Source organism: Podarcis muralis, chromosome 9, assembly GCF_964188315.1.
Source record: "Podarcis muralis chromosome 9, rPodMur119.hap1.1, whole genome shotgun sequence".
Lineage (NCBI taxonomy): Eukaryota > Metazoa > Chordata > Lepidosauria > Squamata > Lacertidae > Podarcis > Podarcis muralis.
This window is the reverse complement of record NC_135663.1, coordinates 2,833,776-2,905,695: the sequence shown is the minus strand read 5'-3', so window position 1 is coordinate 2,905,695 and position 71,920 is coordinate 2,833,776. Positions and strand designations below refer to the sequence as shown.

General features: G+C 45.0%; 4 long non-coding RNA genes across 5 annotated transcripts; all 4 read left to right on the top strand.

Moving 5' to 3' along the window:
- The first annotated feature begins 12,173 nt into the window (after positions 1-12,173).
- On the top strand, positions 12,174-14,277 carry LOC114604760 (uncharacterized). Its single transcript, XR_013394311.1, has 4 exons — positions 12,174-12,256; positions 12,701-12,779; positions 12,881-12,944; positions 14,111-14,277. It is a non-coding gene; the product is annotated as an uncharacterized LOC114604760 (long non-coding RNA).
- Positions 14,278-15,816: 1,539 nt separating this feature from the next.
- LOC144328945 (uncharacterized) lies at positions 15,817-19,758 on the top strand. The gene is made up of 3 exons (XR_013394326.1): positions 15,817-15,927; positions 17,509-17,607; positions 19,674-19,758. It is a non-coding gene; the product is annotated as an uncharacterized LOC144328945 (long non-coding RNA).
- Positions 19,759-21,288: 1,530 nt separating this feature from the next.
- Positions 21,289-23,937, top strand: LOC144328927 (uncharacterized). The gene is made up of 3 exons (XR_013394310.1): positions 21,289-21,435; positions 22,898-23,004; positions 23,560-23,937. It is a non-coding gene; the product is annotated as an uncharacterized LOC144328927 (long non-coding RNA).
- Positions 23,938-51,661: 27,724 nt separating this feature from the next.
- On the top strand, positions 51,662-60,993 carry LOC114604772 (uncharacterized). 2 transcript variants are annotated; one of them, XR_003708425.2, is made up of 4 exons: positions 51,662-52,834; positions 53,857-54,008; positions 56,972-57,075; positions 59,520-60,993. It is a non-coding gene; the product is annotated as an uncharacterized LOC114604772 (long non-coding RNA). The 2 variants fall into 2 exon arrangements; XR_003708424.2 differs by having other exon boundaries at positions 56,969-57,075.
- Positions 60,994-71,920: the final 10,927 nt, after the last annotated feature.

Below are 71,920 nucleotides of genomic sequence, written 5' to 3'. Positions count from 1 at the left end.
TATGTTCATCCAATCAATCAGTTGGGCAGGTAAAGACATGGCTACCTAGCAACGCTGGGAGCTTAAAGTGTGCTGTGAATTCTTCCATGCTGAGCAAGGCTCACTGACAGAGCAAATCAGCAGAGCCTCTTTGAAGACACAGCCTTTAGAACAGAGCTCAGCAAACTTTTTTAGGAGGGGGCTAGTTCACCGCCCCTCAGACCTTGTGGTGGGCCAGACTGCGTGCGCATGCACACCCACGCGGTAGAGGGGAGCTTCTCTCTCCCCCCTCTCCCCCAGCCCCTCCCCTCCCCTGCTTTCCGACCTCCTCCACTGTTCTGCCTGGGGTTGGGAGCCGGCGGCAATGGCGTCACCTCTCCTTTCCAGGCCAGCTTTCCCAGGCACCAGCAGGTGCGCCAAGCTCCAGCCGAAGCCCCGCGACGCGCCCGTCACAATGCCCACAGCACGACCATGGACGGAGATGCCAGGGGGTGGGTGGCAAGTCTGGGCCGTGCCTCAGCACACGGGCGGTGAACCTTCGGATTGGCTGGCACCAGTCAAAGCCCAGCTCCCTTCCTCCGCAGGGTGGGGAGAAGCCAGGAGGAGGAAGGGGGAGAAAGGGGGTGCCACCGCGGTGGGAGGGGATGTGGCCCAATTTTTTTTGCAAAAAAATGGTGCAGCCTAAACGATCATGCTGATCCAAGCGGCGATTCCAGGACCGTCCACGGGCCGGATCCAGAGGGCAATTGGGCCTAATCTGGATCACGGGCCTTAGTTTGCCAACCCATGCTTTAGAAGGTGTGTTGTGAGTACTAATAAACTCACCATCAGACCTCTTTCCTCTACCAGTCTACAGAGGGAAAATGTCTATTTGCATGCCCCATGGGAATCCATATCTTATCAGCTGATTGGTGTTAACAAAACACAATCAAATGGATTTGCTCTAAACACCAATCAGTTGATTGGTGCTAAGAACAAGCCCTTTAGATGTTGCCACCTGATGTCATAATGATGTAAGGTGAGTGACAGGTGAGTGATCCCATCCACCTGTCAAAGTTAGCCCACAGTGGGTGTGGGAAATAAGAATCTATTACGAGGTCAGATCCCATTACACACACACACACACACACACACACACACACACACACTGCTATATATGGAGGGGATAAAGTAGCTTTGCCTGTGCTGGTAGCATCTCCTAAAAATGCAGCTACATCACATCCCTTGACAGTTATTATGTCATTCCCCAATGTGCCCACGATGCTTGCAGAACCACATTCTAGGTAGGAAACAATGGATTTAGTAGGCAGGGTTGGGGAAAGCAGTTCATACAGTATACAAAAGCATAGATTTCATGCTAGAAAATATGACTTCCCTCCAAGCAAAGCAGGTTCCATAGCTAAGGCCTGGGGAGCCTTGATTCAAAACCAGTCTCAGAAATTCCAGAGTGGGGGTTCAGCCATGCCCAGACAAGTGTGTTAGAATACAATTTCTTTTATTCTTAAATCATTTCTAGATATTCAGGGATCAGGAAGGTCATCTGCTGTAGTAAAAGCATTTAAGAACATTAAGGATTTTATGATAAAAAGGGAACCCTCTCTCAAAGGCAAGAATGGTAAGCAATGGGTTTCAGTCTGTGCATTCAAGACCACGCTTCCCCCCTGCCCAACCCAGGGATATCACCTCACAGCAAAACTGTTTGTGACAAGGAAAAATAGGTTTAAAAAGGAGAATTCCCTGGATGCAAAGATCCAGGTTTGGGGCAACGAGACTTTGGTGAGAGAACACTAGCAGAGATTTAAAACCACAAAATATGCAGCAGAGTAAAGCATGGAAATATAGGCTCTGAGGTTTTTAAAATATGCCCTTCCAAACTTCATGTCTTCTCCTAGTATAGAAAAAGACCCAACATTTGGTAAGTTAAAAATTGATTTACTTACAAACTCCTCAAAGGTCAGGTTCATGCAGAGGCATTCCGAGGTGGGGGGGGGCGGATCGCCCTGGGTGCCATTCCAAAAGGGGATGACAAAATGCTGACCCCCGATCAGCGGCAGCCCCCATGACTCGCTGGTCACCCCCGGTACATGTGCCGTGCCCCCGGGATGCATGCCACGCCTCCGTGGGTGGCGCACCATGCCCCCTGGGACACGCGCCACACCCCCTGGGACAAGCGCTGCTCCGGGTACCAGAGCAGATTGCTTCACCTCTGGGTTCATGTGCTTTTCCATACATCAGCCAGAAAACACAGGCAGTAAACTTGGCTTAAGTTACAGTAGTGGAAGTTCCTAAATTCTTGGTATAAGAACACAAGAATGACTTGTAAGAGCCCTGCGGTCTGAGCTGCAGCAACCGGCTCAAAACCTCTTCACATTCTGAGTTTCTTGGGTAGACTGAGAGTGAACAAAGGCCTTGATTAGCTTCATCCCAAGGTGAGGGAAAGTGATCTAGCTAAGCCTGGCAGGACAGCTTATTCTATGGTGTTAACCTCTTCATGCATTAATTATACTTCAGCATGTTGGTTATATGAGGCTGGTTCTCCCATAAGAACTTATTCTCAGCAGGAAAGGGGGAAATGCAGGGAAGTGGCTGCACTGCAGTAGGTTGAAGAAAAACAAAGCACCCTTTTATCATCTACTACTTGCTTTCTGGAAATACTATCCCTTCATTCATAGTATTCAGCCAGAACAGAGAACCTTTCGTTTGCTGAAAAGATATAGTTTAGACCTGATAAATCAGACTCAAACATAACACATACTCTTTATATGCTTGTCTGTTTTGGTATGAAATCACTTGTGATTGGTTTTGCTGTGAAACCCAAGAAAAACAAGGGAGTAAACCTGCAAGTCCCATAAGAAATGGAACCTACAAGCTTAGGCTTTTATTTTATTCACATGAGGATGTGATTTGGGGTAAGCCTGCTCTTTCCCCTCAATGATGCCAGACTCTGAAAATCAGGACTGTTCTTTCTGGGTCCTATATTTGGGTTCTGCTTCTTCTTCTTCTTCTTTTCATGCTAGAATGTGACCGTTCACTGGATTTTTGGAAAGTGGCTTTTAATATACATTGATGGATGTTTGAGATCCCACTGGCTTGAATTATTCAAACCTTTTAGATGCTGAAATATTTCGTGAAACTCAGAAGTTAGCAGACAAACTGGTTGACTTGATCATCAATGTGACTGAAATAGAAGATGAAATTGGTAAGTTTCTTTGAGACGGTGATGCTGGAGAATCATGGTTATCGGCTTCCACCTTCCATTTCTCAGCACCATGGTGGCTCAACTGCTGGATCAAGAGGGCAGTGCTAGTCTGTTGGAATCCCTTCACAGACACTTCTCCATGAAACGAGCCTAAATGTTTTCATTATTCAGACAAACGTTTTAGAGGGTTGGGTTTCCAGTCGTTTCAATAAATTATGATGGATTATAATAGGAGTGGGACATGGGTGGCACTGTGGGTTAAACCACAGAGCCTAGGACTTGCCAATCAGCGGTTCGAATACCCGCGACAGGGTGAGCTCCCGTTGCTAAGTCCCTGCTTCTGCCAACCTAGCAGTTCGAAAGCACGTCAAAGTGCAAGTAGATAAATAGGTACCGCTCCGGCGGGAAGGTAAATGGCGTTTCCGTGCGCTGCTCTGGTTCACCAGAAGCGGCTCAATCATGCTGGCCACATGACCTGGAAGCTGTACGCCGGCTCCCTCGGCCAATAAAGCAAGATGAGCGCCGCAACCCCAGAGTCGGCCACGACTGGACCTAACGGTCAGGGGTCCCTTTACCTTTACCTTATAATAGGAGTATGTAATGCTGTGTGTGTGTGTGTGTGTGTGTGTGTGTGTGTGTGTGTGTGTGTAAACACAGAGAGAGACAGATACCTTCAGTTTGGCTTCTCTTATTTCCCTATTTCCCTCCCTTCTCTTTTCACTGCAAATTCCTGGCTTCTTTCAAAGAGGATATTAGTAAAAAGCTTCGTCAGCAATGGGTGCCGTACAAGGAAGTCTTATATTTATTTGAAGACAGAACGAAGCCGTGGCACAAAGCAATAACAGCTTGTGAGGATGAAAAATCCATGCTGATTACTATTGGAAGTCTTGAAGAGGAGGTGAGCAGAACACTGGAATACATGAACACCAAGACTATTCCTTCACAATTTGATTATTTTATGCCCTTTGGGTGCTTATGAAACTTCTGCAGCATCTCAACTACTTCCTTCTCCTTTCCTCCACAAGCAGAAAAAAAATCAAGGGCCCAAATTATATAAACTGTGCTCCAATGATCAAAAAGTTCTGGAGATTGGGGGGGTTGTTTATTTTTTAAAATAGTGTTACAAAAGTTGGGTGCCACCCCCACTCTCTGCCGATAGGTGGCAAGTGTTGATGGATCTCAACCAAAACTCTCTGCTACTGGCTGCTTAGTCCGTGTAGTCCAGGATGACAACTCAGGAACATAATGTGCTGAACAGTAACTTGATTTGTATTTGCTTTTATTATATACAGAGTATAGCACAGCTTTGTACAAGTTACTATATGCACAGATTCAAACTCTACACCCCAACCTCTGAACTCCAACACCAAACTACTGTGTCATGCTGCATATAAGGGAAAACCTTAACCCAATCATTACCTGCTGCTAGGCTTCCCTGTCTCCAAGCAGACTTTCTCACGTACTTTTGCTTAACTTGGCTTCTTGCCAACTCATTAATTGTCCGCTTCAAAGCTGCAGTTTCTCACGAACCTCAACAGCAAGATCCCAGGAGGTTCTTAGCACTCACCCAGGGTCTGTGTTCCTTTAGAGAACTGAGACACTGTAGAGACTGCTGTAGTTTTAAGAAATATGGTTTATTTGCCTGTTTACACCTTCAGTCTGCATGGAGTCCAGATCCTACAGCACAGTCATTTCAAAAGGGTGCAGCCCTGGAGTCAAAGGCATCTCCCAGCCAGACTGCAGGCAGCCTACCCAAGATAAAGGTAAAGGTACCCCTGCCAATACGGGCCAGTCTTGACAGACTCTGGGGTTGTGCGCCCATCTCACTCTATAGGCCGGGGGCCAGCGCTGTCCGGAGACACTTCCGGGTCACGTGGCCAGCGTGACAAGCTGCATCTGGCGAGCCAGCACAGCACACACGGAACGCCGTTTACCTTCCCGCTAGTAAGCGGTCCCTATTTATCTACTTGCACCCGGGGGTGCTTTCAAACTGCTAGGTTGGCAGGCGCTGGGACCGAGCAGCGGGAGCGCACCCCGCCACGGGGATTCGAACCGTCGACCTTTCGATCGGCAAGTCCTAGGCACTGAGGCTTTAACCCACAGCGCCACCCATGTCCCTTCTACCCAAGATGGATTCCAGTTTTTCTTCTCTTCTTTATTCTTCCCAGCACACCTTGCTAAAGACTTTCTTTTCCCATCCCTTCACACCCAGTTACCTTGGTCATCTTCTGTCTGCCCAGGCCCAAGATTCCTCTTAGATGGGCCATCAACACCTTTTGTCATGTTAATACCTCTATTCCAGGTGAGGCCTTGGCTTGGAAGGCAACTTTAGCCTGTGTTTTTCCACTGCAATCTTCCCTTCAATACTCCAAATAATCAAAATTCTACTGCAGAGTTTATGAACTAAGCTAAAAGTATCAGATTATTGGGCACTTTGCTAGAATGTGTTTTGAGTTGCAGACTGGACATAGTAAAATGTCAATTTCCTTACACCTCCTGGTATGAGAAAGAGAAAGAGAAAGAGAAAGATGAATGTCAATAAGTGCATAGGTGCCCAACCTGAATTAATTCACCTCTGATAATTATAATAATTATATTATATAATTGATACCATTTTTTTTAGTCCCCCCCCCCCAATATTCCTTTCATCAGACATTCAAATGAGTACATGTAGGTGGGAAAAGAGACCAAGCTTGTTTCTGTGATGAAACATTCTCCTGCCCATGCACATTTCATGTTTCTTTCACTACTGGAAGAGACTGTTTTTCTCCTAAGAAAGATATGTAATCTGGAATTGATTTGAAAGAGGATTCTGGTTCCTCATTCCTAGGAAAGACCTTCTGATTGTGCTCTTTGCAGGAGTTTCTAGAAAGAGAAACCAATACTGCACATCAAGACTCGTGGATTGGTCTTCCTTATAAGGATGGGAAATGGCAATGGTATAACGGTATTAATGTTGGAACCACGTGAGTGTAAACAAAATTTCTCTGCTTATTGTATTGTAGAAACTTTGTTAGGCATTCATCTCTGAGCACACTTGTTCTGCTTTACCTCCATCAGGAATTCACACAGGCTGTGGTTTTATGTTTCTTTTTGAGCTCCATAGGAGTTTAGTAGAAGGCAAACAACCATCTCCAGTCCATTTTTATCAAAAGTTGACATGCAGTGATCTTGAGTATTTAAAAAGTCTTGATAGTTTTGTTGTCTCATCTCTAGCAAGCCAGCCATGGGGGCCCCGTCATTGCCACCTTATTTACAAACAGTCCAGAGGGTTGCAATGGCTGTCAGCCCCGTGCCTACTTGGACTCAATGTTGCCATCATAGAGCTCAACAGAAAGGTGAACGGGAACAAAAGCAGTATTAGTTGGCTCTGCCTATCACTGGTTGTTGCTCTGCTATCCATTTTTTCTGACCCCACCAAATGAGGTTCATCAGTGGTGTAGGGTGTGGGGAGGATGAGGGACTGTCACCCCAGACACAGTTTTTTGGGGGGCACATCATGGCATCCTGCCTCAGCATGAGCAGTTGCGTCCTTCTCAGTGCCCTCCAGCTGGAGGGCAGTTGAGAAGGACACAACAGGATGAGCCCTGGCCCTGCAAGCTCAGTGACGCTTTCCTGAAGGGCATTGTGCAGGGAGGGCATTGTGGCCTGTTGCGTCCTTCTGTTGGCAACTGAGAAGGAGGCAACAGGCATGCACCCTGGACCCTGCGAGTAAGTCCATAGCACTGGGCTCACAGGGACCAGGGAGCAGGCCTGTTGCATCCTTCTCAGCCACCCTCCAATTGGAGGGCACCATGAGAAGGATGCAACAGTTCACAGCACCCTTCCTGCAAGCCCAGCACTGCTCGCAAAAGCAGCACTGTGCTTACAGGGCCAGAGCACATGCCAGTGCACCCTGGGTGCAGCAGAGGGACGCTCCGCTGCTGAGCTTCATTGCTAGAGTAGTATTTTAAGCAGCAGTTTTTCCAAACTTCCCTCTCATCTGCTTTTCAGGCCTGGTTTAATTTTTCTGCTCCAACTATTCCCCCCCCCCCCAAAAAAATGAAAATGTTTGTTATCATGATTTTTTAAAAGAAAAAAAAGAAAAAAATGGGTTTTGTTGTGGTGTGGTTCTGTGGCTTTCCTTTAATGAGACACCCTACTCATCTCTAGAGTTAAATTTCCACAAGGCTTAACAAAATGAGTGTCCCTCCCCCAATCTGCCACCCAATTCTCATGTATCAAATAGGTGGTGCTTTGTTTTATTCTACAATTTATTACCTGCTCTTTAGTAGGGGGATGCCTTCTGCACTAATTGCAATATAACTGTGAGAAATAAAATACAATAAAATTATATAGTGTGAAAAAGGCATCAGATAATGTACCGTGGGATGTATAAAGTGAGAGACAGCTCACAGTGACAAAAAGGAACTTCCCCCATAATATATTTTCTGCTGATGGACAGAAACTTTTTTAAAAATAAATAAATCTATGCATTGCAGTTTTGAGTATGTGGCAACCCTGAGACAGAAAACAGGAGTGTGAAAGAACTGAGCTGAACATTTCCTTAACATTCCGAAATAAAGCAAATATCCAATGTGGATTCATTACTTTTGATTCACTTATTTCTGGTGCTACCTTTTGTTTTCAGTTACTGGAAGGCAGGTATGCCGCATGATTTAGATAACAAACGCTGTGCCATCCTAAAAGCACATTGCTCTACCCCCCAAAAATGCTGGGAAAACATTCCCTGTGATAGACAAAAAAGATGGATATGTAAGAAGATGCCTGATAAAAGGTGGTACACGTTAAGCCCTTGATGAAACCGGATTGCATGAGGTCTATGCTAAAAACAGACAGTGGATCGAACCCCGCTTTTAAAAGTCAGCTGTCCGGGTTATGGAATCAGGGCATGGGAGAGCTCAACCCTCTGCTGTCAACAGTCAAAAGCACCTTGTCAGTATTCCTTCCTCAGGACTGGAAGAAGAGATCTTATTTTGCAACCTCAAAGACTTGGACCGCATGGAAGAATTCAGTCCTAACTAGCTTCTGTACTTCCAATAAATTAATTTAGTATAATGTTACAGGTCTAGAGTTAGTGAATGTTAGAAATTAATAAAATGGTGGAATTCTGGTAATATTTGGGACATTGAGGGGGAAATACAGGCTGCAGCAGGTCTCCTGAACTGTGCCAAACACAGAAATTCCTGGGTTTAGCCTATGCTAACTAGCCTGGGCTGAAGTTCTGGCCAGGCTAGTTGAGTGCAAGCTATTATGAAACAGCGGCAGTCATCAAAATGTCAAAGAAACACCCTTGGGTCTGTGCACAACAGAGGTTGCCAAGAGCATGGTGAGAGCATGATGCTACATAGGAAAAATGTATCCCTTTTAAAACTGAGAGATTTGGAGAAGGGGAGGGGCTGCTTAGCAAAGGTTCTTGGGAAGAAGAGAGGGGCCAGAACTTCATATGGGGACTGGAGGGTGGAAGTATCTTGGCAGGCTGGCTGAAGGCAGACTGGGACAGAGGCAAGGAGCTGTCTTGCAATCTCATGCTGCACTGCTGTGGGGAACAAGCCACTCTTGAGATGCGAATGTTATAACCTCTGCACTCCCTCCATCTACACCCTGGTGTAAATATGTGTAAAATAAATCATATTTCTCAAATACATGACAGTCTCTGCTGCGTCTTTTTTATATCATTTTTATTAAGTCTCCAACAATATTCCAAAGCATTGATCATCATATACAATTTTTTAACGTACAAATTTGCTTCCTGACTTCCCTCCCGTCCTTTCCTTATGTTCGGTTTTTTACTCCTTTTCATTGGCTGCTTTACAACACATGTATTTTTATTATCTAAACCCCGCTACCATTAAATCTTTCATTAATCCAGTGCTTATATTTTTAAATCTTGCCCGCAACTTCATCTATTGGTGATATTTTGAAAGGTAACCAATCCGGGGTCTCCATTCCTCCTTACTTTGTCATTATGTCCTCTTAATTTGGCAGTTAATTTCACAATTTCAGCATATTCCATCCATTTCATAAGCCATTCTTCCTTAGTTAGTAATTTTTTCTCTTTCCACTTTTGTGCATATAAACTTCTAGCTGCTGTTGCCACATACATAAATAAACTACTCAGCTTTCTTGGGACCTATGTCCCCATTATTCCTAGTAAAAAGGCTTTGGGGTTGTTGTTGTTTTTTAGGGATTATTAATTTAAACTTCCTTTTCAATTCGTTATAATTTTCCAAAAGTCCTTCAACTTTTTACAATACCACCACATGTGATAAAATGACCCTTCCTCCTCTTGGCCTTTCCAGCAAATACCTGGTATATATTTTTGCATTTTTGCTCATTTTTGTATAAATCATTTTTATACAGTTTTCTTTCAACACCCTGGTGTAAATATGTGTAAAATAAACCATATTTCTTAAAGACATGACAGTCTTCCCTGAGTCTTGTCTCCTAATAATAATAATAATAATAATAATAATAATAATTTATTATTTGTACCCCGCCCATCTGGCTGGGTTTCCCCAGCCACTCTGGGCGGCTTCCAAAAAAGATGAAAAATACACAAAAATGTCACATATTAAAAACTTCCCTGAACAGGGCTGCCTTCAGATGTCTTCTGAATGTCAGGTAGTTGTTTATCGCTTTGACATCTGATGGGAGGGCGTTCCACAGGGCGGGCGCCACTACCGAGAAGACCCTCTGCCTGGTTTCCTGTAACTTGGCCTCTCGCAGTGAGGGAACCGCCAGAAGGCCCTCGGAACTGGACCTCAGTGTCCGGGCAGAACGATGGGGGAGGAGACGCTCCTTCAGATATACTGGACCGAGGCCGTTTAGGGCTTTAAAGGTCAGCACCAACACTTTGAATTGTGCTCGGAAACGTACTGGGAGCCAATGTAGGTCTTTCAAGACCGGTGTTATATGGTCTCGGCGGCCGCTCCCAGTCACCAGTCTAGCTGCCGCATTCTGGATTAGTTGTAGTTTCCAGGTCACCTTCAAAGGTAGCCCCACGTAGAGCGCATTGCAGTAGTCCAAGAGGGAGATAACCAGAGCATGCACCACTCTAGCGAGACAGTCTGCAGGCTGTTGGAAACACATCCCTGAGTAACTGCCTAAAACTCTCTGGAATCTTGCTACCACCTGGTAGCAATTCAGGGTGGCATACAACCTCTCAGTGGCTTAGCCCAGATGCTGAAGATGTGATGTGTGCACAGCAAAGGAGGACCCTGATGCAGCAATTCCTGGTGGGCGCTCCAATGGAGCAGGCGATGGTGGGTGTACTAGGGAACTTGTCTGAAACAGGGACTGGCAACCATTATATTTGGGTTGCCATGGATTATTTCACACAATGGCTGGAGCCTTATGTGATTTAAAAAACAAAAACAAAAAACCAGTGTGGTAAGAATTCACCTCTACACCACCGTGTTTGTCCTCAAAGGAGAGGACGGTGCTCGCACCATTACCAGGAAGAGTCACCATTGTTTGGTCAGAACCCACTTGACCCTCCTCCTGGTCTAGGTCTGTGGTTTTGGATAATACCAAACCAGCAACTCTCTCCACACCCTGTTCCCTAAGGAGGCTTTAATGTGGGGCAAAACCTGGAGATGGAGCAATTTACAAAAATGTATCAAAAGATGTTGTCAGAGACTGCCTCCAGGTCCCAGCTCACAGAGGACCAACGCTAGCCAGCGGTAATATACAAAAGTCTTTATTAAAGTACATTATCCATTTTCAAACCCTAGCGTGCGTCTCTACGTCTAGACACTAGACCGGCGAAGCTCCGTCTGAGTCTCCGCCCCCTGTACACCAGCTTAAGACTCTAGCCTTACTCCACCTTTTCCGTCTCTCCTTCCGCCTCTGGGTCCTACCACCCCCCGGGGTCCCTTCCTTCCTGGACGCTTCGGAGGCGGACCCCTCGGACTCTTCCCCCTCCCTTCGGCGGGCTTTAGGACCTGGCTCCCTATCCGGGCTGCTCATTGCGCCACCCTCTTGTACATTTGAACTTGGCGCGCTCGCGCTGCCTCCGACCTTCCTTTTGACCGTTTCCTCGCTCTCTGATGCAGGCGTGGCTAACCCTGACTCATGTCCTTCCGCTGACGGAAAGCTGCCTGATGCCGATGCCTGGGACTCCTCCCCCCTACTGCTCTCCGGTGGGGAAGCTGGTCCCGATTTCCAGCTGCTGCTCTCTGAGTCCCCTCTGGCCCCTCCTTCCTGAGGTGTTCCCTCTGGCAACCCCCTAGCTCTGACCATGGGAGCCCCTTTCTGTGAATCCTCCGATTCGCTGGAGAGACTTAGAGACCTCGGGCGGCTCTCATCGCTCACTTCCCCCTCGGATTCCTCCCCCTCGGTCTCTAATTCCTCCCTTTCCTGTCCCTCTGCTCCTGAGCCCCTGACAGATGTCATAAGCCCTCCCAAGGCTCTGAGGTGGTTTCAAAGTATCAGAGCCAGCCCACGTCACCACAGATTCCAGATTGGTCCAAATAAGTCCAGAACGGGGAATCTCCACTTGGAGTGGTGCCTTGGAAGGTTGTGGACTCACCTTCATTGGAGGTTTTTAAGCAGAGGTTGGATGGCCATCTGTCATGGATGCTTGAGTTGAGATTCCTTCATTGCACAGGGTTGAACTAGATGGACTTTGGTTTCCCTTCCAACTCTACAATTCTATGAACACCCATCAAACAAAATTAGCATGGACAATGGAAATGAATGATGGGAATTGTAGTCCAGTAGCATTCGAAAGACTGCAGATTCCCAAGAGCAGCATGATGGAACACAATGAAGAGATTCCCCAGCAGGTTGCGGCAAGTGAACATTTTTGCATTTTATAGTGTCCCAAAGATATTCATGAGCAGCCCTTTCATGTGTGAGAGTGCCTTGAAAGTAGAGTAAGTGACTTCTGCTATTTGTGGAGTGCTGATTGGCTGCCTGTCAGTCCCAATCAGGAAGGAGCAGAATGGGAAGAGTTCTGGAATGTTCTGCATCAAAGTGGAAGGTGGTTGAAGCCGTTAAAGGAAGGAACATCTGCAGGAAGACGCTGAGGCAGAGAGAAGATAAAGGATTCAGTGAGGCACCACGGTATCCAAAGTGGGGGGAACAAATCATTCATAATCAGCTGCCTTTTTCTAAGTCCAGCCATTGGTTGTCTTGCCCCCTGTGCTATCTAGCCAACTGGCAACAGCTGCCCAGGATCTCTGGCAAAGATAGGTCTTTCTCAGACCTACTGCTGGAGCTCCTTATGATGGGAGATGCTGCAGATTGTATCAGGGCCTTTTGAATGAAGTATGTGCTCTGTCACTGAACTAGAACTCAGAAGGACCCAATTGTCCTATTATAGTGGGAGATGAGAAGATTCCTGTAGTTCTCCAGGGAATAGACAACTCCATGTTTGAAAACAAAGTGAGGGTTGGATGCACGCAAGTTTTTCATGCCAGCTCCCTTGTATGAATAGCATGGTGTGACTGCTCTGTAAATGGTAGCTTTGTCTCAAGACATTATTTTAATACTTTACTCCATTAAATGGTCACATAGAAGAACTCCAAGATGAGACAACACTCAACATGAGGAGATAAGATGGAAGCCAAGAAAAAGTTCTTGTCAACAGAAAGAGGCAAGTTTTTGTAGGTTGTTATTCTGATTTGTCTTTGCCTGCTAAATTCTTTGATAGAAGTTGTGCTAACTGTCTACTCTGTCATATGGTTCCGAACACAGGATGACATAAGGTGCCAATCCGAATGAGCAGTTAAAATGGTGGGAGGCCTGACATTCACAGGAGGTAGGTTTTTCCCACTGTTATTTCCTCTTCAGAGCAATACAGGAAGGCAGAGTTACTCTACTCACCTCTGAGCCTTCCGTCTGTCCTTCTGATTCCTGCTTCCTTTCCTTCCTTCTGCCATGAGAGTGTGAAATTGAGGGACAGGGCAGAGATTTATCTCTGGGCAACACTATTCTCAGATTGAGCGCCTGCCTTTTTTCCACCTTCTGACATTTTATTAAATTTAATAAAAGAAATGAACCATACTGTTTATTAATTGAAACAATCATTTGATGATTTATCTTTTACTTTGTTACTCCGTCGTCAGCACATATGAACTGACATTTAGTCCTAGATTCATATAGTCGTACCTTTATTCAGCTTGATTAATGATTCATTTAAATAGCATTGCTATATATTTCACCTAATCAATCCCCTGGATTTACTAGCAGGTAGTGCTTGATGCTGCCTGGGACCTCAGAATGTTGTGTTCTTTAAATGGACACTGTAATATATGAGTTTGGACCCATTGTGCCATCAACTGGGTGAAGTCATGCCAAAGACATATTTGATTCAAAATGGCACTTGTGGCGAGACCCTGTCAGGCTGCCAGAAAAGCCCTTCCGTCTAGGGTCCAATGCTGTAAGCAGAAACCGGAAGGGCTTGGCCATAATTAACTTTATTGCTCAGTAACCAAGGAGACAGCGCACTGCACATACATCAGCTAAGCAAGTCAGTTGCAGAAGCTACAGTTCCAACCTCTCTCTCCCTTATTTATACCTCCCTCCGTGAGTTGTTTTGCTGTGACTCGGCTTCTCTTGATTGTTCTAGCCTTTTCTCGACCCTTCTTTCTGTGGCTACCTCAAGCATCTCCCCTTCACCCTCACTCTCTGTTGCTGATTCCTCCCTGTCCCACCAGCCTGAGCCTGGGTCAAAGTCCCCTCCCCACTCAGGTGCCTCCTGGACTACTGGCTGCCCCCCAGTCTTCCTCAACCAGCCAATCCCTGACAGACACCCAACCTCACCACAGGAAACCTCATGCAGAGTTTGGCGAAGACACCTCAAGTTTTGGAGGGGCTTCTCCTACTGGGGTTTAGCTCCTAGTACACAGCGCCTTTTCTCTTCACTTTTTTACGAGCTGATGTTCCAATAAATTACGTATTATGTGACCCAACCCCACAATGCAGCGTCAAAAACCAGTGTGGCTTCTAGATCGAATGCGGCTTCCAGATCCAATGTGGCTTCCAGATCCAATGTGGCTTCCAGATCCAATGTGGCTTCTAGATCCAATGTCTCTTCTAGATCCAGTGTGGCATCCAGAACAAGACTAAAACGCAGACGAAAACCACCACCTAGAAAGGGTATGTATGCAGCACACACAGAAGTGGTTCATAGCATAGACGAGGAACACACTGGAAAGGAAAGGTGGGAGAGCAACAGGAGGCATATGTGACCAGTCGTGATGGGAAGGGCTGGAGAAAAGCTAGCAGTGCTCTGTCAACCCAGCAGGCTCACTTAGTCAAACCAACCAAGCAGGGTTTGAGTCCAACGTCCTCTGCTGGCTATGGCAGCGGTGGTGTGAAGCACCAAGCTTCAGCATATGTTCTCTCCTCTCTACTTATTTAAACAGGGAACCTCAGACAGAAAGAAATGGCAGGCAAGAAAGACTTCTCCATTCACTTAGCCTGACAGTCAACATGGGAGACAGGCTTAGAAAGCCAGCTTTGGCTTGCTCATCTTGAAATCCTTATGGTCATTCAAGTGTGGCCTGAATGCTCCATCACAGAGTGGAGTGGGAGAAGCAGGGGCGACCCATCCATGTGGCAGACTGAGGAAACTGCCTCAGGCTGTAGAATCTAATGGTCACATGCTCCTCCATCACTGGAGAAGTGGTAGAAGTGGTTTCGGGGTGAGAACTCAGTGAAATTGCCTGAAGACTTCATGTCTTGTGTGGCCAAACCAGGATCTTGGGTAGATCACGCAAGGCCTCTGTCCGATCTCATGGGGCTCTTGTGAGATCTTGCCAGAACCCAGAAGTCTGGTAAGCCAGACTTCAGCAGGTGCAGCAAGGTGGGGTCAATGGCATGCAAACATGGTGCCACCATCCCATTTTGCCTCAGGTGGCAAAGCAGAATGGACCACTCCTGGGGAGAAACTAAAGCTATGTATGATGAGGGACTTCTTGCATCTCTTTATGGTGAGCCCAACTGGTGCCAAGGCCATGCTCTGGTGGCTTCCACTGGGGACTACTTATTGAGGTGCTGTTCATATAATCTTTTGTTCCCAAGTCTGCATCCTTGTTTCAGATTGATATAAGAAAGGATAGTGTGTGTGTTTTGATGTTTGGAATGCCTTAGTTGTTTGTTTAGTGCAGACTCCTTAAGAGACAACTTACATATTTAGAAAACACCCCTAACAATTTATAGATTTGTTTGATATAGATTGTGTTTTAAAGCTCCACTGGGTCAGGCAAAAGGCTCATGTAGTCCAACACCCTGTTCTCACAGTGGCCAAGCTGGACCTGAATACAACAGCGTAGTCCTTATTTGCAATACCCAGCAATGGGTTTTGAGAGGCATACTGCCTCTAACAGCGAATGCAGAACATAGCCGCTGTAGCTGGTAGCCATTGGTCAACCTCACCTCCATGAGTCTTCTTTAAAAGCCACCCAGGTTGATGGGCATCACTACTCCTTGTGGGAGTAAATTCCATAGTTCAACTATATGCTCCGTCTCACCTTATTTTCTTGTATATATGTTAATAGCTTTATACGTCAGCAAGAATTCCAAAAACACAGCAAAATGAACCCTACCTTAATGGGATAATGGCGGGGTGTTCATACGTGATTGTTAAAGCATAATTTTCTTTCTTTTTGCACTTCAAGGAAAATATGCTATGGTTTTGCAGTACATGACAGAGTGCTCTGTACCTTCCCTTGCTGCAACTACTGCGGTGGTGCTGTGCCTGGTCCTGTTTTGTGCTGCAGTTGGAGTAATTAATCTGTGTAAGTTCAACTGGGGGGGAGGGGGCTATAGAGTTTTCCTGGTTGGCTTTACATCATTTTGAAGAACACTTTCAAAAGTGGGGGCATCATCCAGCCTTAGCTAAGCCCTTTTACCTCCCAGTGTGTGAGGTAAGGAAGTGGTTGAATCTCACCCATTGAAACAAATGCTTCTGTTTCTTGTTCCTGAATACTCCAGAGACTTCATAGGCCAACTTTATTATTTATTTATTTATTTGTTTGTTTGTTTGTTTATTTATTTATATCCCGCCTTCCCCCCAGACTGGGACTCAACACAGCCAACAGTAACCACCAGGACCATATAACACGGGTCCTAAAGGATCTTCACTGGCTCCCAGTACATTTCCGAGCACAATTCAAAGTGTTGACGCTGATCTTTAAAACCCTAAATGACCTTGGCCCAGTATACCTGAAGGAGCATCTCCACCCCCATCGTTCAGTCCGGACACTGAGGTCCAGTTCTGAGGGCCTTCTGGTGGTTCCTTCCCTGTGAGAAGTGAGGTTACAGGGAACCAGGCAGAGGGCCTTCTCAGTAGTGGCACCTGCCCTGTGGAACGCCCTCCCATCAGATGTCAAAGCGATAAACAACTACCTGACTTTTAGAAGACACCTGAAGGCAGCCCTGTATCAGGACGTTTTTAATGTTTGATGTTTTATTGTGTTTTGTATGTGCTGGAAGCTGCCCAGATTTGCTGGGGAAACCCAGACAGATGGGTGGGGTATAAATGTTGTTGTTGTTGTTGTTGATGATGATGATGATGATGATGATGATGATGATGATAAAACAGAGAAAGCTAAAAACATAGATACAATCATCACCAAACAGCAATTAAACACTAATGGAATTAAAATAATATATATAAAGAACTATTTAAAATAACAACTACAAGAAAAACATCACAGCACCAGCCCTTTCGTTCGAAACAGTCAGTTCCTAAAAGTCTGTTGAGCTAAGAAAGTCTTCACCTGCCATTGGAAGGACAACATTTTGGAGCATCCTGCAGAGATCTCTCTCCTAGCGTGCAATTCTCTGCTCCTATTTCTTCTAATCTTTGTCTGCTGAATGAGAGATTCCTTCTCTTAAAGTGACTCTCCTAAGTTGTACAGGGGATCTCTGCTTAACACATTTGCTGGCTGTGCCTCCTCCTAGGAATACGGGTCTGCAGTCTGTCCGCCTTGTTCCTTCCTGCTCATGTGGTGGCAGAAAGCCTTTTGCACTGGCAAGATAAAATGGGAGGAAGGTGTTGCATCCCTAGTCCGTTATGATGTCATCACCCAATGTGCCCATGATCTTTGCATGACTATATCCCAAGGAAGACATCAAATCACAATGGATTCAGCAGGGCTGGGAGAACCAATTCACCAGGTATACAAGACTGCATATCACCTGCTAGAAACTATGACTGTCATACAAAAAGCAGGTTTCACAGCGAAGGCACAGGGATCATTGATTCAAAAATCATTCTAAGCAATTATTATTTTTTGGGGGGGAGGGGTGTAGCACACTCATGCCCAGACTAGTGTGTTGGAATACCATTTCTTTTTCTCTTTAATCCCTTCTAGATATCTACGAGCAGAACAAAATGCAGCTAGAAAAGAGAGCAATGAAAACTATCAGAGACTTTATGATAAAAAGGGAACCGTCCCTTCAGAACAAGAATGGTAAGCAATAAGTTTCCATCAGTATATTCATGAACCCTTACCTTTCGCGCCCTAATCTGACCACAGTGATCCATGCGAAGGTCGCCTCCAGACTTGATTACTGTAACTCGCTCTATGCGGGGCTGCCCTTGAAGCTGACCCAGAAACTCCAGCGGGTGCAGAATGCCACGGCGAGGCTCCTTACAGGGCCCTTGCCATGAGATCCTTGGTCCCTAGCCTCAAGGAGGTTAGATTGGTTTCAACTAGGGCCAGGGCCTTTTCAGCACTGGTCCCGACGTGGTGGAACGCTCTGTCACAAGAGACCAGGGCCCTGTGGGACTTGACATCTTTCCGCAGGGCCTGCAAGACGGAACTGTTCCGCCTGGCCTTTGGTTTGGACTCAGTCTGACCCTTATGTTTCCCTCCCCTTATGGTTTTGATTTATGGGCTACTATTAAAATGAGGCTGCATTTTAAATTGTATTTTAACCCGTATTTTAATAAACTAGGTTTTTTTGGTTTTTTGTTTGTTTCCCCCTATTATGTTTTATTGTAATTTTATTGGTGTTAGCCGCCCTGAGCCCTGCTCTGGTTGGGGAGGGCGGGGCATAAATAAAAATTTATGATAAGGATGAACACTGCTCCCCAGCCCTACACCCCTTCAAGGGGTATTGCCCCACAGTAGAACTTGTTTCAAGTCTCTTATGTAGAGAGGTGAAAGTAGCTGGGCAGTGGAGGGTGATTGGAAGAGGAAGAATGAAGAGTCCACCTTTCCTCCAACACTTGTCCTCTGAAAACGCTCCTCTTCCCACAAACAACCACTTTCAAAATATGCAGAGCTGGGAGCCTGTGTCTGCTGAAGCCTGGACCTGTTAAATCAGAACCAATCATCACCCAGTTGTTTTGTATATCTGTCCATTTTGTTATGATTTCCCTGAATCGGTTGACTTTGCTACGGGACTGGCTAGGAAAGCTGGATTGCCTCCTTGTTGCCCTTCCTTCAGTAAGTGGCAACAGTTTTTATTCCAACAGGCCTCTAGGAACTGGCTGTTTTTTAAGGAAAGGGCTGGCACTGTGATGTTTTTTATTGTTGTTATTTGTATTTTTTAAAGATTTGTTTTTTACGTTGTTTTGTTTTTATTAATGTTTAATAACTTTTTAGGGATGCGGGTGGCGCTGTAGGTAAAAGCCTCAGCGCCTAGGACTTGCCGATCGAAAGGTCGGCGGTTCGAATCCCCGCGGCGGGGTGCGCTCCCGTCGTTCGGTCCCAGCGCCTGCCAACCTAGCAGTTCGAAAGCACCCCCGGGTGCAAGTAGATAAATAGGGACCGCTTTCTAGCGGGAAGGTAAACGGCGTTCCGTGTGCTGCGCTGGCTCGCCAGATGCAGCTTTGTCACGCTGGCCACGTGACCCGGAAGTGTCTGCGGACAGCGCTGGCTCCCGACTTATAGAGTGAGATGAGCGCACAACCCTAGAGTCTGGCAAGACTGGCCCGTACGGGCAGGGGTACCTTTACCTTTACCTAATAACTTTTTAATGATTGACTTTGCTATAATTTTAGCTTTTCTATTTTATCTGCATTTTGCATTTTTTTTATCTGTAAACTTCCTTGAGTCCCAGTCTGGGGGGAAAGTGAGATACAAATAAATATACCTATAATAATAGTGAATTTGCAAATCCCAGAAGAAACAAAACCCACTTGAATAGGGCAATCTCTATCCAGTGTGTCCTTGTGCGCTCTTCACAAAGAAGACACACAACCCATTCCCTTTCAAGAACCCATGAAGGTCAAGCCACAAAATGGCCTTCTCCAGGAGATAGGACAAGTTTTACCATCAGTATACCAATATCCCTAAGTAGAAAGGAAATGGGTGTTAACAGCTGACCCAATTGGGGCAAGGGTGGAGTAAACCTTGGTCATCCCAGACACTGAGAACCAGGACTCCTCCTATCTAGGCTCCATAGCAGGGCTCTGCTTCTTTTTTTCACGCTAGAATGTGATTGTACATCAGATTTTGGAAAATGACTTTTTTATATACATAGATGGATGTTTGCATTACCACTGACTTGAATTGCTCAAACCTTTTAGATTCTGAAATATTTCGTGGAGCTCAGAAGTTGGCAGATGAATTGGTTGCATGGAACTTCAAAGTGTATGAAGTACAACTTGCAATTGGTAAGTTCTTTTGAGACAATGATACTGAAGTATTGAAATTTGTTTGTCTGCACAGCTCTTGAAGGTTCAGGGGCCCAGCTGCCCTCAGCCTCTCACACACTACTTTGATAAAACAGATTGAGCGATTCAGACCTTCACAATCCCAGAAGAAATTCAGATGTGAAGAACCTTGTGCCTTTGGATTTTTGTGGCTCTGCAAGTTGATGAACTCCTTCTTGAATGACTTCCTAATTAATGGTTGAAATTGTTTGGAATTGTGGGAGTTTGGGATACAAGAATGTCTCACCCCCAATATGAGGTGAGCCAGGACCCATCCAGATTTAGTCTTGAGATCATATTTCTTCATCGCCACTACCACTGCAAATCAACTGAGAGTGCTGTTGTACTCAGATCCTACTTGCAAGAGTTCCAATGGGCCACTGTGAGAACAGGATGCTGGAATACATGGGTTCTTTCCTGATCCAGAAGGTGTTTATGTTTTTAATCACAGAGCCTAGGGCCTGCCAATCAGAAGGTCGGCGGTTTGAATCCCCACAATAGCGTGAGCTCCCGTTGCTCAGTCCCTGCTCCTGCCAACCTAGCTGTTCGAAAGCACGTCAAAGTGCAAGTAGATAAATAGGTACCGCTCCGGCGGGAAGGTAAACGGCATTTCCATGCGCTGCTCTGGTTCACCAGAAGCGGCTTAGTCATGCTGGCCACATGACCCGGAAGCTGTACGCCGGCTCCCTCGGCCAATAAAGTGAGATGAGCACTGCAACCCCAGAGTCGTCCATGACTGGACCTAATGGTCAGCGGTCCCTTTACCTTTACCAGGTCCCCTTGCACCTGGGATGCTGCTGTTGCAGTACTTCAGGTGTGAGTGGGAATGAGAGACCTTTATGCTGCTGTTCCACTGTCATGTAAGTTTGGGAGAAGACAGAGGTCTATCAGGGAAGGGATTTCATTGTTAGTTTAGGAGTCAGAAAATCCCACTAAATTGAGACTATAAGTGGACTCTAATTGTTGTGGGTTTTATGTCATGAGACACACCTGAGTACCTCGGTGATGCACATTTGACAGTGGGGGAGGGATGAGGAAAGTTCTACACCAATGGGGTGGCCTCCTTTTTTTGCATATTTTCACTGAAATTCCAAACATTATCAGTAAAAATTAGTAAGGATGGTACCCATTTTAGTGCAGACCTAGTATATAGCTTTCTAATAGGCTGTCTAGATAAATGTATGAGAAAATTATTTGCAAATCAATTGGTGAATGCAAATATGGTAATAGGGAGGAAAATCAATGACACCTTCTCATTGAAACCAGCTTCTAAATATGTTCATTACAGGAACAAACGTTTCAGAGGGCAGAAGGCTGGCTATCCTGTTACATTAGTAAATTGTGCTGGATGGTAATGAAATATTATTATGTCATTCACTTCGAGTTTGTGTGTGTATTTTAAAGTGATCCACAGGCCTTCAACTTGGCATCTCTCAAATTCTGCCCCCTCTCTTTTCCCTGTGAATTCCTTGCTGGGTTGAAAGAGGACCTTATTAGAAAATTTCGTCTAAAGTGGATGCCACATGCTGGGCTTCTCTATTTGTTTGAAGTTCGAAGAAAGTCATGGTTCGGTGCAAAAGAGTTTTGTGAGGAGGAAAAGTCCTGGCTGACATTTGTTGAAGATGTTCGTGTGGAGGTGAGTACAACACCAGGAAACTCGCTATAATGATCTCTAGCAGGCAAGCAGCCTGATAAGCAACAAGGACTCTCTGTCAGTTTTATATAAGTTTATATACAAACACACACACACATCCAAAGAATGGTGTTCTGCCTGCTCTCATTAACCTTAGTTGCTCAGTCTGACTCATTGTCCCTTGCCCAACAGGAAGAACGCCAAAATCCCGCCTTTCGTCTCCTTTCCTTCTGTTGCTCTCCGATCTTCTCCAATGTCCTTGTTTGAGGACTGCAGGGCTGGCTCTTCCCCAGAAGACTCAGCCTTCAACACTGGCTTATCTGGTGGTTGCATGGCAATGCTTTGGTCAACTTCTCACTCTTCCTCTCCTTGGGAGCTAACTGCTTCTTCCCAGGAAAGGAGGGAACCCGGGCTGTTCTGTCTAAAATCAGACAGACAGCTCCCATCTGCAGAGTCAGCCCTTTGCTCACTCAGCTCAATTTGTGAGGCTGACTCTTCCACTGTGCTTTGGGGGGCCACATTCCTGACACTCTCTTGAAATTAACTGATTTTAAGTCCTTTGGGTGCCTATAAAAGTTCTCTGGCAGCCTCCGCATACTAGTGCATGAACATCTTACTTCCCCCTCTTTCTCCACGAGCAGAAAGATGTCATGGGGCACTCTTGAATGAATTGTGATCTAGTGAAGGGAGAGTACTGGATGCTTGTTTTGCTTTTTTCCTAGCAGGGGAGGTAGTATCTATTAAGAAATGTACAAGTAAAGCAGGTGGAAACCATCAGGCATGGAGCTAGAGAGGCAGTCTTTAAATTGTATCAGTCCCCACAAATGAGGAGGTTTTAGGCCAGCAAAAGGCACAGCAGAGGATCTGGGATTTGCAGGCCCAGTGGTGAGTCAAGAAAGGAGGGAGAAAGGGCTTGCCGGAAGGGGGTTATATTGCAAGCTCTGTCGTTAAGAGACAGGATCTAATGATGAAAGGAGTACCCAACCTCACAGAGTAAAGGACTCTGAAGATCCTTGGCATCTTGAGAGAGTACTCTCCTGTGTGCACTCAGCTTAAGGGTTCAGATTCTAGGCTGACTGATTATCCTTCTGTTCCTTCTCTAGCTGAGTTTTTACTGTTACCATGTTTTTAGCAAGTTGTGTGGGGGTTTTAAACTGAGCTTTAGTATTCTAGAACTCGAGGGCTGTCCTTCTGGGCTGTGAAGCAATAGTTCCTAAACTGAAACCCATGTCAGGCTGAGTTTTGCCCTTGGGTTGGGGTTTGCCCATCCTTGATTTAGTTGCAAGGTGTAGGAGGCAGAGCCCATCTCTGTGGTGCAACTTCCCGCTGTCAATTCACATGTCACTCCTGTTGAACATCTGGAGGAGCCTCTTGTCTTCCAGAGAAGATACATTGTCTGGAAATAATTTGAAAAGGGGTTCTGGTTCCTCATTTCTAGGAAAGACTTTGGTTGTGCTTTCTGCAGGAGTTTCTAGAAAAAGAAACAGAATTTGCACATGAAGATTCCTGGATTGGACTCCATCATGAGAATGGACAATGGAAATGGCATCATGGCCCAAATGTAGTAAACACGTAAGTGTGAACAAAAATTCTTTACTTTTCATATTGTAGAAACTTTGTCGGGAATTCACGGGTGACAGATTAATAATAGGTATGATGGAGAAGCAAGTTCACTATCTTCAGAGTCAGTGGACCTCAGTTTCTCTTTCCAAAAAAACCCACTTTTTTCAGATGGAGCCAGGAGTAATAAGCTGTTTTGAAAATGTTGGGGTTGAAATATAGGATTGTAAAATTCTTAAATAAGCAGATGGACTTGATTGCAGTTTCCTGAGCATAGCATTGTGTATTCCAAGCGATGCACTCATTCTTTGCCATTTTGTGTGAGAAATAACTTGCAGGAGGAAACTATAGAGAGGGAAACTACCCCCCATTTTCTGCTGATGGACAAAATCTGAAAAATACAAACAATGCACTACAATTATGAGTAGCTGGCAGTCTTGAGGTAGAAAGCAAGAGTGAGACAGAACTGAGCTGAATATCTCATTAATGCTAGGAAAAAAGTAGACACCCAGCATGCATGCATTAGTTTCAGTTGATGGGTTTCTGACTGCTGCCTTTTGCTTTCAGTTATTGGATGCATGGTCAGCCTGACAAAATAAAAGAAGAACCCTGTGTCATATTAAAATCGCATTGTTCCAGAACAACTAAATGTTGGGAAAACATTCCCTGCAATGTAGAAAAACGGTGGATATGTAAGAAGATGCCTGATCAAAGATGGTATACGGTAAAACCTTGATAAAACTGGATTCTGTAGTCTCTATGCTAAAAGCAATGGATCAGTCTCCCCCTTAAAAAAATCAGCAATCCAGATTATGGAATTGGGGCATGGAAGAGCTCAACTCTCTGCCATCAAGAGCTGAAAGCACCTTAGCAGTCCTGTTTCCTCAAGACTGGAAAAAGAGACCTTAATTTGCAACCTCAAAGATTTGAACCTCCAAGAAAATGAAGCGTCAAAACCAGCTTCTGTACTTCCAATAAATTAATTTGGTATAATCGTTGCTTTGTATTCTCCTTGCACAAGGCACCACTTCAAGTCAAGGATCTCTGCTCTGAAGATATTCAGACCATCCTCAAATCTGTGGTGAAGTGGGTTGGCTGGGATAGTCAGTTCTGCTCAGTGGCACTAATTCCCAGGAAAATGAGTAAAGTGTAGCAGCCTCAGTGATTTCTCTACCAACAGCTGCCTGTCTGTCAGAGTTCTTGGAGAAGAACATTGGCTGTGTTTTTTGCTTTCTGAAGTTCATATGTTCTATCTTTCTGTTCTTTCCTTCCTTATTCCAGACCAGCCCTTTCCTAAAATTAAGGTAACTCTCTTGCATGCCATACTTTTTCCTTCTCTCTTGTTGTGTTGTTTGGGTTTATCTATTTATTATGTAGTGTTCATTATTATGTCTGTTTAGGAGTCTATGATATTTGGTTGGCCTTACTAGGAAAGCCAAACATTGTAGTCACCAGAGTTTCACAGAATCATGGAATCGCAGGATTGTAGGGTTCAAAGGTACTCCCAAAGGTCATCTATTCCAATCCCCTGCTATGCAAGAATCTCAACTAAAGCATCAAAAACAGAGTATCCACTACCTCGCAAGGGAGACCGTTCCACTGTTGAACAGCTCTTACTGTCAGAAAGTTCTTCCTCATGTTTAGTTAGAATCTCCTTTCTTGTAACTTGAAGTCATTGATTTGAGTCCTGCCCTCCAGAGCAGGAGAAAACAAGCTTGCTCCACCTTGAGATATTTGAAGATGACTATCATATCTGCTCTCAGTCTCATCTTTTCCAGGCTAAACATACCCAACTTCTTCAACCACTCCTCATAAGAAAGGCTTGGTTTCCAGACCCTTGGTCATCTTGGTCACTCTCCTCTGCACACCTTCCAGCTTGTCAATATCTTTCTTAAATTGGCACAGTCCTCCAGGTGGAATCTGACCAAGGCAGAACAGAGCAGGACTATAACTTCCCTTGATCTGGATACTATACTTCTGTTGATGCAGCCTAAATACCATTCACCTTTTTTTGCTGCTGGATCACCCTATTGACCCATGTTCAGCTTGTGGTCCACCAAACCCCCTGGATCTTATTCCCATATACCACTGGTTAGCCAGGTGTCCCCCACCTTATATTTATGTAGCTGGTTCTTCCTGCCCAAGTGCAGAACCTTACATTTGTCCCTATTTTGTCCCACAGTCCTTATCCAGCCTCTCATGATCTGCCATTATCTTTTCCTGGAGAACAGAATGTGGAGAGGGTTGCTGGTTTGGTGGAGTCCAACCATCACTTCAGATGGTGTTGTCCAAAACCACAGACTTTTTGGGAGGAAGTTGCCATCGTAAAGTTTCCACAATAGCTGCCACTACTTGGATAAACCCTTAGAACTTTCACAGAGTCGTAACTACACTTGCCTCTCTCCAGGGAGGGTTAGTCAAGACAGGAGTGTGTCAGGTTGGTGTCACCACTGGAAGGTCTCTCAAGTGACTTCAAGCAGTGGTGTCCCGCTCATCGTTCCTGAAGGATGCCCCAACACATGTTCTGCCAGGGATTGTACCTGGTGTTGGACAATATATGTCCAATCATCAATTAATAGATGAACAACATATGATGAATAGAAGCAAATGCGTGTAGGCAACAAAAGCAAATACAGTGGTACCTCGATTCTGGAACGTCTCTGTTGATGAACGTTTCGGAACCCGAACACTGAAAACCCAGAAGTAAATGCTTCTATTTTTGAAAGCACCTTGGAGGTTGAACGGATTCCGCTGGGTGTTTTTTCAATTTTCTCAGTTAAATTTACAGACAGCCCTTTGCACCTCAGTTTTCAAATGCTTCGGAACTCAAACGGTCTTCAGGAATGGATTACGTTTGAGAACCAAGGTACCACTGTATAGTTTTAAAACTGGGAATGTATAGCATAGGCCTGAAGAACAAGATGTAACACCTGTGCTCGTTAGGGAAAACAGTGGGTGGCATAGAGATGTGGTGAAGGAAGCATCCTTGGTATAACATACCACAATGCATGGGGTCTCCAAGCTGCTGACATAAAATCCAGGTATCAATAGGATAAAGACCAATCCCAGCTCAAGATTAAACCTCACACTTTTCTTACAAAAACTAAATCAAAATGAAAAACGCTTAATTTGTAACAGGGGGTCACTCCTTGATCCTGAGTACAAAAAGACCACATGCCCAGTGGGTGGATGATGACGTGCTGCTAGCAGAAATGTGCTATGCAAATAATACATAACTTTTGTATTTTGGATCCATTATATTGTGTACCTCAGCATTCCAAATACAGTGGTGCCTCGCAAGACGAAATTAATTCGTTCCGTGAGTTTTTTCGTCTAGCGAATTTTTCGTCTTGTGAATCACGGTTTCCCATAGGAATGCATTGAAAATCAATTAATGCGTTCCTATGGTCAAAAAAAGTCCAAACAAAGCCAAATTTGGTACAGCAAGAGTTTGTTAAGTGCTCTTTAAAGTCACACATACTGTAAAGAGCATTTCAAAAATTGAAGGAACAATAAATTAAGTTTCTAAACATGACAGAAAAACATTTAAAAATCAACAAAGTGTACAGTACATTTTCTAAGACTCTGGGGGACAACTCGAAGAAAGTTCCTCTTCCACTCTTTGCTTCTTGCTGAAGAACCTGTCCATGGTCTGCTGCTTCATCCGCCTTTTCAGCACCTCCCTGTAAGGCGACATGACCCTCGTATCAATAGTGTTCACAAGGTCATGTGCCACGTGCTTGTCAGGGTGGTGCCGCTGTGCAAAAGCCTGCACATCCTTCCACTTCAGGCAAATGTCCCTCAGTTCTTTGGAGGACAGCCGTTCCTCAGTTGCTTCCTCCTCTTCCAGCGAGGCCTGCTCCTGCGCAGCCTCTGCCTGCAGTTCGACCAGCTCCTGGGTGGTCAGCTCGTGGTCGTGCTCCTCTACCAGCTCGCTGATGTCCTACTCTGTGACCTCCAGGCCCATGGTCCTCCCCAAGGCAACAATGTCCTGCACCACTGTTGACTCTGGTGCATCAGAGTCACTTGGTGCCACACAGTCCGGCCACAGGCTGCGCCAAGCGCAATTCAAATTTCTCTGGCTGATCCCGTTCCAGGCTGTGGTGATCATCTTCAAGCAGGTGACGATGTCGAAGTGGTCCTTCCAGAATTCCCGCATGGTGATGGTGGTGCAATCAGTCACCTCGAAGCATCGCCTGAAAAGCTCCCCCAGCCCCTCCCCAACTGTTGCAAACCCCTCCCCAACTGTTCCCCCAGTCACCCAGCACACAAAAATTCAAATCCAGAATTTTTTTTTTAAAAAAAAACAGCAGAGTGGCCCAATGGTCACAGAAAATCATAAAAATTCAGAAAAAAACCACACAAGCTTCCAGATTCTTGCAAACCCCTCCCCAACTGTTCCCCCAGCCACCCAGCACACAGAAATTCAAACCCAGAATTTTTTTCGTCTTGCGAAGCAAGCCCATAGGGAAATTCGTCTTGCGAAGCAGTTCGAAAAATGGAAAACCCTTTCGTCTAGTGAGTTTTTCGTCTTGCGAGGAATTTTCTTGCGGGGCACCACTGTACAGTGGTACCTCAGGTTAAGAACTTAATTCGTTCTGGAGGTCTGTTCTTAACCTGAAACTGTTATTAACCTGATGTACCACTTTAGCTAATGGGGCCTCCCACTGCCGCTGCCGCTGCCGCTGCCGCCACCACATGATTTATGTTCTCATCCTGAAGCAAAGTTCTTAACCTGAGGTACTATTTCTGGGTTAGCAGAGTCTATAACCTGAAGCGTCTGTAACCTAAAGCGTCTGTAACCTGAGGTACCACTGTAGAAGGCTAAAAAATATTCAGAACTAAATTGTGCTTTTAAATTTCAATTGCTTGCCTGCAGTTGACATGGTCTCGGTAGTGGCGCCCGCCCTGTGGAACGCCCTCCCTTCAGATGTGAAGGAAATAAGCAGCTATCTTCTCTTTAAAAGACATCTGAAGGCAACCCTGTTTAGGGAAGTTTTTTATATTTAATGCTGTATTGTTTTTAACACTCCATTGGAAGCCGCCCAGAGTGGCTGGGGAAACTCAGCCAGATGGGCAGGGTATAAATAATAAATTATTATTATTATTATTATTATTATTATTATTATTATTATTATTATTATTATTATTATTATTATTCTGGGTGGAACTGCTGGATTTGAATAGCTGCGAGATAACAATCCATGTTCCAAATTTAGTCTTAGAAGAAGAAAAATCCAACAATTTGAGGGGTGGGGCTCTCATTCACTTAATTGAAGAAGTTCCCCAGAAGTCATTTAGCCCTGGGCTTGAAGGGGACAGAACATGCCTGTCCTTTGCAGCATTCCAAAGATACTCGTGAAGGTCACTTTTTTGAATGAGAGTACTAGGGAAGTGGAGTAAGCAATAACTAAACTAGATATTTTCCTGGACTTCTGCTATATGTGGAATGCTGATTGGCTGCCTGCCAGTCCCAATCAGGGAAGAGCAGAAGCTGAATGGGAACTCTGGAATGTTCTGCATCAAAGCGGAAGGTGGTTGGAGCCGTTGAAGGAAGGAACATCTGCAGGAAGAAGCTGAGGCGGAGAGAAGACTCCGGGAGGCACCACGGTATCCAAAAGGGGAAGGGGGATAAGTCATTCATAGTCAGCTGCCTTTTTCTAAGGCCATTGGTTGTCTTACCCATGTGCTGTTAGCCCAACTGGCAACAGCTGCCCACGATCTCTGGAAAGAGAGGTCTTTCTAAGGCTTCCTGCTGGAGATCCTTCTAATGGGAAATGCTGTGGATTGAACTGGAGCCTTTTGCATGAAGTATGTCACTAAGCTAGAATTCAGAAGGCCCCAGCTGCCCTATTACAGTGGGAGAAAAGCAGTCTGCTTCTCCCCCACTGTATTTCCAGGGAATAGGAGATTCCATGTCTATAAATGAAGTGGGGACAGGATGCCAGAGAGCTTTTCATGTCTACTCCCTTGTATAATGAAGAGCTTGATATGACTGCTCTGTAAATGGTAGGTTTGTCTCAAGACATTATTTTAACAGCCTAATCCATTAAATGGTCACTTAGAAGAACTCCAGGATGAGACACCACTCAAAATGAGGAGATAAGATGGCAGCTAAGAATAAGGTCCTGTCAACAAAAAGAGGTGAGCTTCTGCAGACTGCTACTCTGATTTGGTTTTTGACCACTAAATTCTCTCATAGAAGTTGTGCTAACTGTCTACTCCTTTATATGCTTCTGAACGCAGGATGACATAAGATGCCAATCCAAATGAGCAGTTAAAATGGTGCGAGGCCTGACATTCACAGAACGTAAGTTGTTCCTACTTTTTACTCTTCAGTGAAAAGCAGGAAGGCAGAGTTTCTGTACCTCTTAGAAGGGAGACCCTGAGCCTTCCTTTCTGCAGAGTTTGGGGATGATATCTCAAGTGGCAGAAAAATGGAACCTGGTATCTAAATGGTGGTGAAGACTATTCCCCACCCCCACCCTGGGAACATTTATGCCAAGTTTGGCAACAATGTTTCAGGAAATGGCAAAACCTATGTAAATCCCAATTCTGTATTCCATGGCATTAGCTACCCATCCCAGTTTGGTGTCATCTGCCTATTTGATGAGCATCTCCTCAATTCCTTCTGCCAGATTGTTTAGAAAGTTGTTGAGCTATCCCTTGCTTTTTCCTGTAGAACTAATTGCAGTCGTTAACAGTCGTCAACAGGTTTACCATACCCATTGAGTCAATCACCCATCTCCCAATACCCTTCTGAGAAAAACCCAGGCCACCCTCCCACTATATATAAGGGTCTGGTGACTTCTCCTTCAGTGTATCTGAAGAAGTGTGCATGCACACGAAAGCTTATAGCCAGAACAAACTTAGTTGGTCTCTAAGGTGCTACTGGACTATTTTTTAATTTTAATTTTGACTGTGTCAGACCAACATGGCTTCCTACCTGAATCAGGGAACCATTAGTGAGTACTCTTTGGGTTCGGTCAGTCAACCAGCTACAAATCCACCTAACAGTTCAACCCACACTTTACCAGTTTCCTCACAAGAATATCATGGGGAACTTTGTCAAAAGCCTTACTGAAATCAAGATACACTATGTTCACAGCATTCCCCTGTTCCACCAAGCTTGTTACTCCATTAAAAAAACAGAAATGAGATTTCTCTTGCAGAGTAGAGCTGAAAACTGAATTCCTGCAGGATCATCACTCCCTACGATTTTGCTCCTGAGCTACAAGTTTTTATAGGGATCTACCCTACTGGGATTTAGCTGCTATCACACAAAGGCTTTTTTGCAAGTTTTCGCTGATGTTCAAGTAAATTAAATACTATGTGACCCAACACCACAATGCAGCTTCAAGAACGAGTGTGGCTTCCAGATTTCAGGAACTTACCCTACTGGGATTTAGCTGCGAGCACACAATGGATATTTTGTCCCATTGTAGCAAGTTTTAGCTAATGTTCTAGTAAATTATATACTATGTGACCCAACACCACAATGCAGCTTCAAGAACCAGTGTGGCTTCCAGATCCAATGCCGCTTCCAGATCCAATGTGGCTTCCAGATCCAATGTGGCTTCCAGATCCAATGTGGCTTCCAGATCTAATGTGGCTTCCAGATCCAATGTCTCTTCCAGATCTAATGTGGCATCCAGGTCAATACTAAAACGCAGACGAAAACCACCTCCTAGAAAGGGTATGTATGCAGCACACATAGAACTGGTTCATAGCCTAGACAAGGAACACACGGGAAAGGAAAGGTGAGAGAGCAACAGGAGGCATGTGTGGCCAGTCGTAGTGGGCAGGCCTGGAGAAAAGCCAGCTGTGCTCTGTCACTCCAACAGGCTCCTTTAGCCAAGCAAACTAGTTCTATGCCAGCCTCAGGCTGTGTTCTCCCCTGATCCACAATGTGCTAAGGATTTACCTCTCTACCACTGCTCCTCGCCCAGGTGAGGGAACAAACCTTTAAATAAACATGCAACAAAGACAATATCAAAGCAAGCATCCTGTAGGGACCTCGTTTATTAAAGCTATTTCACAACAGGACAGTCTTCGCTCTACTGGGAGAGAGGCAGGAGAAGTGTGCTCTGTTGATCCTCATTGATCTCGCACTGCTTTTCACTACCATCATCTATGGTATTCCTCCAGACTGACTGAGCTGGGATTGGGCGACACTGCTATGCAATGGTTGTAGTCCTGCTTAGGTGACTGTGCTTGGGGAGTTCTGTTCAGCGCCATGGAGCCTTCAACGCGGGGTTCCTCAAAGTTCGGTTTTATTATCCATGCAGCGTATGGTCATCCAGATTTTGGAGTGTGTTGTGAGAAATGCTGATGACACATAGCTCTATCTCCCCTTTACATTTGCAGGTATGGCAGTTGACATACTAGACCGATGCCTGGCCTCAGTAATGGACTAGATGAGAGCCAATAAACGGAAGCTTAATCCAGACAAGACTGAGGTGCAGTCAGTGGGTGGTTCCCTAGACAAGATGGGTGGGATATGGCCTGTTCTGGATGGGGTTAGACTCCCTCTGAAGGAGTACTTCTGGATCCATTACTGTCACTTGAAATGAAAAAGCAAAAAAGTTAGCCATGGTACTTAAGCAGATTTTCTTTCTTTTTGTCCATCAAGGAAAACTCGCTGCTGTTTTGCATGAGATAAAAGAGTTCTTTCTCTCTTCCATTGGTACATTTATTGTAGTGATGCTGTGCCTGGTCCTGTTTTTTGCTGCATTTGGAGCAGTTAGTCTGTGTAAGTCTAGGCTGTGTAAGTCTTTAGCATTATCCTGGTTGGCTTTACATCAGTATGAAGAATACTTTCAAAAGTGTCATCATAATCCAACCACAGCTAAGCCCTTTTATCTCCCATTGATTCCAGTGCATAAGGTAAGGATGTGGCTAAATCTCACCCATTCAAATAAATGCCTTTTTCTTGCCCCTCAGTAACTGCTTTGAGACTTCTTAGGCCAACATTATGAAGCAACCTGTGCAGTCACTTGTCCTACTTGCAACTCCCTGTTCATCTTTCTTCTTATCTTTGCATGCTGGGTAAGAGCTTGCTTCTCTTAAAGAGACTGTCACAGGTTCTGCAGGATATCTCACGGGCAAACAAAAGAGGTCTTCAAGTCATCTAGGAAGCCATCCTCCCTCTCTGACCTTCTCCCTAGCCCTAGATGAGTAGAAGAAAGTTGTCAAAGGACAGGGAAATCATATTGATTTCTGAGCGCAATCAGATGTTTGTGTGTGTCTCCTTTTAAAAGTCTAAGCCCTTCATGTGTTACTTATTCATTTGTGGGATGAATTTAAGGTTCTGGTATTGACCTAGGAAGTCTTCACTGACTTGGATCCCAAGGGTCTGAAGGCCACATTGTCTTGTACAACCTGCTCTGGTCCCTAGATCTTGGACATAGGAGTGGATTGTCTCATTGTCCCACTGTCCATTAGGTGGCATGACAGAAAAGAGCCTTCTGTGTGGTAGCACCCTGATTGTGAAATGTCCTAGCTCTGGAATTATATAATGCATCAACACTTGCCATTTTGGCACCTGGTTAATATCTGTTTGTTTTCCAGATATACTGGTGGGAATATTAGGCGTTTTCTGGGTATTGGTGGGGAATATTTGGTTTTCTGCTTCCAGTGGGAATTTTGAGGGCACGTGGTGGGCTGGGCTGGAGGGGACAGGAGAGAAAGCTTCCTTGTCCATACAGAAGTCCATTTCACCAGTGGCACTGCAGCACTGGATATGGCCCTAACTCTGAGCTTTTACTTTATCTCATTTATTTAATGTTGTTACGAGATGTTGTAACCTGGCCTTTATTTATCCACATTGATTTTATTCAATTTATAGACCACCCTTCACAGGGTGATCTACAGGTTTCATTTTAATGCAGTTTTATTACTGGAATGTTACCCACTCTGCTGCCTGATGCTTCATTAAACACTTTTGCTTTGAGATGGGAATAGCCTTAAAAAATTGCTAACACACGGGGAGCCTTGATTCCAAATCAGCCGCAGCAATTCTGGGGTGGAGGTACTGTCGCATCAGCTGACTCACCATTTCTTTCCCTTCTAACTCTTCCATAGATATTCATAAACGGGATCACAAAACACCTGAAATAGATTTAGCAATGAAAATGATCAGGGACTTCATGATCAAAGAGAAACCATCCCTCCAAGGAAGGAATGGTAAGGAAGGTGTCGTAGTCCATACACTTAGGGCCACTCCTTGCCCCTGCTCCAGCAGAGGGTTTTGCCCCATAGAAGAGCTTCTTTGCTTTCCACCTGGCCAGACTCACCAGCCCCACTGAAGAGGCCGGAGGAACATTGCCCGGCTGTGGGGCATGAAGGCCACTCCCTGCAAGACCCTTTCCACCTGGCCTAGGGGGCTGGGCCCACACTCACCAGCCCTACTATGTTAAATATGTAGTCTGTAGTTGACCTCCTTTGTAATGTTTTATTTTGAAATCTTTAAGATAATATTTTAGTTTTCTGCTATGTTGCTTTGACTGTATACTCTATATTTGACTTTCTTCAGATTGTTTTATTTATGTTTTAATTAATTTAATATGCTGTAAACCGCTTGAGATTTTTCTTAAAAATACAAAGCATTATTGGGGGGGGGGGTCAGATCAATACTCAGCAGATTACAGACCACCCTGAATGCTAGAATGTGGCCAGTCACAAGTTATAGGGAAACAGCCTTTTTATAGAGTTGAACAGCTGTTTGATATCTCACTGACCTGAATTATCCAAACCTTTCAGATACTGAAATACTTGATGAAGCTGGGAAGTTAGCAAGTGAATTGCTTATATGGGCTGAGAGAGCAAATGAAGTCCAGTCTGCAATCAGTAAGTTATTCTTTAGATGGTGATGCTGAGAAATCAGAGGATAAGGGGAACCCATGTCCTGAAAGCCCCTCATCTGAACAGCTGTTGAAGGTATAAAGGTCCCACCATCCTCTAGAATCTATCCATTCCACTTTGAGAAAAAGACGAAGCAACTCGAGCCTCCAAAATTCAGGGAGAAATTTGGGTGAGAGTTTTGTGACTTTGGATTTTTGTGGCTGTGTGAATTGATAAACTCCTGCTTGAATGGATTCCTAATTGGTGGTGGAAGTTGGCTGAATTCTGGTAGTTTGGGATATGAAGACTGAAGTGCCTCACCCTCCATAAGAGGTGAACAGGGACCCCTCCAATGCTTAGACCTCGGGTCATTGTGCCTCAAATTGGGATTTGCTCATTATCACCCCACCACTGTGACTCTCCCCTGCCAACCATTGTCAGCAAGGCAAATGAGGAATTTGTTGGACCTTATGTAGCCTTATTAGACTTTACCGATTGGTGGGCTCTGCGTTGCTCCCAGACGGGAGGAAGGAAGTCAAATGACACCAAGGGTTGGTTCAGCGAAAGAGTTCTTTATTTCTGCTCTCTGGAGCAGCAGAAAGGCACTTGTGTGGTCAGTCCACAGCAAGTCCAAAGAAATGAGAAATTTCATGCAGTATATATATCCTCCAGGCACCCTCTCCCCCCTTCCCCAGGAATCCATCCACGTCAGCTTGTACACGCAGGTTGACATCGCAGATGTTCCTGCTCCGGTACTCTTAACCATAAAAGGGTTTTCCTTCCTGTACTTCTGACCATAAAAGGGTATTCCTGTTCCCATACTCTTATCTTGGAGCAAGAGGTCACCAACTCCAAGAACACACTCTGGCGCTATTCCCGGGCTAGGTCTGTGTGTCAGAGTGTGGTAAGATAAGACCCAGACATGTCATCCCTACTCCACTGGAACAGCCAAGGTCATCCATTGCCATGACTAATAAAGGAGAGAGCTTTGTTTATACAGCTGTGTTCTTGTTATGCATTTGCTCAACAGCTCAAGTTAATGCATTTTAGAAATGCTCTCTTGGAGAAAGAAGAAAAGGGGGGTGTCCCGTTTCAAACTGACTGCACAGAAACCCATTCCTTCACTTGCACTCTTGACAGAGTGAGTTCCACAGATATCAATGTAGCCGAAATCTCCCATGACTACTATATCTCTCCTATAGCAGACACACACAGTAAGGTCTCTGTGAAAGAAACAGGATACCTTTCTGTTATTTCCACTGTTTGTTAAGACTGGGAGAATTCAAAGAGGTATCAGAGAATAAGTTTAGGAGTTAGAAGAGTGTTTCGCAAACTTGGGTCCCCAGCTGTTGTTGGACTACAACTCCCATCATCCCTAGCTAGCAGGACCAGTGGTCAGGGATGATGGGGATTGTAGTTCAAAAACAGCTGGAGACCCAAGTTTGGGAAACACTGAGAAGATCGCTGCATCCCATTGAATTTGAGCTCTCTCTCAATGTGGTTTTTCTCACCTGGAATATACCTGGTCCTGAATGCCCTATAGTGAAGCACTTCTGGCAGGCTATTTCTGGGGAGGGGAGGTTGCCAAGGTTATGCAGAATGATTACATAGGTTACAAGAAAAATGCCACCTTTAAAAACGAGGCTTGGAGTGGGGGGAGGAGAGTTGCTTAGAGCAAGGTGTTCTGGGAACAAGAAAGGGGAAAGAGGTAGAGTTTGGATTTGATATCCCACTTTATCACTACCCTAAGGAGTCTCAAAGCGGCTAACATTCTCCTTTCCCTTCCTCCCCCACAACAAACACTCTGTGAGGTGAGTGGGGCTGAGAGACTTCAGAGAAGTGTGACTGGCCCAAGGTCACCCAGCAGCTGCATGTGGAGGAGCGGGGAATTGAACCCGGTTCACCAGATTACAAGTCCACCGCTCTTAACCACTACACCACACTGGTAGAATTCAATGTAGCTGGAGGAGGCTGCACTGACATGCAAGAATCTCATTTGAAGTACAGTGGTACCTCAGGTTACATACGCTTCAGGTTACAGACTCCGCTACCCCAGAAATAGTGCTTCAGGTTACGAACTTTGCTTCAGGATGAGAACAGAAATTGTGCTCCTGCGGTGCGGTAGCAGCAGGAGGCCCCATTAGCTAAAGTGATGCTTCAGGTTAAGAACAGTTTCAGGTTAAGTACGGACCTCCAGAATGAATTAAGTACTTAACCCGAGGTACCACTGTATCTTGTCTAAATACGTGTCAAATAAACTGTACTTCTTAATGACACTCACCTCCACTATTCCTCAATTTTCTCAATGGAAACACAACCCTGGGCAAGCAACCGGAACCTCCCTGAATCTTGCTATTGCTCAGCAGAGATTGGGGGTGCCACACAATCTTCATAGCATTACCAATCTGTTGATGAATGGAAACAGTAGAACAGGGAAGGAAATGGAGTACAAATGACCTGGCTAAATGTGTCCTTTATTAGAAGAAACCTTTCAGAGTGTTAGCTACCATGTCTTTTGTGGTTCGAGGACCCGACCCCGCAATGTGAAATGAATACACAAGGACACGTGATATAAGGTTAATGGGCAAGGAAAAGGCCACAACTTTATTGATTACAGCAGTGAAAAGGTATTGGCTTAGGCATTGGATCTCTAAAACAAGTGGGTTTATTCACTAGTAGGTGGAGCCTGTTGATGCTAATCCAACTATAGGCTCTCCCCTGATGTCACCGAGGGTCGTGCCATGGCCTCCCGCCAAGCAGGCATCGGACACAGTACACGACCGCCAGATTCCTTTAACGGAATACCCAAAAGTTGAAGGCATAGGCGATGGCCACACCTAGCCCTTCGACACACCACAACACATTATTCCAATGCCTAACCTACCCACCAATACCACAAAAGTTGTGACGATTGCTACGAGGTAGGCGAAAAAACCAAAAAGCCTAATGCCAAATGGGAAAACTCCTACCAGGCCCCCTGGACAACCAGGGCGACCAACCTAAGGTCCATAGCAAGGCCAAAGAACTAAGACCCTGAGCTCAAAGGGAGTGGAGGGTGGGTGACTCACGACGAGACGACGGCAAAGAATGAGGCCGGGGAGAGGCTGGCGCCGCAGCAAAAGGCTGCTGAACACGCCCCCTCTGAGGCACCTGGTTGGATGCCTGCCGAGGGGCGTGGGCGCCAGCCAGGTGAGGTGGAGGCAGGGGGCAAACGCCCCCTGCTAGGGGCGGTGCTCGGGCTCCCACCCACAACCACTCCCCTCTCTTCCAGGGAGGAGAGTCTTTGCTGGATTGTAATGAAATATCAGTATGTAATTCATAATGACTTTATGGGGGGGGTCTGTTAGACCTTCAGCCCAGCTCCTGCTAAATTTGCTTTTCTGCCCCCACCTTCCCACTTTCTGGCTTTGTTCAAAGATGACCTCACATCAAATCATCGTCAAAAGTGGCAGCCATACAAAGAGGCTCTCTATTTATTTGATGAAGGACTAGTATACTGGCATGATGCAGAAAGGCTTTGTGAGAATAAAAAATCCAAATTGATTATTATTCAAAACGACAAAGAGGAGGTAAGCTAGCTGAACACTGTATATAGAAATGGCATGAATAATCCTTTGCAATTTGATGGTTTTAAGCCTTCCTGGGCAAGGAACTTTGGCCATAGCTGCACCATACATTTAAAGCATGATTGTACCACTTTACGGTCATGGCATCCCTCAAAGGATCCTGGGATGTTTGTTAAAGAGACTGAGAGCTTTTTAGCAGACCTCCTGTTCCCCACACAGTGTTACAATTCCCAGAGTTCTGTGGGAAGTGGGATGGATAGATAACCCACTTTGAAATCTGAAGGGGGAAGGGATTTTGGGAAACACCAGGGGGGCAATGATGCAAAGCCCCCACCCTTGAAACTTCTCTGGGCATCTTCCCTCTGGAGCACAGCACAGGACGTTCTGTAACTCTTCTGCCCCGGTGCACAGCAGCAGCAGATATCCGAAGATATGTGAACACTCAAACAGGCTTGTTTACATATTTTTGTCTACTTAAAGAAGCAGCCATGGTCCGATCGGAAAAATACAAATATTTAGGTTACAAAACTATAAAAATAAAGAAAAATTAAGTTTGCAAAACAATAATTACCATGTGGTTAGGGTAGATCAACGTGTCAGTGTCCACTTATCTCCACTTATCGGCAAAAGTCGGAAATTGAAATATAACTATAGCACGTAGACAAAAATCGATTTCAGATTTGAAATCAGCATTGAAAGAACATATAAGAACACGTGAAAAATCTCATGCAACAGAAAATGAAAAAAATTGTTCCCCAGCATACTGTGTATTCCAAGGGAATACATTTTTTTGAATACCTCTAACTGTACATAGATATACATGTCATTTTCAATGCTATACGTGCCATCTTCAATGCTATATAAGTCACTTACATTTATACTCATATTGTACTACTTTGGCTATGTGTTTAATAAAATATTGAATTCTTGCATTGTGAAAAACAAAGATTACGGTAAAAAGTGAAAAACATGAATTGCAAAAAAAACTAGAGCTTACAGAACAAAACCAACTTCAGATATGAAATCAGCACGTCGAAATTAGGTTAGAACAACTGCAGGTGTCAATGCAACAAAAATTTTGTTTCCCAGTGAATTGCTTATTGCCTTGACATCTGATGGGAGGGCGTTCCACAGGGCAGGTGCCACTACCAAGAAGGCCCTCTACCTGGTTCCCTGTAGCTTAGCTTCTCCAAGTGAGGAATCCGCCAGAAGGCCCTCGCCGCTGGACCTCAGTGTCCGGGGTGAACGATGGGGGTGGAAATGCTCCTTTAGGTATACAGGACCAAGGCCATTTAGGGCTTTAAAGGTCAGCACCAACACTCTGAATTGTGCTCAGAAACGTACTGGGAGCCAACGCAGATCTCTCAGGAGCGGTGTTATATGGTCTTGGCAGCCACTCCCAGTCTCCAGTCCAGCTGCCGCATTCTGGATTAATTGCAGTCTCCAAGTCACCTTCAAAGGTAGCCCCAAGTAGAGCGCATTGCAGTAGTCCAAGCAGGAGATAACTAGAGCATACACCACTCTGGCGAGACAGTCCGCGGGCAGGTAGGGTCTTAGCCTGCGTACCAGGTGGAGGGCAATTTGGAGCCAGACAGTCAATAGCCCTGGTTAACTCCGCATTCCAACAGGTCACCAGGGAATCAGCTGAAAGCCATCAGCATGGGATAAAACATCCCCTACCACTCTCTGGAAACCATATGGATCCATTAAGTGGCAGGGGCAGACCATCCGAATCAATCCCACCTGCAGAGGGGAAGGGTAGTGGAAAAGTCCAGTTGCACCAGGAAGTGATCTGACCATGGCACTTCTTTTGTTTCACTTTTACTTAATGTCAGATCACCATCATCCATAGAGGTGAACACCAGGTCTAAGGCATATCCACGGCTATGAGTTGGGCCAGACTTATTTAGGGACAGACCCATGGAGGCCATGCATTTCACGAAGTCCCGAGCGGCCCCTAGTAAGTTCGTGTCAGCATGGATGTTAAAATCCCCTAGGACAGGGGTGTCAAACTCAAATTCATCGGGGGCCGCATCAGCAGTTTGGTCACCCTCAAAGGGCCGGTTGTATCTGTAGGACTATGTGTCCACTCTTTATTATCATAAATTATTGTCACTGCATTCAATTATTACTGTTTTTTGTAATAATGTAAGTAATAACTAGCTCTGAAAGCAGAAACATAGTCAGAATAATGGCAAGTAGATATTCAAATGTACAATTATTGTACAATTTATTGAAAAATGATTTTTGGTAACAGACAGTAATTTATTTATTTTTAAACATAGTTTATGTAGTTTATGGTCCCTATACCACTGTAAAGTGACACGGAAGTGATCAGTATATCCAAAGTTTACCGCTCAGACTTTTAAGCAGAATAATAAGCAGACCCCCCCTAATAAGCAGACCCCCCCACACACATACATCATATGTACTTACAGTACAGGAGAGAAGGGTTCAGGCAGCCGTTGGATCTATCACATCACAGGATGGCATGCACTCAATATAAAAACAAGTGGAGGTTTCCTGAATGCATGTAAAGTGGAGGTTTCCTGTGTAGAACGGCCGGCACCGCTAGAGGGCAGACATTCTCTGGCTTGTAGGTTGCCGCGCATGTGCTGAAGGGGCGGCTTTCTTGTGTCAAAAAAAAAAAAGCGAGAATAAAAGGTGAAGGCTGGCGGCCGGCGGCGGCTACACGGGCCACATGACGAGGTCTGGCGGGCCGGATTCGGCCTGCGGGCCTTGTGTTTGACACCCATGCCCTAGGACAACCAAACTAGGCATCTCCAGGAGCACATCCGCCACGACCTGAAGCAGCTCAGACAGGGAATCCTTGGTGCAGCAGGGACGTCGGTACACCAAAAGAAATCCTGTTGCCCAACTTCCAGAACATGCACTCAGAAAAATGGGCCTACCCAATAGGATGCCTGGTGCAAATCACTGCAACCCCCCCCCCCCCCGCTGACATGACCTGGTTTGCTGTGCGTAAGAGAAACCTGGTGGACAAGCAGCGGCATGAACAGGCCCATCTGCTTCATTCAACCAAATCTCTGTCACTCATGCCAGTTCAAGTCCTCCATCCACAATCAGGTCGTGGATGGCAGTGGTCTTATTCATCATTGACCTGAAATTACACAGCAGCACCTTCAGGTCATGTGGGTTTCCCTTGCTGATTCCAGTATTCTTCCGGTCAGGACCAGACCCGGAGGCAGGGATAGTCCTCAAACAACGACAAAGCCTGCTTCCTCAGTAATGACAAGGTCTGGTCTTAGCGTAACTCCTCCTCCGGCCCATGATCACTGAGATCAGATGTCTCTGTGCTTCTGCCCCTGTGGAACCTGCCTCAGCCATTCTGTTGGCTCAGGCCCACTACCAGGCAGCCCTGACCCTCTCCCCTTCAAAAGGAAAATACAAACAATACAATAGCCTAAAAAGATAGTAAAAGTAAAAACAAAGCCAAAAACAATTATGCTAAAATTAAACTAATCCCCACCCTAGCTAAGCATTTGTCCCACCCCAACAAAGAGAAAGGGGAATGAATGAATGAATGAATGAATGAATGAATGAATGAATAACAGAAAAAAACACCAATCAAAGTGCAACAAATTAAAAACGCTTTTAAAACATTTAAGTGTTTAAAACCATTTTTTAAAAATAATTTTTATTAACAGGCCAATCACATCACATTGTCATATCACATTAGTTCCAAATTATACAGCCAAATTTTAAATTTTGTTGGGGGTGCCCATACATCAAGCTCGGCTTGAGTCCAAAACAGCATCACTTATCTTACTGCTTTCATTAGACAGTTCTGTCCAGTTTGATCCGGATAGTCCTTTATTACTTCCTTTCTCTTCTCGTTGTTATCATAAATTCCATTCTTTGCGAGAAGAAACCATTTTTGGCATTTGCAGCAGCAGCAGTGTCCCAGAGGCCTCTCTAAAGTCTCTTAAACTTTGGAGGAAGCATTGAGTGTTTAAAGTGGTATGATACTTCACAGTGCAGATGGGGCCACAGTCTGGGGATGACCTGAGAGGGGATTCTGGTCTCTTATTCCTAGGAAAGACTTTCTGATTGTGCTTTTAGCAGGAGTTCCTGGAAAATGCAATTAAAAACGAACAACATGACTTCTGGATTGGGCTATATTATATAGGCAGATGGAAATGGATAGATGAAACTGCCCTTCTCCGAGGGTGAGTCTGGAAGCAACATTTCTTGTATTGTAGAAACTTTGCTAAACTTTGTTTATTGTATTGTAGAAACTTTGCTAAGAATTTGTTTTTTGCTCTTCATTGAAAGCTCTTCCTGTCCTTTGCCTGCATCTAGAACCCAGCACAGTATTTTATTTCCATTGCATTTTATGTTCCATGTCAGAAAGGCGGTTTTGTAGAAAGGAAGCAATATTATATTGTCCAGCTTCGTCAGAAATGGTAATGCTGCGTAGTTTGACGGGGCTTGATAGTAGTTTCATGCTCAACAATGAAGGGCTTCTACATTGAGACAAGAAATCGCCCCACATGGCGGGGGCTGGTCCAGTAGGGCAAATGTGCCTCACCAACCTCAGTCTGTCCTCAGCCTCCTTATACCTACAACCAATCTTGGGTGGAGTGGAGGTGGTTCTTCCAGTTGTTGGCTCCACATATGGTTAGTCTCCTTGCCTTCCACTCTGTCACTACTTATGGGCACCAGCTACGTAGGACTCCACATAGCCAAATGCCCCCCTCACCCTTGCCTTCTCACAGTCTCTCTCCACCCTCACCATGTAGATGGACACTGTAGTCCTTCAAAACGTTCTTCTTCTTCTTCTTCTTCTTCTTCTTCTTCTTCCTCTTCCTCTTCTTCTTCTTCTTTTTCTTCTTCTTCTTCTTCTTCTTCTTCTTCTTCTTCTTCTTCTTCTTCTTCTTCTTCCTCTTCTTCTTCTTCTTTAGCAATCACTTGTAGCTGAGTAAGATTGTCTTAACACTGAGTCCGTAAGTCACTATGGAGGCCAATTCTGGATACACACATCCTTCCACAGTGGGGACATTGGTTTCCAGGAAGGAGTTGATCACGGTGAGGGTTTGCCAAACATGCCTTCCTCTTAGCACAATTCTCCCTTTCATCCTGAGTTTGAGTGTTTTCAAAGTCCGTGACACCTTTGGTAAAGGCTATTCTCCAACTGTTCTCAAAGCCACAAACATGAGTCTGACCAAACTGTGGGAGGCAGTGGAAGATAGGAGTGCCTGGCGTGCTCTGGTCCATGGGGTCACGAAGAGTTGGACACGACTAAACGACTAAACAACAACAAATTCTCCAACTGGAGTGCTCATGGGCCAGTGATCCCCAATTGTCGGTGTTTATACTATATTTTTTTTAGATTTGCCTTGAGAGAGTTTCTAAACCTCTTTTGTTGACCACCGGCTTTACACTTTCCATTTTTCAGTTCAGAATAGTTACTTTGGAAGACAATAATCAGGCATCCAAACAACATGACCAGTCCATGACTAGAGCAGGGTGGCGACAGCATGTCCCATTTGTCTCCCCCTCAGCTCTGCTCCCCACCATTCTTTAGAACAGTGTTTCCCAACCGGTGTTCCACGGCACACTACTGTGCCGTCAGACATTGGCTGGTGTGCCGTGGGAGGGAGGCGGGCGAGTCGGGCGGTGAGAGGCGGCGGCGGCGAGGATCCGCGTCGAGCCGGGGGCGGCTCCGCGGTGGTGGTGCCGAGCGGCGGGGCAGCGCGTGCAAAAGGGAGGAGCGCGAGACAGCGGAGGAGGAGGAGGCCGGCATGTCCGGGCAGCAGCAGCAACAACAGCAGCAGCAACTCCCGGCGACGGCTCCTCAAGCCCCGCCGCCGCCCCCTCCTCCGCCCGCTATCGCCGCCACCACCACAACAGCCGCCGCCGCCTCAGTTGCCGCCGTCCCTCAGTCCCTCGCTCTGCTGCCTCCTCCCACCCCCAAAAGCTTGGAGGTTCCCCGGCAAGGGGGAGGGAAAAAACTTTCACTTTCGTGCGTCCCTCCCGGCGTGACGCTGCGCGCTGACGTCACGGGGCGGGGCTTTAATGGTGGTGTGCCGTGAGATTTTTTTTCAGTAAACAGGTGTGCCGTTGCCCAAAAAAGTTTGGGAAACACTGCTTTAGAAGACCAAGCAATGCTTTTTGACCTCATCTTGTTAAACTATGATAGTTTGAGGAATTCTACTGCTTCTTAAATGTTTGCTAAAGTGTAGGAATGCAGGTACACAAGGCTTGCTTTGTTCCATAGTATCATTCAGTGGTTATTGTTGCTTTCTACCACCATCGTCCCAGTTAATTAGCTCTGGCACTACAGAATGAAGAATCTACTGGAACCGCAAGGTCCTATGTCCACTCAGAACTAATGAGTGTGGAGAAAGAGGATAGAGAAAAGGTTTTCTCCTACTCTCATAACACTAGAAGTCATCTTCCTTAAAATCCATGTTTCCCAAAGTGTGCGATACTGCCCCCCTGGGGGGCACTGGAACAATCCAAGGGGGTGTTGAATAAAAATAAGTGGGGTAGAAGAGAAGAGAAGATTCATCTGTTATGTAATGACGCTTACTGCCAGGTAGGGCTCCGTTGTGGGTTGGCAGCAAAAGTTCCCCTGGATCTGGCAAGTGCACTGGAGGGGAGAGGTTTTCCCAGGCTAGAACCCTTTTTGGCTTCACCCAGACCCTGGAAGTGGATTGCAGACTGCCTTCCTATTTGGCCCATGGCAGGCAGGATGCGGAACCGGCTCCACCCCTAGGATGGATCGGACTGAGCCGGCAGTCTTAACTCTGGTCCACTCCATGGAATTTTAATCTTTCTTTACTAGGTTGTAGGACATAGGTAGAAACAGGGCTTTTTTCAGGGGGAACTCACAGGAACTCAGTTCTGGGATCTCTCAGGTGGGTGCAATTGCCATTCAAAGAGAAAGAGGGAGGAGTTCATGGTGAGTTCCGGCATCTTTTTTCTAGAAAAATAGCACTGGGTAGAAATATAGATACATAAAAGAATGCAAATTTGTCACTGCTTCTTTTATTTGTTCACTTAAAAAATCTTGGTTTCCAGGGCGGGTGCTGTGTATTTCTTGTCTTTTTTTTCTGAAAGGAGGTGGTAGGCCACATAGGTTTGGGAGCCTCTGCTTTAAAGCCTTCCAAGTTCGAGGCCATCACCACCTCCTGTGGAAGTGAGTTCCACAGGTTAACTTCATGCTGTGTGAAGAAGCCTTTTCTTTTGTCAGGCCAGCTTCATTGAATGTCCTGGAATCTGAGGTTCTGAGAGAGGGAGATCTCTTAATGCTGAAATAAAGTACACATCCCATGTGGATAATTTGGTTTTGACTGACTCATTGATTTGTGCTTCCTTTTCTTTTCAGTTACTGGGTAGTCGGAAAGCCAGATGACCTGAATAATAAAAGGGCTTGTGGAATAAAAGCAAAGTGTACAACACCACTGCGATGTTGGGAGAACTTTCCCCGTCTTGATCAAAAAAGAAGCATATGTAAGAAGAAGCCTGATAAACGATGGTTCAATTAAAACTCTTCGTGGACAATGAATCGACCCACCTTTAATAGAAGCCATGGTCAATTATCCAGATTATGGAATTAAGGGCATGGAAGAGATCAGGTGTCTGACACCAGCACTCAAAAGCCCCTTGTCAATCCTGCATCCTCAGGTGACCTGATTTTGCAACCTCAGATAATGGAAACTCCTGGAAAATAAAGCAAGGAGGACTCAGTCGTAGCCCACGTTCTGTTGCAATAATTAATCCAATACATCCTTTCCCAACCCAGTGCCTTCTAGGTACCATCAGCCCTAACCAACAGGTTGCATTGGAGGGCACCAAGTGGAGGAAGATTGATTTAGTATACCTGCTAGAGGGGAACATTTTACCAGATTGGGGGGGGGGGACACAACACTCCTGTCTTTAGGGATGACTCCCCCTATTGGCAACAGGAAGGGACTTCGTGGCCTCTCTAGGCGGAGGAGCCATTTCACTTCCCCCAGACCAACCCTGCCTGCAGTGAGAGCAGTGGCGTGTCTCTCTTTATTTCTGAGAGAATTTGTCTTCCTGTGAGTGTTTCAGTCCCCTTTGTCTTGTTTCTTATTACGACTTGCAGACAACAGTTGGCTCATAACCTGCCAGGCATGGGCCCACTATCAGTTAGCAATTCACAACACTTCGACCAGTGGGGTCAACAGAGAATCCACAGCTCCAGCTCCATCCTTTTCCAGAGTTCCTGGTTATGAAAAACCTCTGCCCCACTCAGTTCAGTTCTAAAGTGAGGGTGGATAAGTCAGCAAGCCTGACTTTTGGTGTTGTACTGTTGCTACGCAACCCAGTGCACCTGGCATCCTAACCCCATACAAGATAAACGAGATCCAAACATAGGCCAAGCAATTTCACTCCTTTTTCCAATTACACTTTCTATGCTTAATTTCTTTGAAAGCTTGGATTTGTCCCATAGTGTTCTCCTGCCCTTAAGAGTTATTTTGGTCCATTAAATTATACTTTTAAATTTCAATTGCTTGCCTGTAGTTGACATGGTGGGTGGAACTCTGCTGGACCTGAATAAATATTTAATGCCTAGGGTTAAGTGGGATAACAGTCCATGTTCCAAATTTAGTCTCAGAAGAAGAAAAATCCAACAATTTGAGGGGTGGGGGCGCTCATCCACTTAATTGAAGAAGTTCTCCAGAAGTCATTTAGCCCTGGGGTTAAAGGGGACACAACATGCCTGTTGTTAAGTTGTGGGTGAACATATCAGACGACACAGTGATTCTTCAAACAGCTCTTGTTTATTCACAGGCCAGAACAGAACTGAGCTGAAGGGTTCAGCCAGCCTGCTTATATAGAGCTCCACTAGAACAGTAACCACTTTCTGTAACTATCCAATCACTGAACGTCACTTTCAATCCCTTATTTGCATATGTGGACCTGAGCGAAAACTATCTACAGTATCCCCCTGCTGGCCCAGGGTGAGAACTTCAGTACATAACACCTGTCCTTTGCAGCATTCCAAAGATACTCGTGAAAGTCACTTTTTTGCATGAGAGTACTAGGGAAGTGGAGTAAGCAATAACTAAAGTAGATATTTTCCTGGACTTCTGCTATATGTGGAATGCTGATTGGCTGCCTTCCAGTCCCAATCAGGAAGGAGCAGAAGCTGAATGGGAACTCTGGAATGTTCTGCATCAAAGCGGAAGGTGGTTGGAGCCGTTGAAGGAAGGAACATCTGCAGGAAGAAGCTGAGACGGAGAGAAGACTCCGGGAGGCACCACGGTATCCAAAAGGGGAAAGGAGATAATTCACTCGTAGTCAGCTGCCTTTTTCTAAGGCCATTGGTTGTCCTGCCCAATGTGCTGTTTAGCCCAGGATCTCTGGAAAATGGAGGTCTTTCTAAGGCTTCCTGCTGGAGATCCTTCTGGTGGGAAATGCTGTGGATTGAACAGGATCCGTTTGCATGAAGTATGTCACTAAGCTAGAATTCAGAAGGCCCCAACTGCCCTATTGTTGTTGTTGTTTAGTCGTTTAGTCGTGTCCGACTCTTCGTGACCCCATGGACCAGAGCACGCCAGGCACCTCTGTCCTCCACTACCTCCCACAGTTTGGTCAAACTCATGCTGGTAACCTTGAAAACACTATCCAACCATCTCGTCCTCTGTCGCCCCCTTCTCCTTGTGCCCTCCATCTTTCCCAGCACCAGTGTCTTCTCCAGGGAGTCTTCTCTTTTCATGAGGTGGCCAAAGTACTGGAGCCTCAGCTTCACGATCTGTCCTTCCAGTGAGCACTCAGGGCTTATTTCCTTAAGAATGGATGCGTTGGATCTTCTTGCAGTCCATGGGACTCTCAAGAGTCTTCTCCAGCACCATAATTCAAAAGCATCAATTCTTCGGCGATCAGCCTTCTTTATGGTCCAGCTCTCACTTCCATACATCACTACTGGGAAAACCATGGCTTTAACTATACGGACCTTTGTTGGCAAGGTGACGTCTCTACTTCTCAAGATGCTGTCTAGGCCTGTCATTGCCCTTCTCCCAAGAAACTGCCCTATTACAGTGGGACAAAAGCAGTCTGCTTCTCTCCCACTGTATTTTCAGGGAATAGGAGATTCCATGTCTATAAATGAAGTGGGGACAGGATGCCAGAGAGCTTTTCATGTCTACTTCCTTGTATAATGAAGAGCTTGATATGACTGCTCTTTAAACAGTAAAGGTAAAGGTAAAGGGACCCCTGATCATTAGGTCCAGTCGCGGATGACTCTGGGGTTGCAGTGCTCATCACGCTTTATTGGCCGTGGGAGCCGGCGTACAGCTTCTGGGTCATGTGGCCAGCATGACTAAGCCGCTTCTGGCGAACCAGAGCAGCACATGGAAATGCCGTTTACCTTCCCGCCAGAGCGGTACCTATTTATCTACTTGCACTTTGACGTGCTTTCAAACTGCTAGGTTGTCAGAAGCAGGGACCAAACAACAGGGCTCATCCCATCGCGGGGATTCGAACCGCCGACCCTCTGATCGGCAAGCCCTAGGCTCTGTGGTTTAACCCACAGCGCCACCCGCATCCAATCTTTAAACAGTAGGTTTGTCTTAAGATATCATTTTAACAGCCTAATCCATTAAATGGTCACTTAGAAGAACTCCAGGATGAGACACCACTCAAAATGAGGAGATAAGATGGCAGCTAAGAATAAGGTCCTGTCAACAAAAAGAGGTGAGCTTCTTCAGACTGCTACTCTGATTTGGTTTTTGACCACTAAATTCTTTCATGGAAGTTGTGCTAACTGTCTACTCCTTTATATGGTTCTGAACGCAGGATGACATAAGGCACCAATCCAAATAAGCAGTTAAAATGGCGGGAGGCCTGACATTCACAGAACGTAAGTTGTTTTTACTATTTCCTCTTCAGTGCCATACAGGAAGGCAGAGTTCCTGTAGCCATATCTACATCTTGAGAGGGAGACCTTGTTCCTTCCTTTCTGCAGAGTTTGGGTATGATATCTCAAGTGGCAGAAAAATGGAACCTGGTATCTAAATGGTGATGAGGACCACCTCCCCCACCCTGGGAACATTTGTGCCAAGTTGTGTCAGACCAACACGGCTTCCTACCTGAATCAGGGAACCATAAGTGAGCACTATTTCGGTTCAGTCAGTCAACAAATCCACCTAACAGTTATCTCATTCAACCCACACTTTACCAGTTTTCTCACAAGAGTAACATGGGGAACTTTGTCAAAAGCCTTACTGAAATCAAGATACACTATGTTCACATCGTTCCCCTGTTCCACCAAGCTTGTTACTCCATTAAAAAAAAAGAAATGAGATTTATCTGGCAGAGTAGAGTTGAAAACTGAATTCCTGCAGGATCATCACTGCCTACGATTTTGCTCCTGAGCTACAAGTTTTTCAGGGATCTACCCTACTGGGATTTAGCTGCTATCACACAAAGGCTTTTTTGCAAGTTTTTGCTGATGTTCAAGTAAATTACATACTATGTGACCCAACACCACAATGCAGCTTCAAGAACCAGTGTGGCTTCCAGATCCAATGCAGTTTCCAAATCCAATGTGGCTTCCAGATCCAATGTGGCTTCCAGATCTAATGTGGCTTCCAGATCCAATGTCTCTTCCAGATCTAATGTGGCATCCAGGTCAATACTAAAACGCAGACGAAAACCACCTCCCAGAAAAGGTATGTATGCAACACACATAGAACTGGTTCATAGCCTAGTCGAGGAACACACTGGAAAGGAAAAGTGGGAGAGCAACAGGAGGCATGTGTGGCCAGTCGTAGTGGGAAGGGCTGGAGAAAAGCCACCCGTGCTCTGTCACTCCAACAGGCTCATTTAGCTAAGCAAACTAGTGCTATGCCAGCTTCAGACTGTGTTCTCCGCTGATCCACAATGTGGTAAGAATTTACGTCTCTACCACTGCTCCTTGCCCAGGTGAGGGAACAAACCTTTAAATTTAAGTTTAATCCAGACAAGACTGAGGTGCAGTCAGTGGGTGGTTCCCTAGACAAGATGGGTGGGATATGGCCTGCTCTGGATGGGGTTAGACTCCCTCTGAAGGAGTACTTCTGGATCCATTACTGTCACTTGAAATGAAAAAGCAAAAAAGTTAGCCATGGTACTTAAGCAGATTTTCTTTCTTTTTGTCCATCAAGGAAAACTCGCTGCTGTTTTGCATGAGATAAAAGAGTTCTTTCTCTCTTCCATTGGTACATTTATTGTAGTGATGCTGTGCCTGGTCCTGTTTTTTGCTGCATTTGGAGCAGTTAGTCTGTGTAAGTCTAGGCTGTGTAAGCCTTTAGCATTATCCTGGTTGGCTTTACATCAGTATGAAGAATACTTTCAAAAGTGTCACCATAATCCAACAACAGCTAAGCCCTTTCACCTCACATTGATTCCAGTGTGTAAGGTAAGGAAGTGGCTAAATTTCACCCATTGAAATGAATGCCTGTTTCTTGCCCCTCAATAACTGCTTTCAGACTTCTTAGGCCAACATTATGAAGCAACCTGTGCAGTCACCTGTCCTACCTTGCAACTCCCTGTTCCACTTTCCTCCTAGAAAAACAAGTGTATGGTCTGTTTCACTGGGTGGTCGAAACAGCTGAATTCAAACAAAAGAGGTCTTCAGTTTATCAACCACCCTTCACAGGGTGATTTACATGTTTCATTTTAATGCAGTTTTATTACTGGAATGTTACTCACTCTGCTGCCTGATGCTTCATTAAACACTTTTCCTTTGAGATGCGAAGAGCCTTAAAAAATTGCTAACAAATCAGCCGCAGCAATTCTGGGGTGGAGGTACTGTCACATCAGCTGACTCACCATTTCTTCCCCTTCTAACTCTTCCATAGATATTCATAAACGGGATGACAAATCACCTGATATGGATATAGCAATGAAAACTATCAGGGACTTCATGATCAAACAGAAACCATCCCTCCAAGGAAGGAGTGGTAAGTAAGGTGTTATAGTCCATACACTTAGGGCCACTTCTTGCCCCTGCTCCAGCAGGGGGTATTGCCCCATAGCAGAGCTTCTTCCCAGCCTCTTGACTCAGCAGGAAGAAAAGTCACTGTGAAGTGGCTGGACTACAGTAGGATAGTAGTAGGTGGAAGAAGAATTACGTTCCATCCTCTCACTTACCATTTGCCCTCTGGAAATGCTGGTCCCCCAGCTCATATCCCCATTCATAGCATTCAACAGGAGCAAAACTGGGAGCCCATTTTTGCTGAAGAGACATATAGGCTGTGTCCACACTAGAGTGTTCATGTGTGTGTGGAGACACTGTTTCTGCATCTTCAGCCACACACAAGCTATTTTACAATTTTATGCCTCCGAAATCTATCCCAGATGTTCCTGTCCACACTAGTTCAACAGCACAGCTAATCATTTTGACACCAGCCACAATGACTAGGTTCTTCCACTCTTAATGGAAGTATATCTTCGAATACCAGTTACTGAAAACCACAGGGCAAGGTTCTCTTGCACCTAGGTACTGTTTACGAGTTGAACTTTGGCCCACTTGCCAATTCTCAGCTGTGCTGGAGTTCTTGTACCCAAAAGACAATGGTTCAGCCCCAAACCAGAACATCAGCAAGACTCCATTCTAAGACCTGCAAAATGATCCAAGTGCCATGGCACCCAACAACCAACCTGAACTGCACTTAGCCCAACAAGAAGACCACAATGTGCACACCCTGGAGTCATATGCCACTGCCCCCCGCCCCCAGCTTTAACTAGGCAGAAAGGAGAGCAGTAAAGAGAGCATATTGCTGAGTGCATTAGTGCAAGCACTTTGCTCGTGTCTTCATCCAAAATTAACCACAAAGTACAGGGCAGGATGCAGTGTTGGACATAGCTGTCAACTTTTCCTTTTTCTTGCGAGGAATCCTATTTGGAATAAGGGAATTTCCCTTTAAAAAAGGGAAAAGTTGACAGCTATGAGTGTTGGATAATTCACAAGACCTCTCTAAGGCCCTTTTCACCTGGCCCAGGGGGCAGAGCCCACACTCACCAGCCCCACTGAAGAGGCTCCTCATGAGGCCGGAGGAACATTGCCCGGCTGTGGGGTGTGAAGGCCGCTCCCTGCAAGGCCCTTGCATCTGGCCATGGGGCGAGCCCACACTCACCAGCCCCACTGAAGAGGCTCCTCATGAGACCGGAGTGACATTGCCTGACTGTGAGGCATAGAGGCCGCTCCCTGCAAGGCCCTTTCCACCTGGCCTATGGGGTGAGGCCCACACTCACCAGCCTCACAGTCAGGCAATGTGTATATATTTTATTTAAATAATGTTTCAGTGTTTCATATTAATTGCATTTAACCTTTTAAAATGTATGAGGCTTGATTTCTGTAAGTTCTGCATTTGTGAGTCTCTCTTTATCTGACCCTGGAAGCAGCAGAAATGTCAGGATGTTTTCCTATGAGTTAGTACCAGGGTGTTAAGCAGAAATCCTTGGCAGTTTCCTGAAAGATTGATGGAGGAGTGTTATTAAAGACTGATCATAGACTAGGTGGCCAGAGCAAAGTGGGACATTCAATACCTAAAAACAGCAAAAGGCCTAGGCACTTCTGGTCAACCCCAAGGTGATAGTAGGGGAAGTGGAGAGTAGGAAGACACTATACATGTTTTCTATCCCATGGCTTGTAACCTTTCCTGGCATATGAGAAGATGTTTGGTGACTCTTTGTTTGCTGTGTTTGAACTACAATATAAGCTTTTGTTCTGAAGCGCCTCGGGACAGACCTTCTCAACTAGCGCCTTGGGTTGAGCTCTGTCCTATTGCAATAGATAAATAAAATACAAACGTACCTTGGAAGTCGATTGGAATCTGTTCCGGAAGTCTGTTCGACTTCCAAATCATTCAGAAACCAAAGTGCGGCTTCTGATTGGCTGCAGGAAATTCCTGAAGCCATGGAAGCCCCATCGGATGTTCAGCTTCGAAAAGCACTTTTGAAAACCAGAACACTCATTTTCGGGTTTTGATCCTTTGGGAGCTGATTTGTTTGGGAGCCAAGGCGTTTGAGATCCAAGGTACAACTAAATAAAAACACTGGGTCTCTAAATCTGGATGGTGGACTTGAAATAATTTCCTTGGTTCTGTGGTTTATTTAAAAGGTGGTCCCACACCTGGGTAACAAACAGAAGTGGTGCAGAGGTGAATTCTTAGCACACAAGCAATAGAATCACAACACCTCTCTTAAGATCTCCAGAGCACAGTTTATCAGATCAATGCTCAGCAGATTACAGACCACCCTGAATGCTAGAATGTGGCCCGTCACAAGTTATAGGGAAACAGCCTTTTTATAGAGTTGAACAGCTGTTTGAGATCTCACTGACCTAAATTATCCAAACCTTTCAGATTCTGAAATACTTGCTGAAGCTGAGAAGTTAGCAGGTGAATTGCTTATATGGGCTGACAGAGCAAATGAAGTCGAGTCTGCAATCAGTAAGCTATTCTTAAGATGATGATGTTGAGGGTATAATGTTCTGTACCTCCTCCATTGAAGAATTTATCTGCAAGCAAAATCATAGAATTGTAGAGTTGGAAGGAAATCCCAAGCGTAATCTAGTCCAACCCGCTGCTATGCAAGAATCTCATCTAAAGCATCTCATCTAAATACGTGTCAAATAAACCATACTTCTTAAGTACTCACCTCCACTATTCCTCAATTTTCTCAATGGAAACACAACCCTGGGCAAGCATATGCAACCTCCCTGAATCTTGCTACTACTCGGCAGAGATTGGGCGTGCCACACAATCTTCATAGCATTACCAATCTGTTGATGAATGCAAACATTGGAATGGGAAGGAAAAGGAGGACAAATGACCTGGCTTTAAATGTGTCCTTTAATAATAATAATAATAATAATAATAATAATAATAATAATAATAATAATTTATTATTTATACCCCGCCCATCTGGCTGGGCTTCCCCAGCCACTCTGGGCGGCTTCCAAAAAAAATATTAAAATATTGTAATACATCAAACATTAAAAGCTTCCCTAAACAGGGATGCCTTCAGATGATCTTTATTAGAACAAACCTTTCAGAATGTTAGCTACCATGTCTTTTGCTGGATTGAAATGAAATATCAGTATGTAATTCATAATGACTTTATTTAAAATACAGTGGTACCTCGGTTTACAAACTTAATCGGTTCTGGAAGTCCAAAAACCATTCTTAAACCGAGGTGCGCTTTCCCTAATGAAGCCTCCCACCACCAGTGCCCTTCTACCGTTTGGATTCCGTTCTTTGACCAAGTTAAAGTTCTCAAACCAGGACACTACTTCCGTTTTTGTGGAGTTTGTAAACCAAATCGTTCTTAAACCAGACTGTTCTTAAACTGAGGTACCACTGTAATAATAATAATAAAATCTGTAAGACCTTCAGTCCATCTAAAACTGTTGTCGTTTTTTCCTCTCTCTCTCCGCCCTCCCCCCCTTCCCAATTTCTGGCTGGATTCAAAGATGACCTCACTTCAAATCATCCTCAAAAGTGGCAGGTATATAAAGAGGCTCTCTATTTATTTGATGAAGGACTAGTAGACTGGAGTCAGGCAGACAGCTTTTGTGAGAGTCAAAAATCCAAACTGGTTATTATTGAAAATGAAAAAGAGGAGGTAAGCTAGCTGAACACTGTATATAGAAATGGCATGAATAAACCTTTGCAATTTGATGGTTTTAAGCCTTCCTGGGCAAGATACTTTGGCCATAGCTGCAGTATACATTTAAAACATGACAGTCATGGCATCCCCCAAAGGATCCTGGGAAGTTTGTTAAAGATACTGAGAGCTTTTTAGCAGACCTCCTATTCCCCTCACAGTGTTACAATTCCCAGAGTTCTGTGGGAAGTGGGATGGATAGATAACCCACTTTGGAATCTGAGGGGAAAAGAGCTCTCCTAACAACTAACAACTCTCAGCACCAAACAAGAAATTACAGCTCCTAACTTCCTGTTCTAGTCTGTGCCAATAGTGGCGTCTCTCCCATTCGTGAGAAAGACTCTGGCACAGGGGAGGGGGGTAACCTGAGGCTGAATTGCCTCCCGTACTTCCTTGAGGGATATAAAGGAGAAAAGATACCCACGGTCATCTCCTGAACCCGTTCCTGCCTCCATGGAAGCAAAGGTGTGTAAGGTGCTGGGTGCTAAGCCCTCTGCAATTGAAGCAGTCTCTAAGTCCACTGTGCCTTTTCCCCTCCTAAACTGAAGGGATTCAAAGAAGATGAAGATGTGACGCAGATTAAAATTTGGACTCTTGGATTGTGTTGGTGTTATCCTGCGTAGTGAGTGATGTAGCAGAACAGATTCCCTTCAATATAGCAGGAAGCTAGTTTGCAGATTTGTTTGAATCTGAAATATACTCAGAGTCGAGAGTGGATTTCATGCTCTTTATTCAGCTCGTAGTGGTGAGGAGGAATGAAAGTTTCCCCAAAGTATCTGCTTTATATGCATTATTTACACAATAGGCCCCACGTGATTGGCTAATTCCGGAATTCTCCTGTAGGCCAATCAGGTTGTGGATTCACTTCTATCTGGAGCTCGATTGGGTGGCTCCTGCAGACCAATCATACTCCTGCATTGTTCTAGGACCAATCAGACTGCTGCATTTTGGATCCTATTGTTCTACAACCAATCAGACTGCTGCATTTTGGATCCTATTCAACTCAGTACATACTTTAGTTAAGTAATCCAATCTAGCTTGCCCAGATGGGTTATTCCTGGTGTATCCTTTTATCCCTCTTAGAAGAATAAAGAAACAAGTCTTTCCTTTTGAAATAACAAGAGGTTTACTCACATTTCAGTTCACGATTTGATCCCTGAAAGGCAAGCTTTACTTTAGTAGTTACATAACAATCTGTGAGTTCATCTCGCATGGAGATTGAGCTCATGTGCTGCTGGCTGAAAGCCAGCAGACAGCAAAATTTACAAAATTTACAACATGGCTGCATGAGAGCAGCAAGCAAGAGATCGGCAAGAGAGATAGGATGGCTGCATGACTGCTCTTTTATGGAGTCAGCCAGGGCCATGCCCATCTCCCAGGTCACATCCAGGGGGAGGATGCTCCAGACCAGCAGAACAGGAAGCTACACTGACTGGATGTCCCCCTGCCTGTGCTCACGCTATGGAAATAAGAATATTGCATTTGATTGCACCAGTGGGTTACATCCCACAGAGCAGACAATAAGAACTTAGTGAACCCCAAGTGATCCAACTTGATAGAGGAAGCCTTGTTGCACATGCTAACAGCAAACCCCACCGGTGAGTTTGGACAGGACATTCCTGCAATGCAGGGGGTTAGACCTTTGGGGTCCCTTCCAACTCTACAATTCTGGGATTCTGGGCTAGAAAGGAGCAGATTTCTAGAAGAACTGGTATTTCTATTGGTGGGATATATCCATTTGAGAATCTCAGATTGGGGGAGAGGCTATAATATGGATTTGAACTGTGAAATATCTAGGAGAATGTGGTTAGTGTCGTCGTCCTCCCACTCCCCCCCCCCAAAAAAAAAAAATAATGTGGGCTGGTTGCTATGATCTTACTGGTGGGAAATTACACAAAGCAAGATGGTTGACCTTGGAGTTTCTATCTTAAAGAAAAAGACTTCAGATTACATGTGATGTGGGACAGAGGAGCTGAGCAGCAAGAAGACTAATTATTGGACTGGATTGCTGTGTTTCTATATATGCAGATGGAAGGAGAGGAAGTCATATTTTAATTAACATTAATTAATGATTTAGTAAGGATTGAGAATCTGATAAGTGACCTCACTTGTCAAAACTGGAAATGTTAAATAATGTATGTGCAGGAATTGATTGATGGAGAGCTGTTTGTAAAGTAAAAATATTGCATTTTGTAAGGTTATTTGTAAAGTCTGAAGATAAACTAGAAGTAATCGAGAAATATGATGCAGCATGAAGGAGAATCATTAAAACGTCTAGGAAGGCTTATGGGAAGTCAGATTTGGGAAAATGTTAAATTTGTTTTAATTAGTGACTAATTTGTAAAGAATGGGACGCGGGTGGCGCTGTGGGTAAAACCTCAGCGCCTAGGACTTGCCGATCGCATGGTCGGCGGTTCGAATCCCCGCTGCAGGGTGCGCTCCCGTTGTTCGGTCCCAGCGCCTGCCAACCTAGCAGTTCGAAAGCCACACCAGGTGCAAGTAGATAAAAAGGGACCGCTTACTGGCGGGAAGGTAAACGACGTTTCCGTGTGCTGCGCTGGCTCGCCAGATGCAGCTTCGTCACACTGGCCACGTGACCCGGAAGTGTCTCCGGACAGCGCTGGCCCCCGGCCTATAGAGTGAGATGGGCGCACAAGCCTAGAGTCTGTCAAGACTGGCCCGTACGAGCAGGGGTACCTTTACCTTTTAATTTGTAAAGAAAAAATGAAAATCAATAAAAAAAATATTTGCCCCCCCCCCCAAAAAAAACCCTACAGTTCCCAGGATGCTTTGGAGGAAGCATTGACTGTTTAAAGTGGTATGATACTTCACAGTGCAGATGGGGCCAGTCTGGGGATGACCTGAGAGTGGATTCTGGCCTCTCATTCCTAGGAAAGACTTTCTGATTGTGCTTTTAGCAGGAGTTCCTGGAAAATGCAATTAAAGACGAACAGCATGACTTCTGGATTGGGCTCCGTCATTTCGTTGGATGGAAATGGATAGATAACACTTTCCCACCACGATAGTGAGTCTGGAAGCAACGTTTCTCTGTTTATTGTATTGTAGAAACTTTGCTATGAATTAGTTTTTTGCTCTTCATTGAAAGCTCTTCCTGTCCTTTGTCTGCATCTAGAACCCAGCACAGTATTTTATTTCCATTGCATTTTATGTTCCATGTCAGAAAGGCAGTTTTGTAGGGTGGAAGCAATATTATATTGTCCAGCTTCATCAGAAATGATAATGCTGCGTAGTTTGACGGGGCCTGATGGTAGTTTCATGCTCAACAATGAAGGGCTTCTACATTGAGACAAGAAATCGCCCCACATGGCGGGGGCTGGTCCAGTAGGGCAAATGTGCCTCACCAACCTCAGTCTGTCCTCAGCCTTCTTATACCTACAACCAATCTTGGGTGGAGTGGAGGTGGTTCTTCCAGTCGTTGCTTCCACATATGGTTTGTCTCCTTGCCTTCCACTCTGCCACTACTTATGGGCACCAGCCACCTAGGACTCCACATAGCCAAATGCCCCCCTCACCCTTGCCTTCTCACAGTCTCTCTCCACCCTCACCATGTAGATGGACACTGTAGTCCTTCAAATCACCCCAGTTCTTCTTCTTCTTCTTCTGCGATCTCTTGTAGCTGTGTAAGATTGTCTTCCATGGACACAGTCTTAACAGTGAGTCCGTAAGTGGATCCACACGTCCTTCCTCAGTGAGGACATAGGTTGATCACGGTGAGGATTCGCCAAATGTGCCTTCCTCTTAGCATGTTTCTCCCTTTTGTCCTGAGTTTCAGTGTCTTCAAAGTCCATGACACCTTTAGTAAAGGCTGTTCAACTGGAGTGCTCACAAGCCAGCGATTCCCAATTGTCGGTGTTTATACTACATTCTTTAATATTTGCCTTGAGAGAGTCTTTAAACCTCTGTTGTTGGCCACCGGCATTACACTTTCCATTTTTAAATTCAGAATAAAGTAGTTACGTTGGAAGACGATAATCAGGCATCCGAACAGCATGACCAGTCCATGACTAGAGCAGGGTGGCGACAGCATGTCCCCTTTGCCTCCCCCTCAGTTTTGATCCTCTCCATTTTTGGGAAGACCAAGCAATGCTTTTTGACCTCACCTTGTTAAAATATGATAGTTTGCCTCTTTGAACAGAGACGAAAACATAAGTGTGAGGAATTCTACTGCTTCTTAAATGCTTGCTAAAGTGTAGGAATGCAGGTACACAAGGCTTGCTTTGTTCCATAGTATCATTCAGTGGTTATTGTTGCTTTCTACCACCATTGTCCCAGTTAATTAGCTCTGGCACTACAGAATGAAGAATCTACTGGAACTGCAAGGTCTTATGTCCACTCAGAACTAATGAGTGTGGAGAAAGAGGATAGAGAAAAGGTTTTCTCCTACTCTCATAACACTAGAAGTCATCTTCCTTAAAATCCATGTTTCCCAAAGTGTGCGATACTGCCCCCCTGGGGGGCACTGGAACAATCCAAGGGGGCGTTGAATAAAAATAAGTGGGGTGGAAGAGAAGATTCATCTGTTATGTAATGACGCTTACTGCCAGGTAGGGCTCCGTTGTGGGTTGGCAGCAAAAGTTCCCCTGGATCTGGCAAGTGCACTGGAGGGGAGAGGTTTTCACAGGCTAAGGTGAACTTTTGGGCTTCACCCAGACCCAGGAAGTGGATCGCAGACTGCCTGCCTATTTGGCCCATGACAGGCAGGATGCGGCACCGGCTCCGCCCCTGGGATAGATCGGACTGAGCCGGCAGTCTTAACTCTGGTCCGCTCCATGGAATTTTAATATTTCTTTATTAGGTTGTAGGATATAGGTAGAAACAGGGCTTTTTCAGGGGGAACTCACAGGAACTCAGTTCTGGGACTTCTCAGGTGGGTTCCAGAACCTCTCAGGTGAGTTATGGAACCTCCCAGGTGGGTGCAGTTCAAAGAGAAAGAGGGAGGCATTCATGGTGAGTTCCGGCATCTTTTTTTCTAGAAAAATAGCACTGGGTAGAAATACAGACACATAAAAGAATGCAAATTTTTCACTGCATCTTTTATTTGTTTGCTTTAAAAAGGTTGGTTCCTGGGGGGGGGGGGTGCTGAGTATTTTTATTTTTTTTCTGAAAGGAGGTGGTAGGCCACATAGGTTTGGGAGCCTCTGCTTTAAAGCCTTCCATGTTGGTGGCCATCACCACCTCCTGTTGAAGTGAGTTCCACAGGTTAACTTCATGCTGTGTGAAGAAGCCTTTTCTTTTTTCAGACCAGCTTCATTTAATGCCCTGGAATCTGAGGATTCTGAGAGGGGGAGATCTCTTAATGCTGAAATAAAGTACACACCCCATGTTGATGGATAGGGACACCAAGCCAGATGTACGGGGTATAAATAAATTAATAACAACAACAACAACAACAACAATAATAATTTGCTTCTCACTGACTCATTGATTTGTGCTTCCTTTTCTTTTCAGTTACTGGGCAGTCGGTAAGCCAGACAACCACCTTTATAAACCAGTCGGTGCAATAAAAGCAAAGTGTGCAACACCACTGCGATGTTGGGAGAACTTTCCCCGTCTTGATCAAAAAAGAAGCATATGTAAGAAGAAGCCTGATAAACGATGGTTCAATTAAAACTCTTCGTGGACAATGAATCGACCCACCTTTAATAGAAGCCATGGTCAATGATCCAAATTATGGAATTAAGGGCATGGAAGAGATCAGGTCTTTGACACCAGCACTCAAAAGCCTTTTGTCAATCCTGCATCCTCAGGTGACCTGATTTTGCAACCTCAGATAATGGAAACTCCTGGAAAATAAAGCAAGGAGGACTCAGTCGTAGCCCACGTTCTGTTGCAATAATTAATCCAATACATCCTTTCCCAACTCAGTGCCTTCTAGGTGCCATCAGCCCTAACCAACAGGTTGCATTGGAGGGCACCAAGTGGAGGAAGATTGATTTAGTATACCTGCAGGAGGGGAACATTTTACCAGATTGGGGGGGGGGGAGGGGAACATAACACTCTTCTTAGGGATGACTCCCCCTATTGGCAACAGGAAGGGTCTTCGTGGCCTCTCTAGGGGAGGAGTCGCCCCACTTCCCCCAGACCAACTCTGCCTGCAGTCAGAGCAGTGGTGTCTCTCTCCTCTTTATTTCTGAGAGAATTGGTCTTCCTGTGAGTGTGACAGTTTCCATTGTCTTGTTCTATATTACGACTTCCAGACGTCTGTTGGCTTATAACCTGCCAGGCATGGGCCCGCTATCAGTTAGTAATTCACCACATTTCGACCAGTGGGGTTAACAGTGAATCCACAGCTCCAGCGGTCTTCCAGCTGAACTTCAGAGTTTTCCTGCTTTCCAGTAGTCATCTTTTTCCAGAGTTCCTGGTTAAGAAAAACCTCTGTCCCACTCAGTTCAGTTCTAAGTTTAAGTATAAAGTGTTTATTGTCTCACAAGACAAAGATAAATGTACTAACTACTGTAATACAGTTCTTCTGGTCTTAGAAGTAAAGAAACAAATATACAGAGATATCCACCAGCTCTTTACCATGCTAGCTCACACTACGCTGTGTAAAACCCACCAAACACAGTTGCTCACAGACTCTCGCCTTGTTGCCCCCAGATTACAGAATGCAATGCAGACTTGACTTCTATACCAGTTTCTGCTCATATGCACATTCCTGAGAAAAAGTGAGGTTGGATAAATCAGCAAGCCTGACTTTCAGTGTTGTACTGTTGCTAGGCAACCCTGTGCACCTGGCATCCTATCTCTAAACAAGATATTGAGATCCAAACAAGCAATTTCACTCCTTTTTCCAATTACACCTTGTTTGCTTAACTTCTTTGAACATCTGGATTAGTCCCATAGTGTTCTCCTGTCCTTAAGAGTTGTTTTGGTCCATCTCCTGTGTCTTCTCCTCTTCCCTTCTGTGGTTTCCACCATTTTGTGCTTTGAAAAATGTAAAAAAAAATCCTCATGTGTATTTCTCTCCATCATCTTGAATATGACTGAGGAGGGAGTATGAGGGTATTAGTGTGAGCCCAGCAGGGCTGTGGAGTTCCAGAGAGGCTCACTTAAGTGTGATCAGGCCAGGGACTTCCCGCTTCTCTCACACAGAGCAGGGACACTTTGTTTTCTATACAAAAAAGTTTCAGAAGGTAGGTAGGAGGCTTCCTCCTCCTGACTCGGAATCAAGTCTGCTTTCACGTCCAGTGGGGGTGAGGCTGTTGGCTTTCACACACCGTTGGAAGGATGTCAGCTCAGACAGGTAGGTGATGGAGACAGTAACACAGGGATATGCTCTAGAGTTTGCATCTCATCCTTGAGGCATTTTTGTCCCAACACCTTCTTCCCAGGTTCTGGAGAAGCACCAGAATTTTTGGTGGCTATAAATCATCTCCTGGAAGTGTGTGTGTGTGTGTGTGTGTGTGTGTGTGTGTGTGTGTGTGTAGTGAGAGCTGGACCAATAAAGAAGGCTGATCACCGAAGAATGAATTATGGTGCTGGAGGATACTCTTGAGAGTCCCATGGACTGCAAGAAGATCAAACCTCTCCATTCTGAAGGAAATCAGCCCTGAGTGCTCACTGGAAGGACAGATCCTGAAGCTGAGGCTCCAAGACTTTGGCCACCTCATGAGAAGAGAAGACTCCCTGGAAAAGACCCTGATGTTGGGAAAGATGGAGGGCACAAGGAGAAGGGGACGACAGAGGACGAGATGGTGGGACAGTGTTCTGGAAGCTACCAGCATGAGTTTGACCAAACTGCGGGAGGCAGTGGAAGACAGGAGTGCCTGGTGTGCTCTGGTCCATGGGGTCACGGAGAGTTGGACAAGACTAAACAACAACAAATACACACACACACACACACACACATATATATTCTTTATATAATTAATTTTACAACATACCAAAATTTTTAAAAGAAAAACTTGGAAAGCAAACAATGTATCATATATATTTTATTTCGGCTCCCCTCCCCACTCTTTCTGCAGTTCCTTGCTTTTATAATATTTTACTGCATCATCTATTGGAAAACAGAACCATCAAACCAGTTGGTCCTTAACAGAGGAAATAAGGGGTCTATTCGATATTCAAAATATTCACTCCAGAAGGACATCCAAATGATCTTTTTCTGTTAGGCAATATTTTCCCAATCTTCCAGCCCAGCTATAAGGCTTCTAGCAAATATGTAAACTAAGTATTTTCCCAGAAGAAGAAGAAGAGTTTGGATTTGATATCCCGCTTTATCACTACCCTAAGGAGTCTCAAAGCGGCTGACATTCTCCTTTCCCTTCCTCCCCCACAACAAACACTCTGTGAGGTGAGTGGGGCTGAGAGACTTCAGAGAAGTGTGACTGGCCCAAGGTCACCCAGCAGCTGCATGTGGAGGAGCGGGGAATCGAACCTGGTTCACCAGATTACGAGTCCACTGCTCTTAACCACTACACCACGCTGGCTCCCGGACTTTCTGCTCTATGTGGAATGCTGATTGGCTGGTTGCCAGTCCCAGTTAGGGAGCAGCAGAAGCTGAATGGGAAGAGTTCTAGAATGTTCTGTATCAAAGTAGGAGGTGGTTGGAGCTGTTGAAGGAAGGAACATCTGTCTGCAGGAAGAAGCTGAGGCCAAGAGACAATCAGCTGATGGGAGCACCACGGTATCCAAATAGGGGCAGAATTGGGTGGGGGATGTTATTCGTATGAAACTGCCTTGTACTTAAGGATGGGTAGATTAGTCGGTTTCTCATCCATGTCACTTTCACATGTGTTTCATATGTGTTTATTCATAAGTCCATTCCATCCCATTTCTATGCTGAGGTGTGAATTTTGACAAGAAAGAAAATTCAGTATGAAAAATTGTATTCAAATATGAGTTTTAAACACCAACTAAGTGTTTAGATATATATCTTATTTCGGCACACATGTTTCTGAATGTATTTATCACAAAGTACACAAGTGTGTGTTGTTGTTGTTTAAAAAATGCATTTGTATTTAATTTGAGCCAAGGACCATATCACAAAATTTGGAAATGCGAAAAACCCAAATGATAATTACATTTTGAGCTGCTTATTTGTTCAGGAGGTGCAAATTAGGTCGGTCTGCTTAAGAAGGCAGACAGAACAAAATTCTTTGTCCCTCTTTTCACTGAGTCAGAGAATTCCCTGCCTTGCCCAGTGCTGCGTCATCTGACACAGTCACCCACACTTCAAAATCTCAGGCATTGCTTTGCTGCTGCTGGAGATCCCAGAGGCTTTCTGGGTGCAAATGCTGTGTTAACTATGCTCCACAAAACTCCAGCCAGCCTATCATACAAAGCAGGAGGAGCATAATAATGAACGCTATGAGTGCTCCTTAAGTACTCCATTCGTCTTAATGTAGCCTTCATCAACCAGGTCTGTTGCAGGTCGTTTTGGATTACAATTCCCATCAGCCCCAGCCAAATACCATTAGGAGGATGCCAGGTTTGTGAAGGATGTCTTTGAGTTACAGTTTAAGCAGTCTGCAAACCTATTTATGTATGCTACAACAGCAGCAAGAGTCTTGTTAGCACAAGGATGGAAGAATGAGGAGGTCCCGACGAAAAAACAATGGCAAGAAAAACTGATGAGCTATGCAAAGTTGGCAAAGTTGACATAGAAACTGTGTGAGAAGGACAATCGTGATTTCAAGGAAGAATAGGAACTATTTACAAACTATTTAAAAAGACCACAAAAGGATTTGGACTCCTTTGGCAGGTTTTGAATAAACATCCACAAATTCATTAGTAGAACATATGACAGATAAGGCAATGATATGTACAATTTTATAACATGCAGAGAATAATATGTATAAACAAATCAGAGAGAGGAGCCGAGGGAAGTCTTTGGAGGGTGGGAGTGGGAGGGAAGGGGGAAATGGGAAAATGTAATTGGATATTGTTGTTGTTGTTTAGTCGTTTAGTCGTGTCCGACTCTTCGTGACCCCATGGACCAGAGCACGCCAGGCACTCCTGTCTTCCACCGCCTCCCGCAGTTTGGTCAGGCTCATGTTTGTAGCTTCAAGAACACTATCCAACCATCTCATCCTCTGTCGTCCCCTTCTCCTTGTGCCCTCCATCTTTCCCAACATCAGGGTCTTTTCCAGGGAGTCTTCTCTTCTCATGAGGTGGCCAAAGTATTGGAGCCTCAACTTCACGATCTGTCCTTCCAGTGAGCACTCAGGTCTGATTTCCTTAAGAATGGATGCGTTTGATCTTCTTGCAGTCCATGGGACTCTCAAGAGTCTCCTCCAGCACCATAATTCAAAAGCATCAATTCTTCGGCGATCAGCCTTCTTTATGGTCCAGCTCTCACTTCCATACATCACTACTGGGAAAACCATGGCTTTAACTATATGGACCTTTGTTGGTAAGGTAATGTCTCTACTTTTTAAGATGTTGTCTAGATTTGCCATCGCCTTTCTCCCAAGGAGCAGGCGTCTTTTAATTTCGTGACTGCTGTCACCATCTGCAGTGATCATGGAGCCCAAGAAAATAAAATCTCTCACTGCCTCCATTTCTTCCCCTTCTATTTGCCAGGAGATGATGGGACCAGTGGCCATGATCTTCGGGTTTTTTTATGTTGAGCTTCAGACCATATTTTGCGCTCTCCTCTTTCACCCTCATTAAAAGGTTCTTTAATTCCTCCTCACTTTCTGCCATCAAGGTTGTGTCATCTGCATATCTGAGGTTGTTGATATTTCTTCCGGCGATCTTAATTCCGGCTTGGGATTCATCCAGCCCAGCCTTTCGCATGATGAATTCTGCATATAAGTTAAATAAGCAGGGGGACAATATACAGCCTTGTCGTACTCCTTTCCCAATTTTGAACTAATCAGTTGTTCCATATCCAGTTCTAACTGTAGCTTCTTGTCCCACATAGAGATTTCTCAGGAGACAGATGAGGTGATAAGGCACTCCCATTTCTTTAAGAACTTGCCATAGTTTGCTGTGGTCGACACAGTCAAAGGCTTTTGCATAGTCAATAAAGCAGAAGTAGATGTCTTTCTGGAACTCTCTAGCTTTCTCCATAATCCAGCGCATGTTTGCAATTTGGTCTCTGGTTCCTCTGCCTCTTCTAAATCCAGCTTGCACTTCTGGGAGTTCTCGGTCCACATACTGCTTAAGCCTGCCTTGTAGAATTTTAAGCATAACCTTGCTAGCGTGTGAAATGAGCGCAATTGTGCGGTAGTTGCAGCATTCTTTGGCACTTCCCTTCTTTGGGATTGGGATGTAGACTGATCTTCTCCAATCCTCTGGCCACTGCTGAGTTTTCCAAATTTGCTGGCATATTGAGTGTAGCACCTTAACAGCATTAATTGGATATATTGATTTATAAATTGATTTGCTAAAAGTGATGATAATAATAATAAAAATATTTTAAAAAAACAAAGTCCATTATATATTTCCGTAGAGAACAATCCAGGTGGAGAAGCCAGTGAAAATGAATAGACAAAATGAAGAAGAGCAGTAGTCTCCCATCAGGAGGTAAGTTGTTTCTAATTTTATTTTCAGTTCACAGGAATACAAACCATATTTTTATATTTGGAGCAAGGCCCAGGGGCCTCCATTCTGTCTGTTTTCCTTGCTTGCTTCTCTTTAACCGGAGAGAGGATGTGAGAGACACAGCTACTCCCAGTTTGGGCTTCTTTCTCCATTTAAGAATTAGGGATGGGGGGAAACTCAGCTCAGTTCACATTTAAAGGTGTACTTATCTGATTCTCACTGTCCAGAACAACATGCAAACTGAAACAGAGCCATACTCTGAAACTCACACTTCTCCAAATTTTGCAAGTGTTTGTCCAGCCAAGCAATGTTTATTTAAAAACACACACACATGTATTAGAAGTAGGTGTGCATAAAAATGCATGCATTGATAAAAATAACATACAAAAAAACTTTAGCGTAAGGAAATTCCTTTGCAAATTTGTAGATTAGGCAAATTGCAATAAAATATGTGCATATTAAGAGAAATTCGCACTAAAACACTGGCAAATTTTCATTAGAATGTGTTTTTTTTTAAAAAAATCACAATCTAGTCTGGAAATGTGGAGAACTGAATTAAGGATTGGAAAAAATGAGAAATTGACATCTTTGCCCATCCCCAATGAGCAAAAAATCTTACCTGGTCTTCTGCAAGCCCTCTGCTTCCTCTTTCTTTTTCATCCCTGCCCTGTCACACGCTGCTTACTATGGCTTACTACAGGGGTCAGCAGACTTTTTCAGCAGGGGGCACCACGGTCCACTGTCCCTCAGACCTTGTGGGGGGCAGGACTATATTTTGGGGGGGGGGTGAACGAATTCCTATGCCCCACAAATAACCCAGAGATGCATTTTTAATAATAGCACACATTCTACTCATGTAAAAACACACAGATTCCCAGACCGTCCGCGGGCAGGATTTTGAAGGTGATTGGGCTGGATACGGCCCCTGGGCCTAAGTTTTCCAACCCATGGCTTAGTTCTTTCTCTCTAAAAGCTCAGAGAAGTAGCCACGTATTGACTTGGTGTATAAATGTCAACAAGAAAAGTGCCAGAAAAATTTCAGTGGGTAGAAAATTCCAAAAATGGGGCATCATGGCAGAAAAGTTCCATTAGCGAATCACTGCCAAATATATAGATCTTAACTTCCAGGCAGGAACATGAAGAGAAAGAAGAACTCCTCCAAGTGTTTAAGAAATTCAGTAATTTATACATCTGTAGAATTCAGATGAAAATGTCTAGTTAAAATCAGTGGGACTCTGCCTATCTTTCTGAATATAAGCCTTTATATTTTGCAATGCTTAGCAAGGTTTTGTTGTTGTTGTTGTGTCTGTGTGTACCCTACATGGAGTAAGTTAGGTGTTATTGACTATTGCCTTCTATTGATCATGATGTTTATTTTATACTGGCATTGTTGATGTACAGGGGGAAAGGCTAGGGGAAACAAGAAGCCAACGCTGGCCCACCCAACTCACAAGCTGAGGTGACTGCCTCAGGTGGCGGAATCCATGAAGGCAGCAGATCCAGCCTCTAAGGATCCAGCCTATGTTATGACCAATAGGTCCTTTTCATCTGTTTAGGTGTTTAGCATAAATGAGATCAGTAGTACACTCTAGGAAAGCGCAAGTAAACCTCAGACAACCAACGCTGGATTTTCTCTGTAACATTGCTTTATTGATTAATAAGCATGACAAGACAGGGAACATGCACTCAATCACACAAACATCCATACTGTCAGAGGCTTAATGCTGTCCAGCTGGCATAGATAAGACTCCGGGCTCCCAGCCAGTTCCAAACTATTTGATTTATTTGACAAAGTTCAAAAGTACATCTCCAGCGTTTCAATTAGCGTCCGTCCCCTTGTTGCACAGTTGCCGCGTCTACTCTTTTTTTCCCCTTCTCCGTACCCAGCATGCAAGTCTGCGGAAACCCCTCCCCTGACTTCCTCTGTGTACAGAATGACTTGTTCATCCTCCTCCCTCTCTACGTCAGACTCACTGTCAGACGACAGGCTGCTAATGATCTCTTTCGGCTCTCTATAATTGCTGGTTTCTGTTCTTTCATCTTTTCCCGTTTGCCTCTCCCTGACACATACATCTCCCATACTCACCACTCTACACTGGATTGATCAGACCCAGTAAGAAACAAAAGTGACCGGACGACAGCTGTCAATGTCTGGCACACAACTGAGGCTGTAAGGCTTTACCATTTATACACCTTGGTCTTCCATTACACAACTCCTTACTCCTTGTTCTTGGCATGTTTTTGGCATCTCACATCCTTGTCCTCAGCATCATCTTACAACTCTTATCTTATCTAAACATTGTGTAAAGTTCTACAGCCCACCTCCAAGCCTCCTTGCACGTACCGTTCCCGGCACACACTGTTTTTGCCAAAACATTATGATGTTTTCCACATTCCATTAGCACTTATGCAACACAGTTCGTGATCAGTTCAAAGGCATTGCATCCATTTTGTGATGTTCTTCAGCCATCTTTTCGGCCCATGCAAACTATACCATTCACTACAACTGCTGGTGCTGTAGTCGCAGCAATGGTGGCAGGGTGTATTGAAGGATCTCAACCATAACCTGTTGAAGGATCTCAACCATAACCTGTTGAATATTGCAGAGCATACGCAGACTGGTTACTTATAGGTTTATTATTTACAGCAGACTCACAAGTTACTATATACAGGATACAGACACGGATCTTAACTCTCTCTGAACAAACTCCAACTAACTCTCAGAACAACGTTGACTGATCAACCACTAACCAACAGGAAGGTCATGAGTCATCATGCCTATGTGAGTGGCCTCGTCCAATAGCAGAGTTGTATCCAAGGTCCCATATCTCTAGGCAGAATAACTCCCTCTGCTCAGTCTTCTTGGTCTTCGGCCAACTCCTTAATTGCTTTTGTGGGAAGCTGCATCAGATAGCACATAGGCAAAAATCCCAACAGGGTGCTCCTTGGAAGACAGAGGGAAAATTTGTGACAAGCCCATAGTTATCAAGTTATCAAGCTTTCAGTCCAGTGTAGGTTTATTGAGCAGCAGCTTTCAAAGCTTTTGTGCTTTAGGTGCTGCTGGCTAAAGCCAGAATATATGAACAAGCTTATCCACTGGGATGATGCCAGGATGCTTTCTGTGGGTGGTCCAAGGACAATTTTCATTCCTTTTTTTTTCTTCCAGAGACACTGCCTGATGAGGAGGAATCTTACTATGGTGAATGGGCTGTTGGGTTCCTGTGTGTCCTCATGCTTTCTATCTCAACTGTGCTGCTTGTCCTGTGTAAGTTCCTACTCTTCTAGCAAAGAAAGCCCATCAGATGTGATAAGGATAGCCTTCCTTCAATATGAAGAACCCTTTCAAAAAGAGGGGAGGCACAACCTGACCTCCATTAAGTCCTTGTACTCCCCATTGATTTGATTCAATCTAAGTGGGGGAAAAACCCCACCAGCTAAGCTCTGCACCAAGAGGTAGCTGATGCCCCAAGTTCAGTGGTACCTCACAAGACAAATGCCTTGCAAGACGGAAAACTCGCAAGAAGAAAGAGTTTTCCGTTTTTCGAGGTGCTTCGCCAGACGAATTTCCCTATGGGCTTGCTTCGCAAGAAGAAAGCCCATAGGGAAATCTCCGGGGACCTCTTTTAAAATGCTGGCGGTCGGGAGCAAAGACTTTTGCCCCCCGCCGGCCTTCAGAAGAGGTCTCCGCTGTCCCGGGGGCTTTTAAAATGCTGGCGGTCGGCAGCATAGCCCTCCTGTCCCCGGAGGTTGCGGGGCGGGAGGTGGGGAGAAGGGCTTTTCTTCCCACCGCCAGCCTTCAGAACAGCCTTCTGAAGGCTGGCGGTGGGAAGAAAAGCCCTTGTCCCCCCCCCCCCAGCCTTCAGAAGAGGTCGGGGGACAGACTGTCCCCAGACCTGGTCTGAAAGCGGTTTCCATAGGAACGCATTGATTGATTTTCAATGCATTCCTATGGGAAACCGTGCTTCGCAAGACAAAAAAACTCGCAAGAAGAAAAAACTCACGGAACGAATTAATTTCGTCTTGCGAGGTACCACTGTACAGATTGCCACATTCCACATGCGCTCCAGTGCACTGTCTCCTTTCGTATGGCATCGCCTGTTCCAGGGCTGAGCAATGGCATTAGAAATTGTGTCCTTGTGACTATGGCAGAGGGAGACAGGTGTGTGCTATGCTCAGAATGACCATCTCACTAGGTATAAGCATGCTGTGTCTAAACAGCACTCCTTTTCTACCTTCCTTGGTAATAGATTATTTGGAATCACAAGAAGTAGCAGCAAAGATCAATGCTATGCATAGGATTCGGGAATTCATGGTCAGTCGAAATCAGTCCTTTGAACACATGAATGGTAAGTAATGAGTTGCAGTGTTGATGCTCAAGTCCTTTCCCTCTCTCCCACACTCGGTCCTCATCCCATACCTGAAGGAGGGCTTACAGTCATGTAAAGAGGGAGTGTTTTATTGCCCACCTGTCTTCCAATGCCTCTCCTCTGAGAATATCCTTCTATTCCATTAACAATATTCAGCAGTTGTGTAACCCCATATGGAACCCAAGATTCCCCTTTCAGTTTTGGAGGGCAGTTAGGAGCAGGTCATTTTCCTCACTTGCTCCAGAGGCAGGGCTATCAAATGACTTTGGGCTCAGTACCTTTAAATGCCAGTCTATAGTTAGAGGCCAATTCGTTCCATTTCCTCTGCAAAACCCTCCCATTAACCTAGATATACAAACGAACAACAGAAATGTAAATGGCAGCCAAACTCTGCATTGCCAGCCAGAGACGGCACAGGTTAACGGCAGACTTTCTTTCTCTTGTTATTGGAGCTGCCCAAGATCCTACAACTCCACCCAGACCAAGACATAATGTAACTTGTGAGGCTCTGTCTGTTGTCTGAATTGGACAGCTCTCCAGGGAGGGTGTACAGTCATACCTTGGGTTACAGGTGTTTCGGGTTGCGCATCGCGCCAAACCCAGAAGTACCGGAACGGGTTACTTCCAGGTTTCAGCACTTGTGCACGTGCAGAAGCGCTAAATCACACTTTGCACACGTGCAGAAGTGCTGAATCACAACCCCCGCGTATGCAGACACGGCGCTGCAGGTTGCGAATGCTGCAGGTTGCGAATGTGCCTCCTGCACGGATCACGTTCGCAACCCGAGCGTCCATTGTACAGTGTACTGCTTTGCCATTTTTTAAAACATGACATTCCTAGATTACTCCAAGCCTGGAAGACTGGGTTTCCCATGGATGATAATTCTCTTCAGTAGATGAATCACCCAAGAATTGTCTCCTTGCCACAGTATAAGAGGTTAGGGTTAGGGTTGACTTCAGGAGCCAACTATTAGGATAGATTAAGGTCGGGGGGGGTGACCTTCTGTCTAATCTTCTTCAGGCAGGGGTTAGTTATATGCCCACTTATTTGTGTTTACGGGAACAGAAGGTAATGGTTTCTTGAACTGCAAGAAATATTCCATAATTCCTTTTTTCATTCAGCTGCAATTGTGTCCTGAAACCAGGGGAGAGTTCTCCTACTGGCTCGGACCAAGCCCAAAGTCATTTGCATAGCCCTGCTTCTGAGGCAAGTGGGAGGAGCAAGCCATTCCTGGGTAACTTCCATCTATTGAAGAGAAAGGAAGTTCGCAGTAAGTCCAACATACCTTTTTGCCAAAGAATCTGATAAAGTTTAGTCCTGAGGAATTGCAGCAGAAGTTCGCTAGCTGATTCCCCTTTCTTTGGTCCATTTTGTTTGAACTCATCAAAACTTCTCACACAGAGCATTGCAATGTGCTCTATGTGAGGCTGCCCTTGGAAGAAACTTCAACTGGTCCAAAATGTAGTGGCCAGTTACTGGGCAGGGTTCCTCTTAGATCTTAGATAGTCCATTTTTAATTATTGCTGGCTTTTTAAAAAGTGACATGGAGGGAAGTGTGTGTTTGTGTAAGGAAGGGCTAGAATTGCTAATAAACAGTTTAAACTTCAATTCAGTGATGCATTTATACTTTTTCTCTCTTACTTGGGAGGAAATCCCATTGCATCTGGAAGATCTATAGCAGGGGTCATCAACCTGGTCCCTACCGCCCACTAGTGGGCATTTCAGGATTCTAGGTGGGCAGTAAGGAAATTTTACCATCAAGAAAGATGCATTAGTGGGTGGTAGATATAAAAAGGTTGACTACCCCTGATCTATAGGATCATAGCTGTAGTCACTGCAAGGTGATCTCTAGGGTTTGGGGGCAGAGTTGGAGGGATGAGAGCTTCACCAAGTTGAGTTGCGGGTGGGGGACCAAGAATAGATGTAATTAATGTGTATGTGCCCTTCATACACTGGGCAATCTGCACACAGAATCATTGCGCCCTTTGC